At 37.9% G+C, this 72,089-nt stretch overlaps 1 protein-coding gene across 2 annotated transcripts; it reads right to left on the bottom strand.

Moving 5' to 3' along the window:
* Nucleotides 1-49,883: 49,883 nt before the first annotated feature.
* LOC110209242 (uncharacterized) lies at nucleotides 49,884-65,343 on the bottom strand. 2 transcript variants are annotated; one of them, XM_078156782.1, is made up of 5 exons: nucleotides 64,805-65,343; nucleotides 64,321-64,452; nucleotides 61,662-61,823; nucleotides 52,964-53,091; nucleotides 49,884-50,998 (listed from the first exon to the last, which is right to left on the bottom strand). In XM_078156782.1, the coding sequence occupies exons 1-3, from the start codon at nucleotides 64,952-64,954 to the stop codon at nucleotides 61,719-61,721; spliced, it is 387 nt and encodes a 128-aa protein (XP_078012908.1). In that variant the 5' UTR covers nucleotides 64,955-65,343; the 3' UTR covers nucleotides 49,884-50,998; nucleotides 52,964-53,091; nucleotides 61,662-61,718. The 2 variants fall into 2 exon arrangements, with proteins under 2 accessions (XP_078012908.1, XP_078012907.1); XM_078156781.1 differs by having other exon boundaries at nucleotides 49,885-50,998; nucleotides 52,964-53,289.
* Between the last annotated feature and the right edge of the window lie 6,746 nt (nucleotides 65,344-72,089).

Genomic DNA, 72,089 nt, shown 5'->3' with positions numbered 1-72,089 from the left:
ATCTAGTGGCACAGTGGATAGAGTGCTGGACCTGGAATCAGGAAGACCTGAGTTCAAATTTGGCCTCAGAAATTTACTAGCTGTATGATCCATTGCCTCAGTTTCCTCATCTGTAAAATGGGGACAATAGTAGCATCTACCTGAAAGGTATGTTGTGAGGATCAAATGGGATATTTATAAGTGCTTAGCATAGTGCCTGGTACATAGCAGGTGCTATATAAATACTTATTCTCTTCCTTTTTCCCTTTTCTTGGTTCTCCTCCTACCTCTATGGCCATTCCTCAGTTTCCTGTGCTGGCTTATTATCCATATCACATCACATAACTGTGGGTGTTCCACAAAGCACTGTATATATATATATATATATATATATATATATAAAATTTCTGTTGATGACTTCATCAGTTTCCACATGTTCAATTGCCATCTCTATGCAGATATCTCTCAGACCTATATAGCCAACCCCTGAGTTTTAGTCCTACTAATTATAAGCTGTCTGTTGCATATTTCAAAATAGATATCCTGGAGATATCTCAATACCAACATATCCCAAAACCAGCTCTCTTTCAAAGTTTCCTATTTCTGTTGAAGGCACCACCATTATTTCCACCTCCCAGGTTTTCAAACTCAAATGTTATTCTCATCTCCTCACTCTCCACCCCACATGTCCAAGTAGTTGCAAATCTTGCAGTTTCTACCATTACATCTCTTGTACCTGAAACCTTCTTTCTTTTATTTATTTATTTTTAGTTTTCAGCATTCACTTCCATTAGATTTTGAGTTCTAAATTTTCTTCCCCTTCTCCCTCCCTAACACGACATGCAATCTGATATAGACTCTACATATACATTCATATTATACATATTTTCACATCAGTCATGTTGTAAAGAAGAATTAGAACCAATAGAAGAAATCATAAGAAAGAAGAAACAAACCAAAAAAAGAGAGAAAGAGAGGGCAAATAGTATGCTTCAACCTGCATTCAGTTCTTTTTATGGATGTGGATAATGTTTTTCCATCATGAGTATTTTGGAGTTGTCTTGGATCTCTGCATTGCTGAGAAGAGCTAAGTCTATCAAAGTTAGTCATTGTACAATGTTGCTGTTACTGTGTACAATGTTCTGGTGCTGCTCACTCCTGAAACCTTCTTTCCACTACAACCATAACTTAATTCAGGCTCTCATTACCTGCCATCTGTACTATTTCAATGACTTCCTCATTAATCTATCTCTCTCAGGTCTTTACTCTCTACTCCATTTTCCACACTGCTGCTAAAGTGATTTTCCTTAACTAAGCACAATGACTACATTACTAACCTACCTATTAATCCCATTACTTCTATAATAAAATATAAATTCCTTTGTTTTGCTTTACTAATCTTTTAGAACCTAGTCCCTACCCTGCACCCTCTTTATACATTACTCTCCTTGACTCTACTATCCAGCCAAAATACTCTTATCTGTTTCTCACACATGGCTGTCCATTTTCCATCTCAGTGTAGCTGTACTATTCATTCCTTCACCCCTGGCAGAATCTATTCACCCTTGGTAGAATCTATTACTTCTTTCAATGCATCATTTCCCCACAGGAAATATGTAAGAAGCCTTGTGAGCTGAAAAAGATAGAGTATAGGCAGAGCACAGGCCTCTGGAAACAAAGCCGCTTGGGTAGATTAGGCATAAGGAATGGCCAAGGCAGACACTGTGTTGCTGAATATCCCTCTTCCCATTATAGACCCCAAGGCAGTAATTTTCTATTTCTTTTTTCTCCTTGGGCTCTCTTTTGGGAGCATGAAAACTTTCTATCCGGAGATAGGGAAAGTCAGTTTACCTTTCTTTGTTTTAGACATTTATTATGTTTTTGTAAACAGTGTTAGCCATAGGCCTTTGATAGCCTGGGTATAGTTATTGGAAACACAGTTGTGAAGAGGCAACTGAAGGGGAATCACTCCCAGAGAAGAGACAAATGGATCTTTCACTGAAGTTTTACTCTCCCTCCCCTCCCCTGCCTCTTACCCCTCACCCCCACCCCACCCCCAGCCATGGAGTGTTGCCTGTGGATAAGGGATCTATCTGGGCTAACAGAAAGAATAAAGAAAATCCTTTATTTTAATCCTTTGATACTACTTCCCAGAGTTGATCATTTTTAAAGGGAAATCTTCCTGGTCATAGACCAAGAGGTAGGATAAGAGGTAAATAAATAGAAGTGGCTGAACGTTGATAATCACCCTTACCCCATCACTACTACATATGTATGTCTTGTCTACTCTGATAGAACATTAAACTCCTTGAAAGCAACAACTATTTTATTTTTGCCTCTGCGTGGCTCCAAGGTAATTTCCATTGCTTAATAAATGCTGTTTGATCAATTGCATGCATGTGATTGGCTGGACTTCTCTTATTTGGGCAGCCTAGTCATCATCCTTACTCCCCACCCCTAACTCATAGTTTGGTTCAAGCCACCTCAACTTGTATGTCATAGTCTGCACCCTACCTTAGCCCCGCTCCCCTTACCCAGAAAGCCTGGTTCCTAACACCAGCCCTTCTCCCCTTACTCAGGCAGCCAAATCCTACTAACTTTATTCAGACAGCCTTGTCCCAGGCCCAAGCCCCACTACCCTTACTCAGACTACTTAATCTCAAGCCTCAATCCCATTCACATTACACAGGAAGGCACATTAAGCAATTATTAAAATACTAATCTTTACTGAGAGCTAAAAAGGATTTCATGTCAATTAAATAAATTAATTGGTTTAAAAGTATTATGTTTAGTGTTTATTTCATTCTTTTTATTTTCTTTTTTTGTGTAGGAAACTTTCTTATTTCTAGTCATTTGCAACTATGGCACTTTTTTTAAACTTTTTTTGTAGATCTTTTTTTGTAGAGTGAAGGAGAGTAATGTATAAAGAGGGTGGAAAGGTAGAAGCTAGGTTCTAAAAGATCAGGCCACATACTTTTCTGATTCTATTTGCCCAAGTAGGTCTCTGGCTTTCTACCTTCAAATTCTAATTCTGGCAAATATTTAAGAACCTAGAACACATTGTGCTGGCCACTAGCATAGATACAAAAATGAATTATTAAGACATGTTCCCTACCCTTATAGAGCTCAAACCTTATCTGATTTACGCATATTATGTGACATTAAAGCAGTGAGACCTACATGCTTGTGTACTATCACTTCTATCTTGTAAGTTGACATTACCACAAACTTTTTAATTTGTGTCTTTTTTTACATCTTTGTATTCCCAGAGCCTAGTACAGAACCTTGCACATGATTGGCGCTTAATATTTGTTGAATTGAAGTAGAACACTCTGATGCTGGGGTAAAATCGTGAAACTACTCCGAGACAGTAGTGGGGAACCTGCAGCCTAGAGGCCACATGTGTCCATCTAGGTCCTCAAGTGAAGCTCTTTGACTGAATCCAAACTTCACAGAACAAATCCCCTTAATAAAAGGATTTGGTCTATAAAAACTTGGACTCAGTCAAAAAGCTACACCCAAGGACCTAGAGGGCCACATGTTGCCTCTAGCCCACAGGTTCCCCACCCCTGCTCTGAGATATCCCTAATGCTAATTCTAATATCAACTCAATGTGGGACATTGGGTAAGTCATTTCCCCTCAGTTTCCTCATCCATAAAATGAGAAAACTAGGCATGGCTGTCTCTAAATCTGACATTCTATTGTAGCACAAACTGAACTTATTCTCTCAACTTCCATTCTCACTGACTCAGATGGGCTTCTAGGAGACTCTAAGAGTGCATTTCTAATGCTGTGGCTCATGAGTCCCCACTAATGTTCCGTCCCTCCATTTATTGTCAGTTGATACCAATTAGTCAGACTTAATTAGCTTTTAGAAATGAAATGTACAAAGACTATACAGTAATCTATGATATGCCAATTATGCAAAGACTAGCATACTATACTATATTATACCAAAAAAGTTCACTTTTGGATGCTAATTTATAGATTCTGGGACCTCCCTCTTAGTTACTGAAAATTGAAAGTAAAATTCTGGGTTGTTTTTTTTTCCCAGAAAATACACTGATTTATTTAAAAATTTCTGCTCCATCACCTGAAGGTTGTAACTTTTGTGCATTCTGTCTTATCATCTTATCACTTGGTGGGGAGAGGTAGTTTTTTTACACATAATACCTCATACTCTTGCTCTAAAGATCAAGAAAGAATTTTTTTTTTAATTTGGTACCTGTTAAACTTACGTAAATAATTATATAGCATAGAAGAGTTGGTATAACATCTTCCTAAGAGTCTACGACACACTCTCCCAAAAGTACATACAAAATCAAGATGGAAGTGGGCTTAAATTTAGAACACATGGAAAAGGAGGTAACCACAGTTCTGAGAAGCTCTATTACTAAAGTCCTTAAGATATTCTTTATTTAGGTATGGCATGGTTTTGTGCTGGGTTCCTTGTATAATTCTGACCTCTCTTCAGTCTGTTTAATTTACTCTTTCCTTCCTATTGAAACATCAATCACAGTGTTGTGCAAGGAATTCAAGGAGAAGTTCAAATCCTCTAACCTTCTCAAATTCCTAAGGTCATCCTTAGGTCAAGGGGAGAAGGAGGATATAGGGACTATTCTATTCCACTAATTGATTCCCTCACAGGTAATTGATTAGAATTGCTCTCTCCTGGTTTGACAGTAGAATAATTCTGAATTCCAAATTTGTTTGATATTTTACATAAAACCCACAGGATGTGCCTAAAGTTCTTCAACCAATTGCAACACATTTCCTGTTGTATCTAGTTGAACCACCTTTGACTGATTGTTTTAATAGAGTTGTCTGGATCTTGTTCATACCTAGTCCATTTCTTTAGATCATTGGTTCAACATAGACATTCAAATAACCAAGAGTCCTTGTGCTGATTGCTAAGGATTGTAAATCTGTCTTTTTTCTCCACTCTTTTTTTCAGTAGTGTTAAAAGGAAAATTCTTTGTTTGGGCTTGCACCCTGATTAATGAAGCAAAACTCAGGAAAAAAAGAGAATTTAAAAGTTTATTTTTAAAATACATCAAGGTATGGAATAGTTTACTTGTCAGATCTATGGATAAGGGAAGAATTTAGGACAGAACAAGAGACAGACAGAATTACAATGTGTAAAATGGGTAATTTTGATTAGGTTAAATTGAAAAGGTTGAAAAGCACAAACAAAACCAATACAGAAAACAGAAAGCAGAAAACTGGAGGGAAATTTTTTGCAGCAAGTACATCTGATAAAGGCCTCATGTCTCAAATACATAGTATTTATATAGTATATAGTATACACAAATTTATAAAAAATATATATTGTTCCCCATTTTATATATGGTCAAAGGATATGAACAGGCAGTTTTCAGGCAAAGAAATCAAAGCTATCTATAGTCATATGAAAAAATGCTCTAAATCACTACTGATTAGAGAAATGCAAATTGAAACAACTCTGAGGTACTACCCTACACCTATTAGATTGGATAACATGACAAAAAAAGGAAAACAATAAATATTGAAAGGGACACCAATGCACTATTGGTGGAGTTGTGAATTTACCCAAACATTCTAGAGAGCAATTTGGAACTATGCTCAAAGGGCTAGAAAACTGTGCGTGCCCTTTGATCCAGCAATGCAACTTGCTATTTACCAAAGAGATTTTTTTAAAAAGAGAAAAGGATCTACTTGTACAAAAATATTTATAAAGCTCTTTTTGTGGTGGCCAAGAATTGGAAACTGAGGGGATACCCATCAATTGGGAAATGGCCACACGACCAAGCTGTGGTATATGATTGTGATAGAATATTATTGTGCTATAAGAAATGACAAGCAGGATATATTCAGAAAAACCTAATCTTTTGGACTTAGTTTCCTCCTCCCCAGTAAAAAGCCGGAGTTGTACTAAGCATTAACTTCCATTTCTAACAATCAATGATACTTACTAGCTATTTTGGGCAAGTTATTTAACCTCTGTGTGCCTCAATTTTCTCAACTGTAAAAATTGGGAAGAATATTATCACTTACCCTGTGTGGTTGTTGTTGAGGCTCAAATTAGATAATTATTTGTAAAGTACTCTGCACAGTGTCTGGCACATAAGTGGGCACTATATAAATGCTAACTCACTATTATTACTACTGAATTTTATCAAGCCTGGAGATCTGAATTCAAGTCACACTCTCTTTGCCACTGACTAACTTGATACATGACCTTGAGGAAGTCATCCCTAATCTTTTGGCCTTAGTTTCCTCCCCAGTAAAAAGCCAGAGTTGTACTAAGCATTAACTTCCATTTCTAACAATCAAGGATTCACTTCATGCTTGCCAGAAGATTAAAAAAAAGCCAACCCATTGGTTAGCATCCTTTCTAGTCCACTTGTCTACATTTTGGGGGGGGGCTTTCATTTTTGTTCATTTTCTGGTCAACATTTCCATTCTCACTTGACCCTGAAAACATCATGACTTACCTGTTATTTGTCTCTCATAGAGTAGTCTGTCAATTTTAGAAAGCCCAACAAAGCTATGTCTAAGACTCTGAGAGGCACATTTATTCCAAGTGGGATCTCAGGCTCTGAAAGTTACAATTATATTAATATTCTTTACTAAGCTTTAATTTACTTCTGACACTAGGAGTCTTAATTAAGCCTTTGCTCTGAGTTGTATTGTAAGACATTGACCACCACAGTAGACCTAAACAGAGTTCTCTGAACTAATGATTTTTTTTATCAAAAGATGACATCATGAAACATGGTTGCTATAGAGATAGACTATTGTCACTTGGTTACCACTGCAGTGAGCAGAGTTATTTACTGCTTTGGGAAAGCAAAGAATACACTCCAACCATGCCATTTGCTTTGTATCTAAATCATATCACAAATTAAACAGTGAGTATCACATGGACTTTCTGAAATGAACTGGGAAACCTTAAAGGTTGAGTCATTCTCAGGGCACTGATAGCCAAGGACTGATAAGAGCTTCAGTTATTTTGGTCTCTCTTTTCCTCAGCTAAAGACCAACTATTCTGGAGAACAATTTGGAACTATGTTCAAAGGGCTGTAAAACTGTGTGTAGCCTTTGACCCAGAAATACCACTATGAGGTCTACACCCCAAAGAAAAAGAAAAAAAGTAAGAAGACCCATATATGCAAAAATATTTATAACATCTCTTTTTGTGGTGGCAAAGAATTGGAAACTGAAGGGTTTCCATCACCTGGAGAATGGTTGAACAAGCTGTGGTATATGATTGTGATGGAATACTACTGTACTATAAGAAATAATGAAGAGAATGGTTTCAGAAAAACTTAGCGAGACCTAAGTAAGCTGATACAAAGTGAACAGAAGTAGAAGAACAGTGTACATAGTAACAGAAAAATTGTAAAGATAATTAAAACTTAGGTAACTCTGGTCAATACAATGAACCATGACAATTCAAAGGGATTCATGATGAAAAATGCTATCCACCTCCAGAGAGAAAACTGATGAACTCTCAGTGAAGATTGAAGTACATTTTCTTTCATTTTCTTTATTTTTCTTGGGGGTTTTTTTTTCATGACATGGTTCCCAGAAATATATATATTTCATATGTATAATGGATACCATATTTCTTGCTTCTCAATGGGTACGGTGAAGGAATTGAGGGAGTAGAGAATTTGGAACTGAAAAAAAAATTGGTCAAGTCCCTTCCTGTGGTCTCAGTTCCTTCGTGTGTAAAATGAAGGAGCTGAACTAGATGATTTCTAGGGTTCCTTCTGTACAGTTCAAGATTCTAACTATAACAAGGTTACAGGGTCTGGAGTCTGACCACATTCACTTGCAGGTCATCCAACCTCAACATGATAGTTGACTTTTTGCTAAGCATTTAGTTCTGTCATATCAAGCCCCATAGCAATCCAGGTAGAATGTTTGAATAATGTATTTAAGAGACAGGGGACAGAGTGCTAGACCCTAGGTCCTGCATTTGATACTTAGCTTTGAGACTAGACAAGTCACAACCTCCCTCAGTCTCATTTCCTTTATCTGTAAAAACCCTGCCCCAGGTTGTTGAGAGGTTAAAATGAGAAAATATATGTGAAGCACTTTGCATTATATACATACTAATTATTATTTCTCATTAATAAACTTGTCATCAACTATTAACAACAACATGAAATAATGCTCCAAATTATTAATAAGAGAAATGCAGATCAAAAACAATCCTGAGATGTCACCACACACCCAGATAATTGACAAAAATTACCAAAGATGACAGTCAGTGTTGGAGGAGTTGTAGAGAAACAGACATACTACCTATGACTGATAGCCTATTACTCTATCAACAGAATGCTATAACTGTTTTGGAAAGCAATCTGGAATTATGCAAGGAAAGTGATTAAAATGTCAATACCCTTTGACCAAGAGAGTCCTAGCTGACATTCCACCATCCTTTTTTTACAGATGAAGAATATAAGTCCTGGATGACTTTGTCCAAGGTTACACGGCTAGTCAGAAACATAATCTCTTAAGCCCTAGGTCCAATGCTTTTCTCATTAGACCATGTTTTGCCCTTCACTTACTTTTCCTTTGTTAGCATTCTCTCTACCCATGATAAACAGGTCTTTATTAAAGAATCTAAAGTGACTAAATCTTCTCTTCATCAGGACTACTAGGCATATATCCCAAGGAGGTCATCGACAAAAAGAAAAGCTATCCTAAAATATTTATAATAGGACTTTTTTAGTAGCAAAGAATTAGAAAAAATTCATCAATTTTGGAATGGCTAAACAAATTGTGAGACATGAAGGGAATAGAATATTGCTGTGCTGTGAATAATGGCAAATGGGGGGGTAGGTTAAGTAATAGAAGAGCAAGGCAGTGCATATAAGTAAAGATAAGAAGATATGCATGAACATAAAAAAAGATTGGGAGTAAAATCTGTTAGGGAAAGTATATGTTTATATATTTATGTATGTATGTATACATGTAAGTATATATCTATATTTATATATAAATATAGCCATGCTTAATTGTAGAATGGGGGGAGAATGAAGGGGTGGGGGAAAATAAAGTAAGAAGTGTATAGCAGAGAACAAAAGAAAACCTACAAGGAAGCAAAGAAAAGATGAACAGACCTCAACAAAAGGCATAGTCTTTAATATATAGGCTTTCTTGAAATAGAAATTTATTGCTATATAGTTTGAATCTTCTCTTAAGTTCTGTGCATATGCTATGTTTTTTCTTTTCTTATTCTATATTTAAGTTTATAATGTTTCTTTTTCTTTTCTTGTTATGTATTTATGTTTTAGTGTTTAAGTCTAAAATAAAAAGAAGATAAAATTAAAAAGTGACAAATCAGTTCTCTTACTACCCATGTGACCCTGAGCAAATATTTGCCTCAGCTTCTTCACCTGTAAAATGAGCTGGAGAAGGAAATGGCAAACTACTCCAGTATCTTTGCCAAAAAAAAATCCCTAAATGGGGTCATGAAGAATCAGACGTTACTGAAATGATTGAACAATAAGTAAGAAATGACAAACATGGAGAATATAAAGGATCATGGAAAGACTTGCATGAAGTATTACAAAGTGAAGCAAACCGAGCCAAGAAAACATATGACAACAACAATGTAAATGGAAAAAATACCTACCATGAAACAATTTAAACTAAATATTGCAAATTCATAAAGAATAATCTTGGCTCTCAAAGAAAAAATATGAGGAGACATTTCTCCTTGCTCCTTTGCATATTTGTGAAGAAGGAGAATTCAAGAATGTGGAACATTGCATATGATATCACATGTTTTTATGTTGATTAGTTTTGATGATTGTTTTCTCTTCCTATTTTTTATTTTTTTCTAAATACTGGTTATAAGAAATGTTTTGCTCTGGGAAGGGAAGAGAGAAATAGAGAGACATACTGAGGAAATCAATTAAAATCAACTAAATCAATTTAAATCAATTTAAAAACTCTAGGTTTGGTGGTGGTTTGTTTTTTTTTTAAGAAAAATGATTGCCAAGTGATGTTGGTAGAGAAAGAGTCTGAAAGTGAGGAGCAAGTAATATGCTAATACCTTCCCCTGAAACTTTGCAGTGATAGGGATCTGCAGACGTGGAGATCACGTATGTTATATGATGGACCTGACTGGGGCCAATCCCCTGGTAGTTTAGGTTTGACATTATAATGAAATTCCAGTTATCAGTTCAATTCTAGTTAACAGCTCATTCAACAGTTTTGCAAAGGAGATTTATTTAGCCACAGCAAGAAAAAGATATTCAATAAGGATATGCACTGAAGACAATCCAAATTGATTCAGGTAAGCATAGCACTGTTTCTGAATTGCCCATCATGGTCTACCAGCCAGGTATCAGAAAGCACCTGGAATTCTTTTTTGGCTCTATTGAACTCAGGCAACTGGGAAGTAAAGTCAATAGCCTGAGCCACTAGTGTACGGAGCCAATCAAACCTTGAGAGTAGTTTCAATATGTTGTAAGGAAAAAATAGCCTAAATTGCATGAGGGTGGGGGTTAAGCTCCCACCACAGGTTATGATGTCAGATTTTTTTTCAACATAATGATTTGTTTCACTGTTTTTAAAAATATTCTTCAACTTTAAAAAAATATGTAAGGGATGACTAGGGAAGGAATCAGAGGCAGTGGGGAAGGAATATAGGAGGCCATGTAAAAAATAAAGGCAATAAAAATTTTATCAAAGACTTGAATAAAGACTTAGATGGAATGTTTATCAGATTTTCAGATTGCACAAAATCTTAAAGAATAACTAACAAACTGAATGATTGATCCAAGATTTAAAGAGATCTTGACAGTCTAGATTTGGGGACTAATAAGTATGGTACAGTGGAAAGCATGCTAGATTTGAAGACAGGGGACCTGGGTTCAAATCCCAGTTTTGCTATTCCCAACCTGTATGCTCTTAAATAAGTTACTTAAACTTTTAAGGTCACACTTTTCCATAAAATAAAGGGCTTAGGCTATATGGCCTTGATTGAGGTCAATATACATGCCTGGAGAAAGTTGAGGATGACCAGAGAGAAGGAGACTCATTCTCTTCATTGTTTTTAGATTCAGGTGTAAACTCTTCAAATTTTTTGCCAGGTTAAGGGAAATCTGTTGTGAAAGAACTAGTATATACTAGAATTCCCCCCTAAGGGGAATCACTTTACCCTAAAAGGCAACAAAGCTATGCCCAAGACTTGATTGGCTCCTGCCTCCTTTGACATAGCTTCCGGGTTATCTAAGGGCAATAAAAGTTCCATTAAAAGAAGTCAGGTCCCTTTGATTTGATGGATGTCTGAAGACCTCACTTTGTCCTATTAGTTATATATCTATATGGAAATGATACAGGCTGGATCTATAGAAGTTAAGTGTCCCTGTATCCTTGTTGCATATCTTTGCTATGTTAGGGCAAAGTAAACCTCTTTTTGTTAATTCTTCAGTAACTTATGAATACATTATTTCATCACAAAGTCAAACACAAACTTACCAGTGTAAACCTTGATAGGTCCATGGGGCTAGTGTTAAACTTGGTATTGAGGACAAAATGACATCATGGTTCACATCATGGTTGAGTTAGGAAAAGTGCACTGCAGAAATAGAGGTGGGATGATTGGATAGTTGAACACCTATAGTAGTGACAGCCCTTCTGGAAATCCTATCAACAGGGCAGGGAGCAGGCTCATATTCATGTGAAAGGTAAAAAAAAAAAAGTGTCAACTTCAGCATTGTTTGTTGACTGTCCTATGGAAATAGGAATGTTAGCAAATAGTCTGAAAATGAGTGAAAATGAACTGGCTCAGCACATTCAGCAGTTAGATACAGGATCTCAGCTTTTAGGGTCTGACAGGCTTTAGACAGGAATCCAATATCTAGTCTCTGACTTGGAGGTTCCAGTTCCTGAGGCTCTGATTCTGCTGCATCATACTGAGAGATTGAAGCTGCAAGACAAGGAAATGAGAGTGGAAGTGAGGGAGAGATTTGGAGCCTTTTTTTTTAGAGGAAAAAAACAAACTTATCATTACTGCTTATTGGAAAAAGGTGAATTCCTTCCTTGAGTGAGCAAGGTGTGACCTCATTGCTAAGAAAATGAGTGAGTTGTATGGAGCCAATGCTAGGATACTCTCCAAAACTGAGTTCCATAGACTTGGGGAGCTACCTAAGGACTTCTTATTACAGTGTCAGCTCAATCAGTTAGAGCCTCCAGACGAATTCTTCCTATTATACTTTTTTAATTGGCTTATATGGGGAAGGTATTCTCACCTGACCATATAAAGATGAATTCCCATTGCAGCTTGCTTGCCTGGTGAGGATCCCAAGGTAAGGGATAAAGTTCTTAAAGGAAATGGGTTCAATATATTGGATCTATCTCCCCCCCGCCAAATCCTCACCATATCTTATTAGCAGCCTACCTCAGGTGCAGTTAGAACCCTTTGGAGTAAAATTTTACCAGAATGGCTTCAAACTTTAGCTACGGGTCTCACCAACCACACAACTCTGTAGATGTAGACTGATCAACTGGTGACATTTGAGTAGGAGGTTGGGACAGTTGTGGTCAAATGCCAGAACTTTATATTATAGATGAGTGCCATGGAAATGGAAGATTCATAGAAAAGACCTCCCGGTATATGGGCAAAGGGCAATGACATCCTCTGACAAGGGAGTTTTGTGTGCTGCACCTAAAACACTTGGATGATAAGAAAGGTATTGATGGGCCACCCATGGGGATGCTAGGAAAATAGTACAAGAAAATTCAGCACTGAGCACTAGGGTTTCTTCTGCCCCACCCTAGAGTATGGTGTCCTCTAAAGTTTATGCCCAATTTGCATCACTCAGGGGAAACTACAGAAGGCAGACCTTGGAGGGAAGGGGTATGTATCATGGGCTTTTGGAAATACATGCCTATGAAGGCTCTTTCAGCAGCCTACATGGGGGCAGGGCCAAATGGAAATCTTTAAAATTAAACAAAACATTTCATAGTCAACCCTAAATGAGATAGTATTAGTAAAGCACTCAGTGGGATGACTGATATTTTCTCTCTAGTGAGGTACATGAAGAAAGCTTGAGAAATTTGTTGCACTAGCTATTACAACAACCCTATGTGGCCAGTGAGGAAGGCAAACGGTGCCTTGTAGAATATAGTAGATTACAGGAACCTGAACAAAAATCAATCACACCATTCATCAGAGATGTTTTTGACCTCATCAATGTTGGAAACCAGGTATCCCAGGCTGAGGGTGAGTGGTATGGGCTTATTGGCTTCAAAAATGCATTTTTTCACTATCCTTCCCCAGCACTACTTGAACTCTCCTTCCTGCTATTATGGAGCAGGCAGGGTGAGCGTGGCAAGTAAATAAGCATTTATTAGTTTATTAATGTGTTTGTTATTAGTTTATTATAGTTCCTGCTATGAGTCAGGCACTGTGTAAAGTGCTTTTCAAATATTTTGTTTGATCCTTACAACAAACCTGTGAGGCAGATGCTATTATTATCCCCATTTTATAGTTGAGGAAACTGAGGCAAACAGAAGTCAAGTGACTTGACCAGTGTTTATAGTTAGCAAATGTCTGAGGCCAGATTTAAGCACAGATCTTCCTATCTCCAAGGCCAGCACTCTAGCTGCTTTGAAGAGTTAAAAGAGGCCTCCTTTCCTAAGGGCATCAATGTACACCACTACATTGATGACACAATGTTGTCTGTGTCAGGAAAGGCCATGGTGGCAGAGTCCAGGCCTACATGGTTGCCAATATGAGGAACAAGGGGCATAAAATTAACCCTAAGAAAATCCAGAGTCCAGCCAATCCACTCACTCAAATTTTGGGGAATACAGGGAAAACCCAGAGATTCTAGACGTGGTCTGGAATAAAACTATTTCCTCAAAATATAAGAAGGAAACTTAAAAAGTGAAGTTTTCCAAAGAATAAAGAGTAGGTTACCTTGGTGTCTACTTAGATCTAAGATTGCATGCAAGTGGCTTATGAATAGCTTTTAGCTATTAGAATTCTATGTGTGATGAAGAATCTGTGATTAGGATATAGGCATCACCCTTGATATGTCTGATGTTGTTGATCAGTTCATCACATTGTATTAAGGGGGTCCATTGTGAATGGCAAAGAAGTGACAACACTCACATGGATCAGATCATTGAGATCTGAGACTAAGTCCTTCATAACAGAGGAGGAAAAGCCTATTATAGCTGACCTTTGCCCTCAATATTTTTTCTTTTTTCTTTCTTTCCCTAGATGTTGATTTTGGGGGAGAGGGAATGGAACTACAGTGTTTTTTTTTTCTCCTTACTACTGCTTACGTATGAAAGAGTGAGTCCCACATGTAGCAATGGCCCATCAGTGGCAATGAAAACATTGTCCCTGTGTATGGTTCAAAGAGAGGCAGAATAGATATCTCTAGCTTCTTCTCTCCCCTACCCTTTCCCAAAAGTGATTTTTATTCCTGCCGAGAGGGAAAGCAGGAGGTTGGGGCCACTATTCTACTCTCCTTAGACAGAGGGGTATTGGCTAGAATTATAACTATCTGCTCCCTTAAATAATTTTCCTAGGGAATATCATCAGGTTCCACCTAACTTTTGATTGCCATGTCATTTCAGGGAGGGGGAAGTATACCCCTGTAGAGGGCCAGCTTTGGGGAGTTGGAGGGCTTAGGCCAGCCCAGGTCTTACCTGCAGATTGTACTAAGCCTGACAGCTGTGAAATTCAGGATATCAGCTCACCACCCCACTGTTCCATCTCTTGAGAACAGGATGCAGGAAGGGAGGAAACGGATGGGGTACAGGACAGGACGCAGGAAAGAATGCAACAGACAAGGTACAAGGAAGTAAGGAAATCACTTAATTAGATTTGTACTTTTCATGAATAATAATGCTACTATTGCTTGATCCAGTACTATGTAAGCCTGAGCCCTCAGATCAATAAACAGAGTTTGTTCTTCACTGCTCTCACCTGGCCTGTGATTCTTTCTCTCTTCACACTCTGCTGGCATCAGACCACAGCCAGGGACGCAGACGCTCCAGGCATACCCCAAGCTCTATATCCAAGGCTTGACCCCTTTCCCACCTAATATCAGTTCCACAATGATCACACACAACAATAGCAAAGAAAGCCTTCTATCCAAATCATTGGAAAACAGAAATCAGAAAAGAATATAGACTAGGCAATATAAAGGGAAGGAGCTTTCTCCCATTAAGCAGCAATCATCACAACTACTTATACTGGCTAAGAAAAAGAGTGGTGTATTAGTGGAATAGGTTACAGACATAAAGACAAGACATAGTAGTCAATGACTATAGTAATCCACTGTATGATAAACCCAAAGACTCCAGCTTCTGGGATAAGAACTCACAATTTGACAAAAGCTGTTGGGAAAACCAGAAATTAGTATGGCAGGAACTAGGCATAGACCAACATCTTAAACCATATACCAAGATAGGGTCAAAATGGGCACATGATTTAGACATAAAGGGTGAGACCATAAGCAAATTATGAGAGCAAGAATAGTTTGGAAAAATTTATGACCAAATAAGAGATAGAAAACATTAAGAAATGCAAAATGGATCATTTTTATTACATTAAATTAAAAAGCTTTTGCACAAACAAAGCCAATGTAACCAAGATTAGAAGGAAAGCAGAAAGCTGGTAACAATTTTTAAAGCCAGTGTCTCTGATAAAGGCCTCACTTCTAAAACAGCTAGAGAACCGAGCTAAATTTACAAAAATACAAGTCATTCCCTAATTGATAAATGGTCAAAGGATATGAAGAAGCAGTTTTTAGATGAAGAAATCAAAGTCATATGAAAAAATATATAGTCATATGGAAAAATGCTCTAAATCATTTTTAATTAGAGAAATGCAAATTAAATCAACTCTGAGGTAACACATCTCACCTATCAGATTGGCTAACATGACAAAACAGGAAAATGATAAATGTGGGAGAAAATATGGGAAAATTGGAACATTAATGCATTGTTGGTGAAGTTGTGAACTGATCCAACCATTCTGCAGAGTAATTTGGAACTATGCCCAAAGGGCTATAAAACTGCTTAGCCTTTGATGCAGCAATACTACTTCTACATTTGTATTCCAAAGAGATCATTAAAATGGAAAAAGGACCTACATGTACAAAAATACTTATAGCAGCTCTTTTTGGGGTGGCCAAGAATTGGAAGTTGAATGGATGCCCATCAATTGGGGAATGGCTGAACAAGTTGTGGTATGTGAATATAATGGAATACTATTGTTCCATAAGAAATGGTGAGCAGGTGAACTTTAGAAAAACCTGGAAAGACTTACATGAATTGATGTTGAGTGAAGTGAGCCAGGAGAACATCGTACACAGTAACAGCAACATTGTGCAATGACCAACTTTGATAGACTTAACTCTTCTCAGCAATGTAATGACCTAAGACAATCCCAAAAGACTCATGATGGAAAATGCTATCCACATCCAGAGAAAGAACTATGGAATCTGCATGCAGATTGAAGCATACTATTTGCTCTTTTTTTTGTTTAATTTTTTGTTTTTTCTTTCTTGTGATTTTCCCCTTTTTTCTGATTCTTTCACAACATGACTAATGTGGAAACATGTTTAATATGATTGTACATGTATAGCCTATATCAGATTGCATGCTGTCTTGAGGAGAGGTGAGTGGAGCAAGGGGTAGAAAATTTAGAACTCAAAATCTTATAGAATTGAATGTTGAAAACTAAAAATTAATAAATAAATAAAATTGTAAATGTTTAAAAAAAAAGAAGTGAGATTACTCAGCTCAACCAATGAAAAATGTCCTTGATCTCACCGAAAGGGAAACCTTCCAGAGTATCTGGAGTAGCAAGCTAGAGATAGAGATATGATGGAGACTGCAATCTCATCTCATATCTTCCTGTAGTCTTTTTCTTCAGTGATCTAAAAAGGGATTGACCTCCTCTTCTAATATCTCTTTTGAAACTGGAAGCTGACTTGATGCTACACTCAAGGATCTCTTGGAGAATCTCAAAGAGGGGTTCCCACTTGAAGAATCCCCAATGGGGGAATGGCTGAGAACTGAAGCTCTTGCTTCTCACAAATTCTGCCCTGTCCATTACACAGATCAGGGCCTTCACCTCCATCAATAAGGAGAGAGTTCTGCACCAATGGGCTTTGGGACAGGGGCTATAATCATAATGGGATTGTCCAATAAGAGCTCTGAAAATATTTAAATTATGGAAGATCCCCTAGAATATTTTTGGGACCTTGCCACCATGGAAGTGGCACATGGTAGGACCATTATCAGGGTTCCTTCCTGCCCCCCTCCCCTACTTCAAGGAATAATTGTCCTTAAATGGCAACAAAGCTGTTCCCTGGGACCTAATTGGCCCCTGCCTCCCTTGACACAAAAGGGCATAAAAAGTTCTATATAAGGAATCCTCCAAATTGGTGAGTATCGTAAGACCTCAAGTCACTATATCCTGACCTGCCAACAAGATATTTCCATATGAAAACAAATCTATAGAACATAAGTGACCCTATATCCTTATTGTACCTTCTTGCTATGTTAGGGCAAAATAAACCTCCTTTTGTTAACTTCAGTGATTTATGAGTGCTTTATTTCATCCAAAAATTAAACAAGGTGCTGGCATCAAGCCCTTCCTTAAAACCTAGCCTGCCTATATGTGTTGAAGCTTAAGAGCCTTTTTTCCCCTTTGTTATAGAGACCTAGACACACATCAAATTCTAATGTTTCCAAAGCAAATCCTCAGTTTGACAAACACAAACCAAAAATGAGGAGCCCCCAAGATTGAACACAGACAATGAAACTCCAGAGCTGTTTTGTCCTACTGGGACTAAGGTACTGATTTTGGACCTGGATTGCCTCTCACTACTGACATTTACTATCCATGCAACCACAGCTAAGTAACAACTTCATTAAGCTTCAGCTTTTTTCATCAGTAAAAATGAGCATAAAAATAAATTTACCTGTATTTCCTACCTCTTAGATTTATTGAGAGCTATAGTCATCATCATTCCTAAAAATGAGATCTCTTTGAAAGGAAAACAGTTGCGCAAAATTGTCATATTAATAATATATATTTACTATGAAAATTAGAGAGCCAAGGAGGGAGACAGAGAAATGTATATGTTGCCTAGATTGGTCAGGATCAGTTCTGGGGTAGCAAGAGCAACAAGCAAGTCTCTGTAGGCAAAATCACAACACTCCAGGCAACAAAAAAGAACAAAAATAATCCAATAGGGACTGAGGACAAATTCAGTACTCACTCCCTGACAACTGCTCAAGGCTGGGCTGACAGAAGCCAATCCAAGGACAATTCTAGATCATAATCAGGTTTCATGCAAGCCAGATTTCAGAAAAACATAGTCTATGTTTTTATTAACATAGAAGTTGCTAAACAAAAACAAAAACAGGAAGGATCAGGGGTGAGCTTTGAAGTTCAGTTCCTTTAGTACAAACTCTTTTTTCTTTTAATTTTCAAACTTCACTTCTACTTACTACTGCAGCTGATGCTGGAAAGATGATGTTGGCTCAGACTGTAATAACCAAAGGCAAGATTACAAAAAGAGTAGAATTAATGTTAATATCATACTAAAAGGATCTGGGAATATTTGGTCTTCTCCATTATCGGAGTTATCAAATTTCTTAGGGAAAAAATAATGAAAAATTCCTAGAGATAATTCTGCGGGAGAAAGTGAATTGGTTAGTTTTTTTCCCTTCTGTAATGAATTATAATACAAAGAAGACAATTTTTATAAATCCTGAGATTCGTAATAAAATGAAATATTATTTCTAAGTCTATTTAACTGCATCCTACTAAAGTAAACATATTAGGCATGGGTCCATTTTTCTAAAGAAATTGAAACGTGGTTATACTCTCATGCATAATAATATGCCCAGCATACTATGAATTTTTTAATAAGCATTGCTCAATTGAATACTATATGCTCATTATGCAAAGTCTTTCTGTTGTTGTTATTCCGTCATTTCAGCTGTTTCTGACTCCATTTGGTGTTTTCTTGGCAAAGACTGCATAGTAGTTTGCCATTTCCTTTTCCATTTCATTTTACAGATGAGGAAACTGAAAATGCTGTTTTGTACAGCATCAAGTTACTTGCCCAGGGTCACACAGTTAGTAAGTGTCTGAGGCCAGTTTTGAACTCAGGAAGATGAATCTTCCTGATGCCATACCTCACATTTATCCCCTGCACCACCTAGCTTTCTAGCTCTCACCTATACTCCCTAATAAAATAGAGATCATGTTATTACAATGTTCAGACAAGCCTCTTCTGTGGAGGCAAGAAAGAACAAATTCTTCTCAGTTACTAGTAATACTTTGTTCTTTGTGGTTCCAAGGAAACAAAGAGTATGATGGACCCCCAGGTAAGCTCCATATCCCTGATAACTAAAACAGTAAAACATTGATTGACTACTACAGGTAGAACACTCAAGTGTTCTAGCTAGGCATACAGGACAATAAAACATTTATGTAAGACAAAATCTTTATCCCCCTAGGAGAGAGATAAGACACAAATATATTTAAGCACTGCAAGGTGGTTGTATGCAAGATCAAGAGTTCTTTTGCTCCAGGAGCTGACAGACTTGCTAAAGCTGACACACGAGTAATTGAGTTCTCCAACTCAAACCAATAATTTATGAATGAGGTCACCCTATTCTCCCAGCTGGGCTAGGCTTTCATCTTTCCACTTAAGTTTTGGCAGCATGTGAAAAGGAACCAGTCACTCAAAGTCTCTCAGACTAGAAGCAGCTGTTCTCTCCAGCTTGAAGGCTTTCTGACTTGGAATTTTTAGGGGGTGTTTCTCTAGTACCTTTCCAGAGCTTATATGTACTCCACAAGGATTATGGGAAAGAATGTTGGCACTTTTTCTTTCTCTTTGGCCTTGACCCAGCTCAACTTGTCACCAAGCAAATATATTTCTCTTCTGTCTTTGAAGGGGATAGTCTCTTTCTTTTAAATTGTAAATCCAAGAACCAGCCCAAAATCAGTATTAATGATCATCAAGATTTTATAAGCATTTTAGATATTACAGATAATGAATACAAAAACTGTTACAGAAATCAAAACTGTTTCCTCATCTCTTATCTAGAGCAAATGAAAGAAACAAGAAGTTAAAGGACTCTTTACTGGCAGCAGGACAATCTTCTCCTCCCTAGGAAGAGAGAGAAGGGATAGAAAGAAGCTGTCACTGGCTCTGATCGCCAGACCAACAAAGGCTTTGGTTTCAATGACCTTGTGGACAAAGCCACACCCCTGCTATATTCCTTCCTAAGGCCAGAAAATTTACAATCTTTGTCAAATCAGCTGAAGCATACCTAAAATCTAAATCACAAGCTGTATCACAAGCATCAAAAGCAGTTTCAACATCTGAAATAATAAAGATGAATAACCCAGAATCTCAGGTAACTATGGTGCTATTGCCAGCAAATATACATCAGCAGTGCATGCAATAGATATAGCATCATCTGAGAGAAACTTCAATGATTAAATGTCTAAATTACGTGCAGGATATGTCATACATACATAACACAATAGTACATGCAAATCCATTATGCAAATAAGCATAAATCATGAAAAACAGTGCCATTAGCCATAACAATATCAACAGGCCTATAAAAGAATAAAACCTATAAAGCATTAATATATGTACAAATAAATAGCAATACTACGCATGTATTAATTAAGTATATCAATATAACATTAGCACACAAGTAAACAAACAGAAAATAGCTGTGTAACATAGAAATTACCATGTACATCAACAAATGTATGCAATTATATTCCAGGAATATGTTATAGGTATAGATTTGTATTATTTCCTTCAGTTTCCCCTGTAATATCATAAGTTAGTCTGGTTATCAGTTAAATAGACCTAACCTTTCTGTAAACTAATAACCTATCTATTCCTATACCTGAACTAGTTGATGGTATGGGCCAGCACTGCCCTTAGACTTCCTTTTTTGTTTGTTTATTTTTGGTGAGGCAATTGGGGTTAAGTGACTTGTCCAGGGTCACGCAGCTAGAAAGTATCAAGTGTCTGAGGCCAGATTTGAACTCCTCCTGACTCTAAGGCTGGAGCTCTATCCACTGTGCCACCTAGCTGCCCCTGCCCCTAGACTTCTGTGTTGGCCCTATGCCTCAATGCCTCTATGCTTTCAAGGACCCTTATTCATCATAGGCCCCCAAAAATTAACTAGATAAAAATGAAATATACAGAATAAAACTAATTTACAGATATAGTATATATGTATAGTATATGTGTGTATATGTGTAAACAAATAGAGAGAGAGAGAGAGAGAGAGAGAGAGAGAGAGAGAGAGAAATATGGGATATGAGAACATCTGAACGCACCTAAATTAAACCAGCTAATTGGGCTGGATTATATGGTAAGAAAGTGGTATAAATTGGAACTGTGCAATGGAAGGTCTCCATTCCAAATTTCATCAGAATAAATGTTAGAACTTCTGTGGGGCAGCGAGGTGGCACAGTGGATAGAGCTCTGGACTTGGAGAACCTGAGTTCAAATCCTATCTAAGACACTTAATATTTACTAGCTGTGTGACCCTGGGCAAGCTACTTAACCCCTATAGCCTCACTAAAGAGGAAAAAAAAAAAGAACTTTTCTGAGCAAGTTTAATTCACTCCTTCTCCCTACAACCACTGTGGCCAGAGCATGAGATGGGGATTAGAGAGGGAGTGAGGAAACCCTTAAGTTGTCCCAATATCCTCAGGCTGGACTGGACTAGACTTAGGCCCCATGAGTGTACCCCAGCCTGCTGCTTGTGTGACACTAGAAGAGGGAAAGTGCCCAGGAAAGGAACCATACACATGGGACAGAGATTTAGCCTGAAGCCTTGGTCTGATTTTTTCAGCTGTCTCCAAAGCCCTCTATGCCATCTATTGGCTGTATAGCCACCTAGGATACTACAAAAGTGGCCTCTCAAAGAATTTGCAAAGTTCTCTTTGTGGCAGAGAAAAACAACTCAGCCAAAGGCAATTTGGTTCTTTTCTTCAATAGCAGAATGACATGAGTACACAGAAGTGGTCCATCAACATCATGTCGTGCTCCTCTTTGGAGTACTTCTTCTTTCCCTCCTATCTTCAAATGTAATGGGATGGGACCAAGTAGATAGTGGAGACCTAATAACAGCAACAACAACAGCTAGCATTTACATAGCACTTTAAGATTTTTCAATGTTGTATTATCTCATTTAATCTTTAGAATAAACCTTGGAAGCGAGTGCTATCTCTATTTTACAGGAGAGAAAACTGAGACTTAGAAAGGATTTGAACTTAGGTCTTCCTGACTCTTCCTCTTCCATTGCACCAACTAAACTAATGTCTAATTTATTATCTTTGCAACCTTGGAAATAGTACATCTGAATTTGGAAACATAGCTCTGTTGCTTTGGTATAGGTGAGGCTAGGAGTAGTGCATATAATCTGCAAAGTGGCAGATTTGGCTCAAGGTAAGGAGCAGTTGAGAGTCAGCTTGGCTTAGAGCAAGCCAGACCCTTGACATATGCTATCTGTGAAGCCATGGACAAGTCACTTAAACTCTTCCCTGTATGATTGTATAGGCAGTTCTGCTATAATGGGTGTATTGAAAATATAAATCTGTCCTAATGCGGTTGATATATCAGGGAATGGTGTAAACATAACACAAATTTTGCATTTGCATTTGCATCATTGAGGAAAACTGCACAATGGTAACAGAATGTATATCAAGGGAGTGACTTCTATGAACAGATTGAGTGGGGCACTGCCAGCATGCAGCAGGGCCTGTGGGAAGAGGAGATGTATGGTTACTGGAGGGGCACAATTAGGGAAGCAAGAGGTAGAAGAGGTAGTCACAGAAGGTAAGGGAAGACAGGGAGACCCCCCCAATATACTTCATCCCCACCACAGAACAAATAAAACAATAACTAATCTCTTTGAATTCTACTATCTCCAAACCACCTGCCCAGAGAAAAGTCCAGCCGGAGATGGTGATAGCACACTGACTCTGTGGAAATGGGTCCAGCATTGTAAGCAGTGGGGTGTCTTTTGGGGCACCTCATGGAAGAGGCCAAGCCAAAGGTCTCCTGTTTCTGTCACAGGGTAATCTTGCATATACCCCTCACAGGGCAACAGCTGGCATTCATTGTTGGTGACCTGAATCCCACAGTGGGTATTCCTTGTTTTGAAGCTACAGTGTCTTCCCCTGTAAATGAATTTGAGTGCTGTGCCTCAACCTCATTCTCTCCATAAACCTTGTGGGTGTTTTATTGTATTATTTTGCATAGTGTGATTTGTAGGAACACATATATTACAATATAACAGAACTGCCTATATTCAGTTTTGTTGGGTAAGTTGTTCATGGATGTAAGCTTTTGTCTACTGGAATATCATATTCCAAGTTCTCTACTCCTTTATGGTGGTGGCTGTTAAATCATGTGTGATCCTAACTGTGGTTACTATGTGTTTAAATTCTTTCTTTTTGACTACTTGTGGTATTTTTTTTCTTTGACCCAGAAACTCTGGATTTTGGTTATCATGTTCCTAGGAGGCTTGATTATAGATTTTCTTTCAGGAAGTATCTGGAGGATTCTTTGAATTCCCACTTTGCCCTCTGGTTCTGAATAGATGTGAGCAGTTTTCTTTAAACATTTCTAGAACCATGATGTTTAGGTTCTTTTATTGTTCATGCTATTCAAGCAATTCAATAATTTTTTTTAATCTTTAGATATTTTTCAATCTTTTATTTTCCAATTACATGGAAAAACAAATTTTAACATTCATTTTTCAAAATGCTTGAGTTCCAAATTCTCTTCCCCCTTTCCTCTCCTCTTCCTTCCTTGAGAAGGCAAGCAATTTAATATAGGTTATACCTGTATAGTCATGCAAAATACATTACCATATTAGTCATATTGGAAAAGAAAATGCAGATCAAAATAAATAAATAAACAAAACACCAGCAAGACAAGAAAAAGTAAAGGAATTTAAAAAAAAAACATCCTATGATCTGCATTCAGACTCCATCAGTTTTTTCTCTGGAGGTTGACAGCATTTTTCAGAGTCCTTCAGAGTTTTCTTAGATCATTGTACTGCTGAGAATAACTAAGTCATTCACAGTTGATCATCATATTGCTCTTAATGTGTACACTATTGTCCTGGTTCTGCTCACTTCACTTTGCAGCAGTTCATGTTTTTCTGAAAGCATGCTGCTCATTATTTCTTATAACATAATAGTATTCTATCATAATCATATATCGTAACTTGTTCAGCCATTCCCCAATTGTTGGCCATCCCTTCAAATTCTTAATTCTTTGCCGACACAAAAACAGCTGCTATAAATGTTTTTGTGCTTATAGGTCCTCCCCCCCCCTTTTTTTAAAATCCTTTGGGATATAGACCTAATAGTGGTATTGCTTGGTCAAAGGGTATGCAGTGTTTTAGTCCTTTGAGCATAGTTCCCAATTGCTCTCCAGAATGGTTAAAGCAGTTCACAATTCCACCAACAGTGCATTAGTGTCCAAATTTTCCCACATCCCCTCCAACATTTGTCATTTTCCTTTTCTTTCAAGTTATCCCATCTGATAGTTTTGAGGTGGTACCTGAGAGTTGTTTTAATGTGCATTCTCTGATCAATAGTGATTTAGAGCTTTTTTTTTCATGACTACAGATGGGTATGATTTCTTCATCTGAAAACTGCCTATTCATATCCTTTTCCCAATTATTAATTGAGGAATAAGTTGACTTCTCATAAATTTGAGTCAGTTCTCTATATATTTGAGAAATGAGGCCTTTATCACAGAAATGAGGCCTGTAAATCCTTCCCCCCCACCTCCATTTTCTGCTTTTCTTCTAATCTTGGCTGCATTGGTTTTAATTTAATGTAATACAAATTACCTATTTCATATCCTATAATGTTCTCTATCTGTTGTTTGGTTTTAAATCCTTCCCTTATTTGTAGATCTGACAGGTAAACTTCTAGTTTTCTTATTATCATAAATTACCCTTTATGTCTAAATCATTTATCCATTTTGACCTTATCTTGGTATAAAGTTTGAGATGTTGGTCTGTACCCTAGTTTCTGCCAAAGTACTTTCTAGTTTTCCCAACAATTTTTGTCAAATAGTGAATTCTTGTCCAAAAAGCTAGGGTATTTGTGTTTGTTAAACACTAAATTACTATGCTCATTATGTACCTGATCTATTCCACTGATCCACCGCTCTATTTCTTAGCCAGTAGCAGATTATTTTGATGATTACCACTTTGCAATATGTACTGCTAGGGCATCTTCCTTCACACTTTTTTCCCCATTAATTCTCTTGATATTATTGACGTTTTGTTCCTCTAGGTAACTTTTGTTATTATTTGTCCTAGCTCTATAAAATAATTTTTGACAGTTTGATCGGTATGACACTGAATAAGTAAAGTAATTTAGGTAGAATTTTTACCTTTATTATATTGATTCAGCATACCCATGAGTAATTGATATTTTTTCCATCTGACTTTATTTGTTTGAAAACTGTTTGTAATTGTGTCCATATAGTTCCTAGATTTTTCTGGCAAGCAGACTCCTAACTATTTTATACTGTCTACAGTTATTTGAGATGGAATTTCTCTTTCTATCTCTTCCTGCTGGACTTCGTTGGTAATATATATTGGTATATATACATATACATACATATAATATGTATGTATATAATACATACATATATGATATTATACATAATGTATGTAATATATAGAAACACTGATGATTTATGTGGGTTTATTTTATATCCTGCAACTTTTCTGGAGTTGTTAATTATTTCATCTAGTTTCTTAGTTGATTCTCTAGGAAAAATGTACAAAAACATATATATATATATATATATATATAATATATATATATATATATAATACATGCATACATGGTATTGGAAATAATTATTCTTTAAATGGTTGGTAGAATTCACTTGTGAATCTATATGGTTCTGGGGATTTTTCTTAGGGATCTTATTGGGGGTTTGTTAAATTTCTTCTTCTAAGATAGGGTTATGTAAGTATTCTATTTTCTCTTCTATTAATCTGGGTAATTTATATTTTTGTAAACAGTCATCCATTTCAGTTAGATTTATTGGCACATTATTCGGCAAAATACTTCCTAATAATTGCTTTAATTTCCTCTTTCTTTTTTTAAAACAAATTAATCAATGGTTTATCTCTTTTTTTCATAAAACTAGGTTATAGTTTTCTTTGTTAGTTCAATAGTTTTCTTACTTTCAATTACATTAATATCTTCTTTGATTTTCAGGATTTCCACTTTGATTTTTGAGGATTTTTAATTTGTTCTTTTTCTAGTTTTTTTTTTTAGTTTCACACTCAATTCATTTATCTCTTCTTTCTCTCTTTTAGTGATGTATGCATTCAGAGATATAAAATTCCCACTAAGTACTGCTTTGGCTGCATCCCATAAATTTTGACATGCTGTCTCCTTGCTGCCGTTCTCTTTAATGAAATTATTGATTGTTTCTATGATTTGTTCCTAGACCCACTTATTCTTTAGGATTAGATTACTTAGTTTCCAAGTAATTTTTAATCTATGATTCCATGGTCCTTTATTGAATATAATTTTTATTGCACTGTTATCTGAAAAGGATGCATTTAATATTTCTGCTTTTTTGCATTTGGTTGTGAGGTTTTTATGCCCTAATATATGGTCATTTTTTTGTGTAGGTGCTCTGTACTACTGAGAAAAAGTATATTCCTTTCTATTCCCATTCAACTTTCTCCAGTTTGACTTTTCTAAATTGTATTCATCTCCTTAACTTTCTTGGGGTTTTTTTGGTTAGATTTATCCAGTTTTGAGAGTGAAAGGTTGAGGTTCCCGTTAGCATAGTTTTGCTATTTATTTCATCCTACAACTTATTTAACTTTTCCTTTTAAGAATTTGAATGTTATGCCATTTGGTGCATATATGTTTAGGACTAATATTACTTCATTAGTAGTTTCCTTGCTCATCTCTTTTAATTAGATCTATTTTTGCTTTTACTTTGTCTGAGATCAGGATTGCTACCTCTGCCTTTTTATTTTTACTTAGCTGAAGCATAATAGATTCTGCTCCAGCCCCTTACCTTTACTCTATACACCTTTCTGCTTCAAGTGTGTTTCTTGTAAACAACATATGGTAGGATTCTGGTTTTTAATACACTTTGTTATCCAATTCCACTTTATGGGGAGTTCATCCCATTCACATTCATAGTTATGATTACTAACTGTGTATTTTCTTCAGTCTATTTTCCCCTGTTCATACTCTCTCTCTCTCTCTTCTCTCTCTCTCTCTCTCTCTCTCTCTCTCTCTCTCTCTCTCTCTCTCTCTCTCTTTCTCCTTTCATCCTGTCCTCCTCACCAGGGTTTTTCTTCTGACCACTCCCTCCCCCAATCTGCTCTCCCTGCTATCAGCCTTTCTGTTATCTCCCTCCCCTCCTACTTCCCTGTAGAGTAAGATAGATTTCTATACCCAACTGAATTTGTATTTTATTCTCTCTTTGAGCCAATTCTAATGAAAGTAATGTTCAAGTATTGCCCTCCACCACCTCCATCTTCCCCTCCACTCTAAAAGCTCTTTTGTGACTCTTTTGTGTGAAATGATCTACTCCATTCTACCTCTTTTGTTGTTGTCAGTCATTTCAGTCATGTCTGACTCTTCATGATCCTATTTGGGTTTTTTTTGGCAGAGATACTGGAATGGTTTGCCATTTCCTTCTCCAGATCATTTTACAGATGAGGAAACTGAGGCAAACAGGATTAAGTGACTCTTTGTGACTCCAAGCCTGGCACTCTTCCAACTCCACCACTTAGCTCTCCCATTCTACTTTTTCCTTCTTCCTTCTCCCAATGCACCCTCTTTCTAACCCTTTAATTTAATTTTTTTTGTATCAACCCATCATGGTCAACTCATACCTGTACCCTCTGGCTATGTATACTCCTAACTACCCTAATAATGATCAAGGTCTTAGGAATTACGCATATCATCTTCTCATGTAGAAATGTAAACAATTTAACCTTATTTAATCCCTTATGATTTTTGTTTCATGTTTACTTTTTTTTCCTTCTCTTGAGTCTTGCATTTGGAAATCAAATTTTCTATTCAGCTCTGGTCCTTTCATTAGGAATGCTTGAAATTCCTCTATTTTGTTAATGTTTATTTGCCGCCTTGAACAATTATGCTCAGTTACACTGGGTAGATGATTCTTGTTTGTAATCCTAACTCTTTTGCCCTCTGAAACACCTTATTCTAAGCCTTCTGGTCCTTTAATGCAGAAACTACTAAATCTTGTGTTACCCTGACTGTGGCTTCATAGTATTTGAATTATTTCTTTCTGACTGCTCGTAGTATTTTCTCTTCGACCTAGGAGTCCTAGAATTTGTCTATAATATTCCTGGGAATTTTCATTTTGGGATCTCTTTCAAAATGTGATTGGTGGATTCTTTCAATTTCTACTTCATTCTTTGGTTCTAGGATATTAAGGCAGTTTTCCTTTTATACTTTTTTGAATTTGATGTATACACTTTGTTTTTAAGCATGGCTTTCAGGTAGTTGAATAATTCTTAAATTATCTCTCCTTAATCTATTTTCCAGGGAAGTTGTTTTTCAAATGAGATATTTCACTTTTTTCTTCTATTTATTCATTCTTTTCATTTTATTTCATGGTTTTCTGGTGTCTCGTGAAATTATTAGCTTCCACTTGCTCAATTCTAATTTTAATTCCAATTTTTTCTAATTTTCTAATTTCTGATTTAATTCTAAATTTTCAATCACTGCCTCCTTTTCCATTTGGCCAATTTTACTTTTTAAGGAGTTGTTTTCTGCAGTGAATTTTTGTACATTTTTTCTCATTTTTTGTTCTTCATTTACCAAGCTGTTGATTCTTTTTTCATGACTCTTTTGCATCATTCTCTCTTTTCTTTTCCCAGTTTTTTTCTCTACCTCTCTTATTTGATTTTTTTTAAGCAACTGGGGTTAAGTGACTTGCCCAGAGTCACACAGCTAGTGTCAAGTGTTCGGTCTGAGGCCGGATTTGAACTCAGGTCCTCCTGACTTCGGGGCTGGTGCTCTATCCACTGTGCCACCTAGCTGCCCCTCTTATTTGATTTTTAAAGTCCTTTTTGACCTCTTCTAGAAAGGTTTTGAGCCTGACACCAATTCACATTTTTCTTTGAGACTTTGCAGGTAGCTGTTTTGACATTGTTGTCCTCTTCTGAGTTTGTGTTTTGATCTTCCCTGTCACTATAGTAATTTTCTTTGGTTAGGGTTTGTTCTTGTTGTTTCTTGATTAACCAGCCTATTTCTTGAGTTTTAACTTTATTTTAAAGTTGGGCTCTTCTGGGATAGAGGGGGTACAATCTCATGCTTCAGGTTTTTTGTGCTGCTGTTTTCAGGGCTAATTCTAGAGATCTGTACATTTTCACTTCTTCCAAGGTGGTACACTCTAAGTTGTGGTTGCTGTTCTCCTAACCTGTGCTCTGGTGTGTGAGTTACCACAAGTATTCTTTACTCCCCTGGAAGGGTCCCTGCTCCCCTGTGGCTGCAAGCTATAGTGTGTTATTATTTCTCCTTGGCCTGGGCCTGCAAAGTGGATCTTCATATGGACAATGCAACAGAGTCCTGTATCATATGCAAAGTGTCCTGTGTAATCTCCTGACCAGTTGTCCAGCCCCCTTACCATTTGTGGGCTAATAGCTCTGGAAGTCACTGTTGCTAATTCAGATACCCCAAAGACCTGATGCTTGCTTGCTGTGGTGCTGCCTGCAATGGATTGCATTCCACAGTTACCCCAATGAGACAGGCCTTTCCTGTCAACCTTCTATGTTGCCTTGGGCTACAAAATTGTTTCATCCTGTCTACAAGGAAAGTTCTGCTACACCAGAATTCATTTTGAGGTGTTATTTTAAAGTTTTTTGGAGGAGAATTTGTAAGAGCTCAAGGTGAGTCCCTGCCTTTACTCCACCATCTTGACTCTACCCTCTACTAGTCTCTCTAGCTGTTTTCCAAGTCAGTTGTTTTTGCTCTGAAATATCTTCCATTTTCTTCTATTTTTTTCAGTCTTTTGACTTTGTTTTAATATTTATTATTCTCTTATAAGCCATTAGCTTCTTTTTGGTCCATTCTTATTTTCAGAAAGTTTGTTACTTGGACCAGCTTGTGCCAAGCTGTTAATTCCCTTTCCAATTTTTTCTTCCATAGTTCTTATTTCTTTACCAAATTTTCCTCTAGCATTTTCATTTCACTTCTAAAAATATTTTTAAAGTTTTTTAACTCTTCCTTCATCTAGTCCGAGAATTTGTTTTTGAATTTGTGCTCAAGCTGTGTTTAACTTTGAGCTTTGCTTGTAGATATTTCGGAATCATTCTCTTTTAGGTTGTGTCTTCAGTGTCCCCATCACCATAAGAGCTTTTTATGGTGGGATTCTTTTTTAAGTTTATTCATTCTTCCATCCTACTTTCTGACTTCAGAAAATAGCTCTTTATATTAGGGAAAAGCTCTGTGCACTTCTGTAGGGTCCTGTTACTGATTTTTTGAAGTATTAAATATTTGCTTATTCCAAGATCTTAGGGACAGCTTAGATTTGGGCCCTGCAAGCTATCAGTGTTCCTATCTGGGGTTGTCTGATGATCACTGCCCTCTTGGTCTGAGCTCTGCAAGTTTCTGATTTGGATTTGGGTCTGAGCAACAGTAGACTACTACTGAATTCAGCTACACTCATCCAGCTAGGATGCTCTCTCTGTTGGCTCAGAGTTGACAGACTTTCCTTCTCTGGTTATTTCTCTACAGGTTTCAGACTGGATTATATTCTGTTCTTGGGGTCCAAGACTACTGCTGCTACCATCTGAACTTGTTCCTTACTTGGTTCAGAGGCTAAGGCCCATGGCCACTCCTTATCCCAGACTACTACCTTCTGCATAAATATTTCTATTTGTGACTTGGGATTTGGTAATAGGTGACAAAACTACCAGTTGGCATCTGTTCCCCTTGTGTTACCCTGATACAGGCCTGGGACCTCCTCTTATCCTGGTTTGTAGCTTCTTCCTGGATTCTAAAATGTTCTGGGGAGTCTCTCCTGGCCAGATCTCTTCCCCATTGTCCATAGACTTCTGTCTCCCTATGCTGACCTGGGCTGGAAAACTGACTCACTGTGACTTCTTGGATTTTTTTCCCCACCAAGATTTAGTCTGATGCGTTTTCTGGATCTTTTTGGAGGAGTTTGGAAGCTGGAGGTGGGGGGGGGGGAAATTTGCCATGCTTTTTTCTACTACTCCTTCATCTTGGTTACATCTCACTTAAACTAGACCACTGCATTTTGACAGTGCACTCCATCAGTAAAAAAAAAAAGTCTATTTAGAAATTTTGTGCTATGCCACTGGTACTGACATCAGATTATGAAACGTGAGCAAAATCATCATTAAAGGAGATAAAGTTAAAATAAACAATTTTAAATTTGTATTTTATTAAAGGTATGAAAATACTATTGCTCTCTCTAAAGTTTTTTCAGTGACACCAGTGTGATTAAATATGGTCTATTATTTTTTTTAAAAGCCCTGTATATGTCCTGGCAGGGCAGATTTACAAATAATAAATGTTTTAATAATTAATAATTCAGTTAATTCTATTTATGTATTTAGCCAAGCATATGAATTTTTTAGCTGCTTTGTTGAAAGATATATGACAATAATCAATAATATGTCATAGACTAATATTTTTATCAGAGTAATCACTTTTAGGATAGGAACTGAACCAGTGAGTTCATTGGTATAGGGAGCTCCAAAGTTTTACCAATGCAGCCTGCATCCTCTTTGCAGTTTATAGACTTAGAGTTACCTAGAGAACTAAGAAGTTTTGCTTTGCCCAGGGTCACACAGCTTGTATGGCAGTTCTTGAAACCCAAATCTTCCTGGTTCCAAGGCCAGCTTACATTTACAATGTCACATTTCCTCTCATAATTTTTACTGCTTTTTTAATATGTTTTCTTTGGTGGAATGATTTCAGTTCACCTGTTATTTGAAACTATATATGTCTACTATTACATTTTTTTTTGCATAACCAGTTTTAAACAATGATGTTCCAATAAAACAGAAGCTAGAGCTAGTCTCCAAACTCTGTATGCTATCTACTTATGTGCATTTGTTTGTGCCTGAAATGCCCTCCTTCTGCATCACAAGCCTGTCAAAAGCCTTCTTTTCCTTAAACTTTTAATCTTTTCCCTGATCTTCTAAACTGTAAATTCTTCCACCTAAAGTTTTTTTCAAGTTTTTTCTATCTCAGCCTTGCATTTGTCATAACCTTCCCTGAATTATCATTATTTCTGTACATATCATAACTTGTAAGCTCCATGAGGGCAGAGATTGTATCTTTATCATTATAATGTCAGTGCCTTATAAATAAGTATCTTATAAATATGTTAAGATCCTACTGTATGTCAAGTTCTCTGCATTATGCTGTGGATATTAATACAAAAGTGAAATTGTCCCTGACCTCAAGGAAATTATATTTTACTAGGGGGTAGGTAACATGCTCACAGATCAATCAATATAGGTTATATACCCAAAAAAAATCCACGATGATTTGGAACATTGACTGGGGCTAACAACTGGTGGAATCAGGAAAGACCTCTTGAAGGAGGGAGAACTTGAGCTGAGGCTTGGAGGGAACTGAGAGTTTAAGAGATGGAGGTAAGAAGGGAGAGAATTCCAGGGATGGGAAACAGCCTATTCAAAGATATAGAGGGAGGAGATGGGATGTTATGTATGGAGAAGAGCAAGGGAAAAGTAATATGTAATCCGCCTGGAAAGAAAGGCTGGAACTGAATTGTAAAGGACTTCAAATGCCAAACAGAGGACTTTGTATTGTATCCTAAAGATAATGAAGAGCCACCGAAGCTTCTTGAGAAAAAGAATGACATTGAGGAGGGAAGTGAGCTGTCAAGGAGTAAACCATTTTTCCTGGAATATTTGATGAATACTGTCATTAATAGCTGGAATTCATTCTGTCATCGGTCTTTATGGATGCCCAGATCATCTAAGATGGAGGTACCCACGTGAAAGATGGCAGGTATATGTTTTTAGGAGAATAAATCTAGTAGCCTCTTTCCCCCCCCCTTCTCTCTCTCTCTCTCCCCAAGAAGCTTCCAGAAGTGAAGGTATTGTCACCTGAAGCTTAGGTAACATATACTGACTTGGCTGTAAGGTAAATGTTGCCTTACCTACCCTTACCTTTAGACCCTGTGACCCCAAGAAATAGGCTTGGAGTTTTGGTCTGTTTCATTTGTTCTTTTTAGTTCTAGGCACAAGGCAGTGGAATCCCCAGCAACTTAAATCTGGCAACTTAAGTTACAGTGACCTTTGGGGCAATATTTTAGATTGGATATAGCTACCAGGTCAGCAAGGAAGTCCTGTGAAAGCAAGGTGCCAAGGTGCAAACCTAGGCTGGCTTTGGGCTTAGAACCTGATGGGACTGATGCCCTATACAGGAACTAAGCTAAACTTTGTGAGAAAGGAATTTAAAATGCTCATATTAATTAATATGATATGTGTAATGAATATGCTAATAATTTAGTTTTCTCAAGAGCTGCCTTTTCCAGCTTGTGACTCAGACTCACAATGCAACTTGAACTAATCAATCAAATCTTGACAAGGCTCACAATCACTTGACCTCCTTCTGCCTGAGTACCTGAAGTGAAATGAATCAGACTGTTCCCATCACAGAACTCTGGTTCTGTACTTTAGGAGAGGTGGTCACAACACCCAAAGTCTTGAAGCCAGAATTGTTGTATGGTAGGACTTGTGGATTTCTCATGGGAAGCCACTAAAAGATTATAATCTACCTTCAGCCTTCCTTCCCCCATTGTGATTTAAGTACATAAGCTGTGCTTTTATTTTTTAGATAAGAGAGCATTCCTCACTCTGAAACTGATTAGTTAAACTACTTGATTACTGGCACTCCTGTGTCTAGGCTTCGTGGGGCTCTGAGCATTCTCAGGTTAGAGATTGGCTCAGTAAAAATCCTGTTAACATTAATTGGTGTCATAAGTTTTTAAGGGGCAGACATACGGTGAAGACTTGAGCTCTTCAGTACAGGGGCAAGTGTAGAGGGCTGGCTCTAAAGAGTCCTATCCAGGTTGGAGATCCAGAACAGAACTTAACTCTGCCCCAGTCTTAACCCACAGGGCTCAATCATTTAGAATGCAGGGCTCTCCAAATCTCCTCCTGCAAGGGAGGTTTCTGAGACATTCCTTCTCACTCTTTGAACCTTAGATTTACATACCGCTCCTCTATGCAGGTGATGCCAAGGCACCTAGGAAAGCCTTGGAAAATACAACCCAATCTAGGGACCCTTATAACAAGGAAATGTATGTTGTCACATCCTCAGCAGATGTTTTGGGAAGCATCTCACGGGGAGGACTCTTTGAAGTTAGGCTAGATTTTTTCTATATATCCTGTACCCTCAGATGAATAAACTGAGTCAGTCTTTACTGATCCGCCTGGCCCATGCCTTTCTTTATTTCACGCCCTTCCGTTGGGTGCACTACTTTATTGCTGGCAACACTTGGTGCCCAAACAGGGACAATTGGAAGTCCGAGGAGCGTGGCTCCCTTGTGACTCCAGAGAATAGAAAACCCTTGGCAGCTTTTATGCTGTGGAACAAGGTCCTTGGCAGCTGGACGCTGTGGATTCAAGGTAAAGGGAGTGACGGTCATTACAAATTATCCCTTAGCAGTTTTAGGGCTACAACCACCAGGCTTAGTGGGAGATTAGAAGAAAAGATCAGAAAAAAAGATAAGAATAAAGGCTCGGTAATAGAGCATAATATAAGAAAGGAAAAAGGGCTCAAGCATAAAAAAATAGTTTTGCTTTGGAACGGCCATGCGCACTTACTTTTAGTTTTGAGAGGCACACCTGGGATGGAAAGTATAGGTCAAACACAAAGCAGAATCACAGACAAAGAATGTTATCTAAAATTTTTCAAGGAAATAGTGACAGAAAGTGGTTTATTTATTACAAATAGTCAGCTGCAGGAATTTTGGAACATGCTAAAAATATGTCCCACTCCTCCAGAGAATGTGCCAATAGCAACAAAAGTGCTCAGGGTCAATGCGGGGGTGGGAACAGAGAAAGAAGAAGAGATGAATAGAGTATTTGATGAGAAGCATAGAATTTCAAAAGAGGATGAAGTGAAAGATGTGTATTCCCCTTCTCTTAAACAACAGAACTAGAGAAGACTCATTCTCCAAACAAAAATTGTCTGATTTGTGTAGGGGATTGATGACTACTCTCTCTGAACCTTTGGAGCCTCCCTGTCATTAAACATAATCTGTTCTATGTGAGCATCTGTGTGTATGTGTGTAATCTGAAACCATTTGTAGCTAGCTAGCTTTCTCCCCTTTCCCCCCTCCCTAATAACAGCTGCCTCCTGGGAGTGGGTGGATGGGGGGGGGAGAAGGAGAGAAAAAATATTTTATTATTTACATTATATGATTGATAAAAGACAAGAAAGTTTAAGCATGAAATAATGAGAGAAGTAGGGGTAGAAAGAATAGCATAATCTGTCTGCATTAATAGCATGAACAGAGGATTTGAGAAAAGATTTGAAAACTTTTAAAAAGTTATTAGGAAGAAATTCTCTTTCTTTTTTGCATTCTAAAGCTCTGGCCAAAGCTTTGGGTATAAAATTGAAAGATTATCAATGATAAGTTGTTGGGAAATATTCTCTTCCTTTCTCTCGCGTTCCAACCTTGGCCAAGTTGGGATGTGGGAGACAGAATGAGAATAGTGAAATGGAGGGAGCATTTTGCCCCCTCAGATCATAAAGATAAGTTTTTTATGTATTGGAATGCAACCAAAAGATAATTTAGCTCATTCAAATTAGTAATGTGTTTGTTTCAAGTTTTAAAATACAGTATTGTTTCCAATTGGTAAACTTTTGTATTGTTTTGTCAAGGGGTTTTTCATAATTTGGATGTTATTAATATGTGAACTAGGAGAAATTGAAGGACAGTGGGAAAATTGTGTAAAACCAGTTAAATTATTTTATCAAGCCTTGGTAATTTTGTTTCATAATGTTTTATAACTGTCGATTAGAAAATCCGGTATTTCCATCTTTACCTGTAATTAAAGAACAGCTTATAGCTAAAACAATTTGACTATCACTTATGAAAATTACCAGATTGTTATTTAAGTTATTTGAAGTTACTGCTTTAATGTTAAACCCTAGAATTGTTAATTACTTATGAGTGAAAAGGAGGGGCACAAGGCAATTCTCTCTACTTTGTAAATTTGCCAGGGTTCCTGGAAACTCTCTGTTGTGGGCAAGGTCATCTGCCCTGAGAATAAAGAACTTGTTAGGATTATGCAGTTCCTAAACAATGAACTTAACTTGCTGAGAAGCTGCAACTTTATGTATAATAAATAGAAATGATCTCTAATAATTGGCTTTTGAACAGGATAAGTTTAAATTTGAGAAAGAAAAGATGTTAAGTGAAATCTCTTATATATGTGAATATATATGTGAATACTACTAAATCTTTATTACTTATTACAACTCCATGGGAATAAAATTAACTGTATCTGTCTTTAAGCCATGATTAGTGAAACTTGCTGCTCAGGTAAAAGACTCTTAAGACTATAACTAATTTTGTTTTGAGTTTGAATTTCACTATAGTTGTCTCCATTAAATCAGTATCTGAAAGTTTTCCTATTATGTTCCTTTAAGAAGGAATGTTTTCTACCATGTGCAAAGATTTTGTTCATAACACTATTAAACTTGTTAGGTAGAGGTATTCCCAGACAAAAATAATGTATTATATGGATGATAAAATTTTGCAGCTGTTCTATCACTAGAGAGAACTCTCCTTATTAATGTGTGAGCTTTAACAAGCTCTTCAGTCTCAAAGATTTATAATTACTCCTGATAAGGCACAAAAGAAATCACCTTTTGCTTACTTTAGACATGTTGTTTCACAGTCTACAATTAGACTCCCCAAATATTACAAAATAGGTAAGATTCTTTAAAAACTCTTAAAGATATTAATTAGCTTTAGCCTGCCTAGTAGATCACCACTAATCAATTATTTTTAGATGAATTTAAACTAAGCGGAATAATAGATAGCTGGAACTCAATTAATTTGTGGGGGCACAATATTTTACATCTAAGGGGAGCTGTTATTTTGATCAGATGGAACAGTGGTTTTTGACAAAAAGGAAGCTTTTTACAGTAAAATAATTAGTTAAACAAGACTTTTAAAAGGACATATAGAACTCTTTACAATTCTTGGAATTCACTTGTTTTTGTTATTAAAAAGAAGTCATTGAAATGGAAGATGCTTCATAACCTCTGACCTATTAATGAAGCCTCCCCTCACCCACTATGATTCCTGTTTCCTAGCCTTTGATAGTTATTGATTTAAAAGATTGCTTTTTTATTATTCCACTGCAAGAAGCTGACAACTGTTGCTTTACTTTTACAATACCCAGTGTTAATGTAGAACACCCTGCAACCCAGATTCAATAAAAAGTCCTTCCTCAAGGCATGAAAAATAGCACCCCCCATGTGTCAGCAATATGTAGCAGATGCTATAGATCCCATCAGGAAAAAATACCCCAAACATACATAATTCATTATATGGATGACATCCTTTGTGCTCATCCACAAAAAGAACAATTAGCCAGTATTAGGGGGGACATGTTTAAAGCTCTTAGAGAACACAGTTGAGAGATAGCACCTGAAAAGATTAAAAAGGCACTTCCTTATTCATATCTAGGACAAATAGTAAGAATGAAAGAAATTCAGCCTCAGAAGATATGTATTAGACAAGATAAACTTAAAACATTAAATGATTTTCAGAAACTCCTAGGACACATTAATTGGGTCGGATCTTATTTTAAAAATAGGAACTCATGAATTAAAGGATCTATATGATATTCTTAGAGGTGATCCTGACTCTACATTTCCGAGAACACTTACCATGACAGCAAAACAGCAATTAGGAAAAATACAGAAATCAATTGAAACTGCAGAGGCTTATCCCATAGAATCTGGAATGCCTTTAGAAGTTAAAATATTTGATATCCCAGATATACCTTTTGGATGTATACAGCAAAAAGACAAGTTACTAGAGTGGGTTTTTCAGCCTTCACAGCCAAGACATACCCTTCAAACATATCCTTCTATGGTAGCAGACTTGGCTAAGAAAGCCTGCAAAAGAGTATTACAATTAATTGGAAATGCCCTTAGTATTATACATTAATCTTATATTAAAAAAACAAACATACCCTCTTGTTTCCTCTTTAGAGGATTGGCAAATTGCTATTACTATTTTTCTGGTTGTATTGATATTGATAATTACTTACCATTTCTTAAGATATTAACCTTTTTTTTTACTAATTATTCATAGGTATTCAAAAAGATAGTTAGATTTAACCCCATTCCTTCAGCACCCATGACATTCACTGATGGATTAAGTACAGGTATAGCAGGATATTATGAGCCTATTAATGTTGTTTCTGATAACAAGTAATCTGTTTATGTCTCTCAAAATATAGAGTTTGCAAAGTTAAAATATATTACTAATACACAATTATATACTGAAAGTAATGCCATTATTGATTCTTAACTACAATGCTGCCACTTAACTTTTTATTAAGCTTTATTGAGCCTTTTATTAACTATATTCTGCCAATACAACAATCTTAACAGTAGAAAGGATAACATTTTCTGATTATTTTTGAATAAATAAACTCCTACAGTATTAGAAACATAGTACAAAAAATAATGATTTTTCTTAACAACCTGTTTCAAATATATCAAGAGGCTTTTCTCCCAAACATATGTAAGAAATGGATGTAACTTATATGCCTTCTTTTGAAAAGCTTTCTTATATTTATATTAGAGTTGATGTTTTTTCTTCTTTCATTTTTGCCACTTTACAAACAAGTGGAACAATTAAACATGTGATCAATCATATTTTACAAGCTTTCACAGTTATGAATGTACTTAAACAAATTAAAACAGATAATGCTCCTGAGGAGCTTACATTAGCAAAACATTTTTTCCTTTTATGCTTTTTATAACATTTCTCTGATCACAGGCATTCTGTATAATTAAAAACAAAGATATTAAAATTATTCTTTTTAAACAAAAGAGGGGGAATCTAGGCTATTGGTTATTAATTTTTGACAATTGGCTATTAATTTTCTAAATGTTAACCAAATGAGTACACTCCAGCCTAAAAACATCCAGAGGCCTGGATCCATTACTAACAAGGGGATGAGGGTATGGTTATATTTTTTTCAGAAAACTTTGATAAACCTGTCTGGATACCAGAGAAAGATGTCAGAGTGTGTATAACAACTCACAGCTTGAATGCAGAATACAAGAATTTGGGGAAAGCACAGAAGGAGCCAATCTACAATGATGAGTCAACCTCCCACATGGGGTCAAGTGAAAGCTCCCTCTCCTCGAGTGACAAAAGACTCCTGAACTTGTATTTTTAATAATAGTAGCTTTACTTTCTGCTCAAGGGTGTAATGTACAGAGTGCTCAGCACTGGACTTATTTTCCTCTTCCACCCTGGATGCAACCCCTCACATATATGGACAAATTGGGACTATACATATACTAATAACACCCATATATTCAGAAGACAAGAAGATCCCTATCTCCAGGACAAAGTCAATGTTACAATTACCCTCAGATCTCTAGCATCCAGGACACCTATACGTTTTTCAAAATTTAGCAACAATATTGAATCCTGTCTTTTTCCTGTTACATCAGTTTTTAATACCAGTTTGTCTAATGGATATGTAAATTTTACTCAATCTAATACTACTTTTGAGTAGAATGTTACTTGTGTCAATTATACTCTCAAATGATGTATTGATAATAATGACTATATTGTACTTTTGGTAGAACAATCATCATTTGCTGTTTTCCCTACCAACACTTCACATGGATAGTTCCAGAATTCTGGTGAACATGTTCTTCAAATTATTACTTCCTCCTTAAGTTGATCAAAACAAATTATTGGTCTCCTTATTACTGGTTTAATCATTGTTGCTTCTTTTATTGTATCTACTACTGTTTCATCTATTGTGCTATAATCTGAAATTTAAACTGCATAATTTGTATGTGATTTAGCAAAAAATATGTTTAGTACTTAAAGAACAAGAAGCTATTGATATATTGTATAAAGTCAATTTATTAGAACAATCAGTATTATATTTAGGAGATGAGTTAGAAATCTTGAGAACAAAGTTGCTATTGCAATACAATTATAGATATTCATATATTTACATTACCCTGTGTTGCGGGCACCTGTGTCCCTGACAGTGTTTATTTTCCAGTAGGTATGAGACAGAAAGATATACACAGACCAGGTGGTAGCAAGTATAGAACAAGCTGCATTTATTGATCTGAGGGTTAGGGTTATTATACCCCATTTGTGGGAACAGAACCCAGAGTGGAAAAAGCCAAGTATCAACAATAATCTTTCTCAAGGTAACAGCAACTGGGGGGAGTCCCCCTGGAGTCATCTCCTCGCTTCCAGATATCTTTCAAGGTTTGTTGAAAGTCCTTCTGTTCTCAAGGGAAAAACAGCACCTGGGAGGGGTCAGAGAGCCTATGTTCTGACCTAAGTGGCTCTTGGATAAAGGACAAGCAACAAGAAAAACCCAGCCTGGCCTTAATCCTCAAATCCATCAGTGAAAGTCCTCAGCAATCTCCTCCCTCTGACTGTTTAATTTGAGAAGATGAAGGGATGAAAATATCTCACCTAAAGTATGGTGAGTGTATTTTAACAAGCAGGGAAGGAGGAAACACAAAATTAATACAAAACGTAGCCAAGGTAAAAAATGCAATAGCAAACTTAATACATTCTTAAAAGGATTAAGTCGATCAGTCCAATTTGACAATTTGTTTGCAATATCTTTAGGATTAATACCATCAATACGAGAATCAGCAATTTCATGTTCTATTTTGGATAGTTGGCTAATATCCCAGGTAATATTTTCAGAGTGCCATGCACCTTGGAGCTTATTTAATATTTGTTCAGTGGTTATATTACCATTGCTGAAATGTGAATACACATATGAGGTTACACAAATAGATGAATAATGATAATTATATTTCAAATTGAAGTACATTGTTAATTGTTCTATTTGTTTTCCTAAAGCCATCACTGACTGCTCTGAAACATCCAATTTTTGTTGCATCATAGTATCTATTTAAATTTGATGTTGTAAAATTGCAGACCAATTGTTAGCATGCTGAGCAGTTCAAAATTGGCAGTAATATCATGAAGGGTATTAATATTGAGGGTAATATTAGAATTGTGCCATGCCCTCAATAGGCAGGCACATCTCTTGTCTCATGTGGTATTAGGATCTGAAGCATCATAGGGGAGTATGGTAATGTAAATGATCTATAATTACATTGCAATAGCAACCTTGTTTTCAAGGGTTTTAATTTATCTCCTAAACACAATGCTGATTGCTTTTGACTTTATACAATATATCAATACCTTCCTATGCTTTAAGTATTAAACATTGCTAAGTAACATACAAATTATGCAGTTTAAATTTCAGATTGTAGCACAATAGATAAAACAGTAGTAGATACAATAAAAGAAGCAACAATGATTAAATCTGTAATAAGAAGACCAATAAACTGCTTTGATTGACTTGAAGAGGAAATAATAATTTTAGGAGCACATTTTCCAGAGTTCTGGAACTATTCATGTGAAATATTAGTAAGTAAAATAACAAATGATTATTGTTTTACCAAAACAACAATATAGTCATTATGATCAATACATTGTTTGAGAGCACAATTGATACAAGTATCATTTCAATTCAAAAATAGTATTAGATTGAATAAAATTTACATATCCAATAGATAACCTGGTATCTACAAATGATGTAATAAGGAACAGACATGATTCAATATTGTTGCTAAATTTTTGAAAAACATATAGGTGTCCTGGATGCCAGAGATCTGAGAGTAATCATAACATTGACTTTGTCCTGGAGATAAGGATCTTCCTGTCTTCCAAATGTACAGGTGTTATTAGTATATATATAGTCCCAATTTGTCCATATTTGTGATAGGTTGCAACCAGGGTGGAAAAGAAAAAAATAAGTCCAATGCTGAGCATTCTGTACATTACACACTTGAGCAGAAAGTAAAGCTACTATTGCTAAAAATACAAGTTCAGGAGCCTTCCATCACTCGATGAAAGGGAGCTTTCACTTGACCTCTATGTGGGAAGGCAATTCATCACCGTAGATTGGTTCCTTCTGCACTTCCCCCTAATTCTCATACTCTGCAATCGAGCTGTGAGTTGTTATACATGCTCTGACATTTTTTCTCTGGTATCCAGACAGGTTTATCAAAGTTTTCTGAAAAAAATATAAGCACACCCTCGTCCCCTACACAAATCAAATAATATCCATTTTTATTTTATCTTTTCTTTTCATGGTATTCTAAAACCAGGCAAAATCTTTCTTAAGGTTTTGATGTTTATTAGAGGCAAAGCAATTGGTAGTTTTAGAGGGACCTCTCATCCTGCCACTTGAGCCTTTTTTACAGCTCAGCGCATGGAGAGTGTGGAGGGGGTGTTGAAACTTCAGCTACTGTATTACTTACTTCATTTTTAATTTCTGTTTTGGTTAATGTTTCTGCAACTTTTTCCTCCTTTGTGGTGGAACAAGAGGCTTCTTCCTTAATTACTTCTGTGGCTAAAGACACATTTTGGTTTTTGGAGACACATTTTAAGTATATTCCAAATTGCTAAAGTGGACACTGGAAAAGCATCAGGTCCATAGTCTTGAAGATAGTAATCACTTAATTGTTTACCTATTGTTTCTCATTTTTCTATATCTATCGTCCCTTCCTTGAGAAGCCAAGGACAGCGTTGTTACACTGTGTCTAAAAATTCAACCAGCTGCCCAAAAGTGATTAATAATCCCCTGTCTATTACTAATGATTTTAATACTTGTAAATAATATTCTTTGCCTCTTTGCTCTGCTGAGAAAGTTTGCCCCATCTTGACTGCTTATGCTTTCTGATATTTTCAACTGCTTAAATTTTCTTATAGTCTTAACTTATCCCGTGTAACTTCACCTTCACTGTAAACCAAGTCTAGCAAAGTACATTGATTCAAAGTGAAAACAAAACACACACACTGGTCTATTTTTCTAATTCTGCTTACCTGATGAACTAAAACCACATAAGAAAAATGTGCCACCCTTACCTTGTGTGCCATCTTTTTTCAAACGGTGGGATTTGCCTGTTTTCCCTTTTCCCTGTGATCCGTTTGCTGTCTTTTTTCAAATTGTGGGAGTCGTCTGCTTTCCGGCGACCCATTTCCCATCTTGTTTCAGACGGGTGGAGCACTCTTCATCAGGGCTGATGGCCAGTCAGCCCACCATGCTCAAGGGCTATCCATCAGGGAAAGCCACCTCTTTCAGGCTCCCTGTTCGAGCCCCATGTTGGGTGCCACTTTGTTGTGGGCACCTGTGTCCCTGACAGTGTTTATTTTCTGGTAGGTATGAGAGAGAAAGATTTATGCGGACCAGGGGGTAGCAAGTATAAAACAAGCTCCATTTATTGATCTGAGGGTTAGGGTTATTATACCCCATTTGTGGGAACAGAACCCAGAGTGGAAAAAGCCAAGTACCAACAATAATTTTTCTCATGGTAACAATAACTGGGGGGAGTCCCCCTGGAGTTGTCTCCTCACTTCCCAGTTATCTTTCAAGGTTTGTTGAAAGTCCTTCTATTCTCAAGGGAAAGACAGCGCCTGGGAGGGGTCAGAGAGCCTATGTTCTGACCTAGGTGGGTCTTGGATAAAGGACAGGCAACAAGAAAAACCCAGCCCAGCCTAAATCCTAAAACCCATCAGTGCAAGCCCTCAACAATCCTGCTACCCTACGATGCTTCAGATCCTAATATCTCATAAGAGTAAGACAAGTGCCCACCTATTGGGGGCCTGGCACAATTCCAATATTACCCTCAATATTAATACCCTTCATGATATTACTGCCAATTTTAAACTGCTCAGTATGCTAATAATTGGTCTGCGGTTTTACAACATCAAATTAAAATAAATGCTATAATGCAACAAGAATTGGATGTTTTAGAGCAGTCAGTGATAGCTTTAGGAAGACAAATAGAACAATTAGCAATGCACTTCAATTTGAAATGTGATTATCACTATTCTTTTAGCTGTGTAACTCCATATGTGTATTCAAATTTCACTAATTAATGTAACCATTGAACAAATATTTAATAAGCTCCAGGGTGCATGACACTCTGAAAATATTACATAGGAAATTGGCCAATTATCCAAAATATCCCATGAAGTAGCTGATGGTACTGATGGTATTGATGGTATTGATCCTCAAGATATTGCAAACAAATTGTTAATTTGGATAGATCAACTTAATCATTTTAAAAATGTATTTCACTTGCTATTGTATTTTCTACCTTGGCTATGTTTTGTGTTAATTCTGTGTTTCCTCCTTCCCTGCCTCTTAAGATACACTCACCACAGCTTAGGCGAGATTCATGCATTTTCTTAGACAGTGTTATTTATCATATTATGTTTCATTACTCCTTGCATTGTCACCTAAGCTGCTTGCAAATTTGAAAGGGGGAATTTATAGAGGGCCGGCTCTAAAGAGTCTGATTCAGTTTGGAGATCCAGGACAGAACTTAACTCTGCCCCAGTCTTAACCCACAGGGCTCAATCATTTAGAAAGCAGGGCTCTCCAAATCTGCCCCTGCAAGGGAGGTTTCTGAGACATTCCTTCTCACTCTTTGAACTTTAGATTTACATACTACTCCTCTATGCAGGTGGTGCCAAGGCACCTGGGAAAACCTTGGAAAATACAATCCAATCTAGGGACCCTTATAACAAGGAAATGTATGTTGTCACATCCTCAGCAGATGTTTTGGGGAGTGTCTCACGAGGAGGACTCTTTGAAGTTAGGCTAGATTTTTCTATATATCCTGTACCCTCACATGAATAAACTAAGTCAGTCTTTACTGATCTGCCTGGCCCATGTCTTTCTTTATTCACACCCTCCCATTCAGTGCACTACTTGATTGCTGGCAACAGAGAAGGGATAGGCACCACTGGATTTTTTTTCCAGAAGTCCCAGCTCATTTGACTGACAAGTTCAATGCTTCTGACTCTCTGCTCCATTATGGCCCCAGCCTCTGATCAAGCTTGGGTTTTCACTGCGAGGGATGCTCCAGGGCACTTGATCTTGATCCAGATCCCTTTGGTAAGGCCTGTATTTTTGTTTGTTTGTTGGCACATGGATTTTGTTTTTGAGTGCATCTTTTCTCTTATAATGCAGGATCAGCTATGGCCTGCGGTTTTTCTCTTCTCTCTTTTATAAATTCGGTCTGAGCAGGGTTTTATTTCTGCATGTGGTAAATTTTTTTTGCATATGAGTTGCTTGAGCAATTGGTTTTGTGTGCAGTTAAACCAGTTGAAAGTTGAAATTAATTTTTTAATTGTGCACTTGGATTGTGGAGTGTTTACTTCTATAACTCAAGAAAATTGCTAGCACAGTGTGGAATATTTGTAATTGTGTACTTGTACTTTGTGTATTTGTGTTATTATATTCCCTTATAGTATATTTGTGTGTTGTGTATAGTTGTTAGTTAAGTGGTGTTGTTATCTTTGAGCGTACACCTTTAAAATGGGACAGGTGTATTGTAAAAGCATGGGGGAAGATACAGCAGTCCCTATCAGCAAACCCCCAGAACAAACATGTGCGTTGCAAATGTATAAGAAATATGGTCTTGACTGTCCCTCATATTGCCAGGATTGGGTTGCTTTGACTAGTAATGAACCTTAAACTTTGCTGGCCCTCTTGGGGCAATTTTGATAAGAGCAGATTAGAATATCTAAGGCAGAAACTGATGAATAAGCAAACTCAGCCTCTTGAGTGGGACAGCTATAATAAATGATACTCAGAGGCAAAGGAAAGAGAGCATAGGTCTGAATTAGAATCAATGAAACAAAGCAATAAATCAGTTGAAAACCTCCTAAACAACCCTAAACTACCTAACTACCTAAAATATACCCACCTTTACCAAAAGACTCCATCAATTCCCCAGTTTCTGTGTTCCATTCCAAGGTACAAGCCAAAGTTCCCCCAGGAAAAAATCCTGAGGAGAACAGCTTGATAAGGACCTGTGGTTTCAAGCCCTGGCAACTTGGAGAACTCCAGGCTATTGCCAAGGAGTGTCCCAGCCCCAGGGGGAATCCCATAGGCTTTGTTGAGAAGTTCTGATTCATCCTGTATTCATACAGACCCAGGTATCTGGATCTGTATCAACTCGTGGTTGTCTCAGTCAGGAAAGGGAAGACTAGGAGTTGGTGCCAGAAAGCACCCCAGAAAGCATTGAGAGACACTCACTGCAATCCCAATCACTCAGAATGACTAGGCTCCCAGGAGGGCTGGCAGGAGGGAAGGCAAAAGGAGGGGGGATGTACAGGTGATGCCCGTAATCACCAGGACTCCTGTTGAAGACACTGGTGCCACACTCTGAGTTTTAAATCCCTCTGCCTTCCCACTCCCCTCCCCCAGAGTTGACTGTGTCTCAGTTATGGGGATTGCTAATAAGACCACTGTAGTCAATATCTCAGAACCACTCTCCCTTTTTATTGGAGGGATCAGTGCTTCTCATCCTTTTGTCCTGGTCCTTGAGGCCACTAGACAAGCCACTATTGCATTTGACCCAGGAGGAATAACTTCCTTTTGTTCTTTATCCCCAACACCTTCCTTAACCCCTTCCAACCATCTGGCTCTCAACCAAGTTTCCCTCCAGTTTGTGGACTTCAGATGTTACTGATATTGGATCAGTTATCAATGCCCTACCCTACTGTTATGCAGTTAGCTCTCCCATCTCATTTATTCACCTCAGAGAAAGGAAGGAATGCAGTTGGCATAAGCATCACATTCAATCCTGCCATCTATCTACCTGTGATAGAAAATGAGGATGAGACTTTGGCATACGACTTTGGCCTACTATGGAAACATCAGGACTTCTTTACCTCCTTAGGACAGCCCATTAAAAATCAGAAACAGGTTTCCCATCCATTAGACTGTTTTGTGCTTCCCCAGACTGTAGTGGTAATTAAAGTTCCAGGGCAAAACCAAGAGAACATCATTCATGCCTATGGAAATGACTTGGCTGACCAAGCAAATATAACCACAGCTTTAACTCCTCAAATTCCTAAGGTAAGTCCCCATAAGTACCCTTAGTATATCCATCTTACACAAAAGGACTACCTAAGACTCTTAGCCTAACAAAAGAAGAGATAGCCACAGCTCAGAAAAGAATGCTTATCACAAAACAAGATAAGATTCAAAAGCGAGGATGTAACTTTGATAAAAGTATGGGACTATGGGTTGGCTCAAACAGTACTCCCTAAGAACTTATCCCTCCCTATAATGGAACACCTTCATTCATTCAGCCATTAGGGACCTGACAAGCTAGTGGAACTAGCTCAAAAATATTGGTAGGGGAGATTTCACAGAGCTGCTGTGACCACCTGTGAAATGTGTCCCATCTGCCCCAAGCACAATGCATCCAAGCGTCTGAAGCCTGTTCGTGGCCAGTTTCCTCTCCCAGATGCACCCTTTGAAACCTGGCAGATTGACTTCAATCAATTGCCACCTGTCCTTAGTCACAAATATGTTTTGGTTATGGTCTGTATGTTTCCCTGATGGGTGGAAGTGTTCCCCTGTCATACTACCACAGCCTTTGGGGTAGCAAAAATCCTTTTAGAAAAAATCATTCCATTATGAGGCATTGTTAAAGAGATACATAGTGATAGAGGTACCCACTTCATAGGAGTTTCATTAACTACACTGCTTTCATCCTGGCCAATTATTCAGCACCTCTGTTGTGCCTATCACCCCCAGTTGAAAGTGTTAATGGGATACTTAAAACCTGGATTAAATGGGGTCTAAAGGAGCCAACATCTGAGGTGGACAGCTGCTCCCAAGACCCCCAGGATGAGAAGACAATAGCTGATGTAGACCAACCAACCCAAGAACCTGGATATGGGCTTGATGAGGATGGGATCTAGACCCAAAAAAGGAAAAATCCTGGACTTTCCCACACGGCCAAATCTCTGGCATTCACCTGAGGCTATAATCCCATCAACTGGCCTTTAGTCAGTCCTTCCTATGGCCCCAGGCCACTTCCCACCCTTGGTAATTCTATTACCTCATGGACTGCTTGGCCACTCCTAGATCACTCCCACAGTTTTTCTGTATATAAGGTCCATCTTGCGTCCATTAAGATGCTTAGATTCTTATAATCTAGTCACTGCTTAGATTCTTAAAATCTAGCCAATAGCTTACTAATGTTCAGACTCCTTAAGAGTTTGCCCAATATGATGGATGTTCTAATAAACCTTGTCTTTGGCTGAAAGAAGGCTTGGGCCAAATTCTTTCGGGCAGGACCTGCATGTTGTGATTTTGGGGCCCCAGCACCCCTGAACCTCTACACTGAATCAGGCTGAGGTTTGCAGTGTTTTTTTCCTCTTTGCTATTGTCCCCTCAATTTCTTAATGTTCATGGAAGGGGCAGATTTTTTCTTTCATTTTTATGTTTTGTACTTATTTCCTTAAGTTGTGATTAATGAAAATTTTGCTATTTAAAGTAAAAATTCCTGGGACTGTAATTTGTTTTGAGCTTTGATTTCAGAATAGTTGTTTGAAGAGTCACAAAGCCAATAATAGAAAATGGCATGTGTGGCAGTCTGAGGACTGCTAAGGTGGATGTCTATGCCTGAGAAAGGTTATAAGAACAACTTAGGACAAGGCCTGGGTAGGATCCTCCTGACTTTATTTGTCCATTGTGTTATTTCCTTTCTGAAAAAGGAAATTTCCCACCCCATTAATCTGGTGCCCTAATTTAACACTCTGTAACTACATAACTGTCTGTCAGATGTGACTCATGCCTGGAATCAAACAGAGTTAAGGGAGTTTTTCCCCTGTTATATGATAACTGTGTCCCCCCTCTTTTTTTCTTTTAAAGCAAATTTCCATAACCAAGAAAATTTTTCAAAATCATGTTTCAAATGAATATTCCTCATTGGCCTTCAAGGGTCATTCCGATCTTTTTGGCCAAAAGGAGAGAATGAGAAAGGAATTTAAAATTTTCATATTAATTGATATGATATATGTAATGAATATACTAATAATTTAGTTTTCTCAAGAGCTGCCTTTTCTAACTTGTGAGTCAGACTCACAATGCAGCTTGAACTAATCAATCAAACCTTGAACAGGCTCACAATCACTGGCCTCCTTCTGCCTGAGTACCTGAAGTGAAGTGAATCAAAGACTGTAGAACCTGTTCCCCATCATAGAACTCTGTTTCTGTACTATAGGAGAGGTGGTCACAACCCCTAAAGTCTTGACTCCAGAATTGTTGTATGGTGGGACTTGTGGGTTTCTCATGGGAAACCACTAAATGATTGTTTGTAATCCACCTTTACCCCTCTTTCCCTAGTTGTGATTGAAGTATATAAGCTATGCTTTTACATCAGCTAAAAGAGCATTCCTCACTCTGAAACTGATTAGTTAAACTATTTGATTACTGGCACTCCTGTCTCTAGGCCTATTTTGTGGGTCTCTGAGCATTCTCAGGTTAGAGATTGGCTCAGTAAAAATTCTGTTAACATGTGAAACTAATCCCCTTCCCATCCCCAGAGGTTGAGGGGGTATAAGGAGGAGATTATGCTCCACCTAGTTGTTAGGTGTGTGTGTGTTTTAATATTTGTACATTTGTTCTTGCTATACCTTTGAAGTAATATTCCTTTGTAAAAACTAATCTGACTGTTAAGTGGTTAAATTCAGTATATCCTTAAAATTCTGGCCACAAAGAATTCACAGTCTAATGAGAAAGACAACAAGCAAACAAATATGTGCAAACAAGCTATTTACATAATAAATGGGAAATAATTAAAAGAAGGAAGGCACTAGAATTGAGAAAGGCTTCCTGTGGAAGGTAGGATTTTAGTTGAGACTTGAAGGAAGCTAGGAAAGCCAGCAGGCAGAAAACAAAGGAAAGAGAGAGTACTTCATGCATGGCAGACAGCCAGAGAAAATGCAGGGAGTCAAGTGATGGAGTGTCTTGTTAATGGAACTGTAAGGAGTACATATAAGGTGTAAAAAGACTTGGGGAGGGGGAAGGATGTTGTAAAGGGCTTTGAATGCCAAATTGAGGATTTTGTATTTGATCCTGGAGGCAATACAGAGCCACTAGAGTTTACTGGGGTAGCTAGGTGGCACAGTGGATAGAGTATCAATTTTGGAGTCAGAAAGACTCATGTTCCTGAGTTCAGATCTGACCTCAGACACTTACTAGCTGTAGCTGTGTAATCTTGGGCAAGTCACTTAACCCAGTTTGCCTCAGTTTCCTCATCTGTAAAATGAGTTTGAAAAGGAAATGGCAAACCACTCCAGTATCTTTGCCAAGAATAAGAAGTTTCTCTCACCCTCCTTTATTGACCTCTGAAAGCCCAGTAAATATCACCCCAGGAAAAACCCTGGAATAGCTGAGCCAGCAGAAAGACAGGATGCAGCAGTTCTTGTAGCCCAGGAAGCTCAGAGAATTAAAGAGAAAGTCCTTCCCTTGCTCTGGGGGAGGAGGAGTAGTACAAGATGGGAGGCATCACAGCAAGCTAGCAGCAAGCCCCACCTCAGCATACCAGGGGGAGATCCAGGAGCCCCAGGGTAGTAGGCCAGGCAAGTTCCAACACCAGGACCCCCTGAGTACCTGAGTACAGGCACAGGAACCAGTAGACACTGGTTCTGGAAAACCACCACATGCAACGTCCTTCTCCAGTAGCCAAATCTCCCAGTGCCTCAGACCAATTCCAGGAAGCACAACTCCAGGAGGCAAAGCTCTAGGTTGACAGACATCCTCCAGCAGTGAAATATCCCTGTGCAAGGCCTGGGAGAGCAGGAGCCAAAGAAAAGAATGCAAGGCTTGGGTGAGCCCAGAATCCCCCAGGCACCAGACTCCCCACCCCCACACCGAGAGCTCCAGTTGTTGCTGACCCCAACCCAGCACCAGGTAAGCTGCCAAAACCCTATAGCCTCCAACTGCCAGCATCTGAGGCCCCAGCACATAAAGCCAGTGACCAGGTTCCTGCACCTAGCATAAGAAGCTTGGGTCAGTGTTCCCTTCACTCCAGCAAGAGAGCTCAACTTTTTTTTAAAAGTCAGGAAATAATCAAACACCATGAGCAAAAAGCAGAAATGGACAATTATCATAGATTCTTATTATGAGAACAAGGAAGATCAAGGCACAAATTCAGAAAAGGACAACATTGTCAATATACCTACACCCAAAACCTCAAAGGGGAATATGAACTGGTCTCCAGCCCAAAAAGCCTTCTTGGAAGAGCTCAAGAAGGATTTTAAAAGTCAAATAAGAGAGGTAGAAGACAAGTTGGGAAAAGAAGTGAGAGGTATGCAAGAGACAGTCAATAGCCTGGAAGAGAAAGGACAAAAATTAACTGTAGGAAACAAGTCCCTAAAAAATACAATTGGCCAAATGGGAAAAAAAGTACACTGAAGAAAACAACTTCTTAAAAAGTAGAATTGGCCCAATGGAAAAGGAGGCACAAAAACTCTCTGAAGGGAAGAACTTCTTAAAAAGTAAAGTGGGTCAAATGGAAAAGGAGGTACAAAATCTAACAGAAGAATAATTTGTTAAAAATTAGAATTGGACAAGTGGAAGTTAATTCCTCTATAAGAGATCAAAAACCACTCAAGCAGAAACAAAAGAATGTAAAAATAGAAGAAAACATAAAATACCTCATTGGTAGAAAACTCCAAATAGGTTCATGAAGAGTCAGATATGACTGAAAAACAACTGAACAACAAGAGGGAATGATATAGCCAGATCTGTGCTTTAGGGAAATCACTTTGGCAAATGAGTGGAGGATAAATTGGAGTGGGGAAAGACTTGAGAGAGGCAGACCTACCAGCAAGCTACCTCAATAATCCTGGTGTCAGGTGGTGATAGTCTATACCAGGGTGGTGGGGATATCAGAGGAGAAAAAGGGAGTATATTTGAGAAATGTTGCAAAGGTAAAATCAATAGAACTTGACAATAAATTGAATGTGGAGGGTATTAATGAAGAAGGTAGGATGACACCTAGGTTGCAATCCTGAGGGTCTGGAAGGATGGTATTGTCCCCAGTAGTATTAGGGAAGTTGCAGAGGGAGGGTTTAGGAGAAAAGATAATAAGTTTAGTTTTGGACATATTGAGTTTAAGATGTGTACTGGATATCCATTTCAAGATGTCTGAAGGTTCAATTTTAGACATGTTGAGTTTAAGATGTCTAAAGGATGTCCATTTTTGGAAATTAAATAGGCAGTCAGAGATGTGAGACCAGAGGTCAAGAGAAAAGTTAGGGCTGAACAAATAGACTGAAAATCACGTGCAGAGATGATAAATAAATTGATGAAATAACCAACCAAAATAGTATTAGAGGGAGATAGGAAGAGAGCTCATTACAAAGTTTTGGGAGCTATTACAGTTGTGGGTAAGACTTAGCTGAAGATCCAGAAAAAAAGACTGAGAAAGAACAGTCAGAGAAGTAGAATGAGAATCAGGAAAATTATGTTACAAAAGCCTAGAAAAAAGAAAGTATCAAGAAGAGAGTAAATGACAATGTCAAAGACACTGCACTGACTCCCATCTCCCAGAGTTAGAACCCTCCTGGATTCTTCAAGGTCTTCAGGAACTTCTATGACATCTCAAGATAGAAAGCTAGGCTTCTTGGAGCCTTGGGGTTTCCTGGTCTGAGGCATGTTATATTCATACTTGTCCTTACATGGTTTCCAATATCTTGCTATGGGTTTCCATATATCCTGAAGCTTTCTCCAGGGAATCTGTTCTCTTACCTTGTCAGGATAGCCTGTAGCCTACAGGCGTTACTGATCCATCTCTGAGCATCCATCTGTAGGCCTTTTTGTCTGTTCTGGTGCTGGCTTCTTCTTCACTTCAATTGCTTGTGGGCTTCTGTACAATTCTATGATGGAAGAAGTCATTTGCTCTAGTTTCTGGTGTGATTTTTAAGTTTTTGTTGGATTATGTGTAGGGGAGTTGATCTGCTTGCCTCCATTGAAGCAGCAATCTTGGTGGCTTTGGAATAACTTTTTAATAAGTCTTGCTGGCTCACGTCTCCTCTCTCCAATCCATCCTCCACACAGTTGCCAGATTGACTTTGCTAAAGCCCTCAAGAGGAAGTGGCATGAATGTTAACAAGCATCCTGGGAAATGCAATTTAGTGTATCTATAGAACTATGACATGATTTAAACAAGGCAAAATTATACTAGCCCCAAGAGAGCTGTGCATGACAATCTGTAACAGGAGTAAGAGAAAAAAATAATAGAGGTGCAGAATCAGAGACAGTAGAGGATTGTATTAAGTGCACCCAGTTCTCACCAAAGCAGAGTCTTTGTCCCTTCATGGTAGACAGAATAAAACTATCAGAGTAGGAGACAAACCCAATTCTTAATTGACTGTTCTCTAGCCTAAAATCCATGTGGCTGGATTTCCTTTCACTTTATACTCCCATCTGATGGGACAGAGATTTAAATCTGAAATTTCCTGTTTTTGTTTTAAGCTGCTCTTTACAGTCTCATTAGTATTTTAAGCCTCGCTGATGAATGTATGTATATATTTAATTGCATGGATAGAGTTCAAAGGAGCTAGGAAGTTTTCTTTCTATCTTTGGGAACATACACTAGTCACTGGTTAATTGTTTGAGAATGGAGATAGAGCTTTTCTTTTTGTATTTCATTAGAAATTGTGCTAGTGTCCTGACCTTTCCATCTCCTGCTCAAGCATTGTGTCCCCTAAGAAAAGGTTGCTTGAGGCGAGGCTGGGCATCTTCTATCTGCCCCAAACAAACCATTTCACCTATACCAACACAAAGCATCTACCACCTCCTGCTTCCAGCCCAATCTCCCTACAGGGGTATAGAGAACTTCAGGCACAAGGAATAACAACCCTTCTTTCAATTTCAGGTCCCGCACCTCCTGATATACCTGTCCTTTGAGGGTAGAGAAGTAGCACTCTCCACTCAATGATGAACATTCTGACACCTGATTATACCCTTTACATCTCAGTGACTATGAACCAAACCCACTCCATACCTCCTATCACCCTATTCCTCATTCTTAATCCCCCTCCAACCTCCCACTCCTAAGTTTCATTATAAATCCACCCATCCCCCTCCACTGTGACTTCTGGAATGCTTGTACCACATAGACAACAAACTTCCCTTAATCTTAAAATTAATCCTCTCCTACTCCTTTTGTCTGCTAGCTCTTACTAAAAACTAGCTCTCCCCAGATGACACAGCCTCCTTGGTCACCCTTTCCAAAAGTGGCTGCACCTTCACTCATTCTCATTGGTTCACTGGTGGAAGCAGGAAGAGTTGGAATGCTCTTGGATCCCTACTGCCACTTCCAGGTTCTCTTCCTTCCTCTCTCCCTCAGTAGCTATAGGTATCTATAGCCTATCTATAGCTGTAGGTATCTATAGGCCTTCAGGCCATTCCTCTTTTTTTCTCAATGATTACAATACCTGACTTACAATTTTTCTCTCCTTTCCAACAGCTGCTGTCAAATTGGGAGATTTCAATACACAAATTGATTCTCCCTCAAATACCCTAACCACGCAGTTCTTCATTCTACTTACTTTCCATGAGCTACTCCTCCATCCCACCTTAGCCACACACAAAGATACTCTTGATCTTGCCATTACTTACAAATGTACCACAAATTTACAAATGTAAATATTCAAGAGTTTTTATATCTCCTTATCCAACTTTTCACCTCTGCATTATCTTCTATAACCCTGTTCTTTATCTGCACCATGACCTTCAGCTCTTTGAACCCTCAATTCTCTTTAAGGCCATCTCCCTTACACAAGCCACTCTCTCCTCTTCTCTCTACATTAACTCCCTGGTGAACTAATTCTACTCCTCACTGTCCTCCTCTCTTGATTCCCTACTCCCCTTATCAAGTTACCAGTTATGCCCAGACAAACCTCAGACTTGGATCACTCCTACCATTTATCTCATTCACACCCACACATGTGCTGAATGGAGATGGAGAAAATCACACAATGATTCTGACCAGATCCACTACAAATTTATATCACATAACCTAAAGCAAGCTCTCACTAGTGCTAGGTAATCCAACTATACTTGTCTTATCAATTCTCTATCCCATTGTCCACAGCAGCCCTTCCAAACTTTTTTATCATTCCTCAAACATCCCAAGGCTCCCTTCTCAGCTGAGAACCTTGCTTCATATACTATAGAAAAGATAGAGGACATTTGTGCTAAGTTCTTTTTCTCTCTCTTTTTCTCATCTTCTATCACTCCAGTTTCTTCTGCCACTTTCTCCTACTTCATCCTTGTTTCACATGATTAAGTAGCCTTACTCCTTACCAAAGCTAACCCCTCCACTAATTCAAGTGATCTCATTTCATTCCATCCCATCTCTTCCAAGAGATTTGCCCTCCTCTGTGATTCCTCACGCTTTTATTTATTTTCAATCTTTCCATCTCTACTGGTTCATTTCCTACTGCCCATGTCTCTCCTATCCTGAAAAAACCCTCACTATCCCCATTAAGTATCATCCCATATCTCTTCTGCCCTTTATAGCTAAACTCTTCAAAAAGGCCATCTACTCTAGGTGATTCCACTTTTTCTCTACTACTCTCTTCTTAACTCCTTACAGTCTGGCTTCCAACCTTATCACTCCACCAAAACAACTGTCTCCAAGTTACTTATACTCTCAGTTGCCAAATCTAATGGTCTTTTTTCAATATTGACTGCCCTTGACCTCTCTGTGATCTTCAGTACTCTCTCCTCCTTAACACTCTCCTTTCTCTAGGTTTGCAGGACACCATTCCCTCCTGGTTTTCCTCTTATCTATCTAACCACTCCTCTTGTCTCCTTTGCTGAATCTTTCTCCAAATCACACCTTTAACTGTAGGTATCCCTCAAATCTCTATCCTGGGCCCTTTTCTCTTAACCCTCTATACTACTTCACTTGGTAATTTCACCAGCTCCCATGGATTTAATAATTATCTCTATACTGATGATTCTCGATTCTATCTACTCTGCCTCAATATCTACTGAGTTTCAATCTTGCATCTCCAGTTGCCTTTCTCAAACTAGATATCCAAATAGACATTTTAAACTCAATACGTCCAAGACAGAACTTAGTATCTTTTCCCCCAAACACACCCCTCCTACCTTCCCTATTAGAAGACAACACCATCTTCCTGGGCTCTCAGGTTCACTCAAGGCCTATCAATTTCACCTTTGCAACATCTATGGAATATGTTCCTTTCTCTCCTCTGACACTGTCACCATTCTAGAACAGGCTCTCATCACTTCATGTGATAATCTGCTGGTGAGTCTGCTTGCTTCACATCTTTCCTTGCTGCAATTCATCCTCCATTCAAACACTAATGTGAAGCCATTCTTGGGCTCAAAGATCACTGCAGATGGTGACTGCAGCCATGACATTAAAAGATACTTGCTTTGTGGAAGGAAAACTATGGTAAATCTAGACAGCATACTAAAAAGCAGAGACATCACCTTGTCAACAAAGGTCTGTATGGTCAAAGCTAAGGTTTTTCCAATAGCAGTGTAAGGCTGTGAAAATTGGATTGTAAGGAAAGGTGAGCACTAGTCAAATACTGAATCTAAAACGTAAATACTTTGGCCGCATAATGAGAAAGCAGAACCCATTAGAAAAGACCTTAATACTGGGAAAGATTGAAGGCAAAAGGAAAGGGGATGGCAGAGGATGAGATGGATAGATACTATCATAGAAACAATGAATATGAACTTGAACAGACTTTGAGAGATAGTAAAGGAGTCATGTCTGACTGAGCAACATATCCCTATCAAGTTGATTCCTGTCTCTGGGGCTCAGTTTTCTCATCATAAAGTTAAGAAGTTGGACTAGATGGCATCTACAGTCTCTTTCAGCTTCAAATCTATCATCCTCTGAAATTAACTGGAGAGATATTCACTGCTCATGGTTGAGCTGTGCCAATAGAACTACATAAAACAATATACAATCTTTATAAGAACAAAATGTCTAGGCAAATGAGAAAAAGTACTAATGAAAGCAGGTATCATAGTGTTGTTATTGTTATTATTCAGTCATGTTTGTGACCTCCTTTGGGGTTTTCTTTGGCAAAGATACTGGAGTGGTTTGCTATTTCCTTCTCCAACTCATTTTATAGAGGTGGAATTGAAGCAAACAAGGTTAAGTGACTTCCCTAGGGTCACACAGCTACTGAGTGTCTGAGGCCTGATTTGAATTCAAGAAGATGAATCTTCCTGACTTCAGGGCTGGTACTCTATCTACTGTAACACCTAGCTGCCCTCATAAGACCACAGACTATATTATGAAACAATAATAATCAAGACTATTTGGGTAAAAAAGAAAGGTTATTTATGTAACCCTTATCTCAAATATTGGTATGGAACTTTCTCATTATTGGTGGCCCTGCCTGTCATGCAATTGGTGACAGGGAAGAGAGTTCCAATCTTAGCCAGCCCCTTTTGAGATTCTTCAAGCATTGAGTTGCTCCAGTGATTCTGGCTTCCACCTTCAAGAGAGAAGATGGAAAAGGCAAACCCTACTTCAGGTTCCTGAAGGAAAAAGAATCTGGAAGACATGAGAGGACGTGGCAATCTCCATCAGCTTGCTACTCTAGAGACTTTGGGGGAGCTTCACCTTTCAGTGAGATTGAGCTTGCTTCCATGGAAGTCCTCCTTCACTCTGTCTCATCTAATGTGTATTCTCCCTTCTCTGATTTCTGTTTTGCTATGATTTGGATAAAAAGTTTTCTTTGGTATTCGCTATGTGTGTTCATTGTGGAACTGATATTTGCTAGCAGAGGAGCTTGAGGTTGACCTTCCCCCTAATAATAATGAGACAAAACTATTAGGAGTTAGATTGAACCTAATCATATCCCACTAGACTAATAATATTTAAGAAAGCAGGTAGATATAATCTTAGCCTGATAACCTGTCTCTCTGGCAAAGCAGCCTCCAGTCCCAATTTCCTGCTTCCCTTCCTGACTGAAATGAAATTCTTCCTTGGAGAGTGGGGGGGGGAAAGAGGGCTAGAGGTGTCTATTCTGCCTCCCTTCAAGACACACAGTGATAGGCCTGGCCACAGGTGGGCCTCTCATTACATATAGGGTTATCAACTCTACATTTACTTAGTAAATACTCCTAAGTCAAAGCTAAATCTGACTGACTATCTGGTAATCAAAGGGGAGCACACTAGATATTGGCTGATGAATAACAGTACAAGAAAACCACTCCAACTCTTAGGACTCTGAGAAATAGAAGCAGTTAACCATCCTCTGGGGGCCTTAGCTGACAATCTAAGGGGGAGTTGGGAAGTGAATCTAGCATTAATGCTACATAAAGATTAAAACAGAGGACAAAGCAGATACTTATTAACTGTGTAATAACTAAATAAACTATGGTACATGAAAATAATAGAGTTTTATTGTGCTATAAGAAACAACGATCACAAAAAATATAGAGAAGCATGAAGAGACATGAACTGATGCAATCTGAAGAAAGCAGAGCCAGGAAAACATTATACCCAATACTAAAATAACTTAAGTGGAAAGAATAACAACCACAAAACAAATAAAAATGTATGTTATGAAATTATATGATAATAACCTTGGCCCCAAAGAAGTACTATGAAAAGACTTCTTTGTATAGGTGTGAGATCCACAGGTGTGGAACCTTGAATGCAATGTCAGGGTTTTCTCAATGCATGGATTAGGTCTGCTGAATTTTTTCTCCTCTTCCTCCTTTCCTTTCCTTTCTTTTCCCATTCTTTTTATGTAGAAAAAGGAGAGAGACAGACAGAGAGACATAGAAAGACTTCCTTATTCTAGGAATCTGAAAAGTTTAATCATCAGATTATCAGGAGCTAATCTGGAACTGGAGCTGTTAGGCCAAAATGAGAGAGAAGCATTAGACTGTTCAAGCCTGTATATGAATTGGGGATTCAGCTACTCATTGAAACAAACCACAAGATGATGAAAGCACAGATTGTGAGGGAAAATGTGGATATGTATAGTTTCATATTTGAAAGGCAAATAGCCATTCTTGGAGAGGCATATTCGAAAGAAAAACCACTCCCTTGAGGGAGGAGGATGCTGAAAAGATGCCATGTTTGGCTTTTTCTAAATAGTTTCCCCTCATCCTCCCAGAGGTCCATCCCTTATTAAAAATATGTAGTTATTTTTAGAGGACCTGAATCCCATAGGTGCTATTTACTATTTTTGTGACCTTGTACACATCACTTAAACTCTTAGGAACTCTGTTTCTTCATCTGAAAAATAAGGGGGTTGGACCAGATATTCTCTAATGTCCCTTAGAGCTCTAATTTATACAATACTATGACTTATAAAAGCAAGAAGGAAAATAGAAGGAATAGCATGTGGGAAAAAACAAGAATAAGCATGAACTCCTGGAGGATGAGTGAGACAGACTGGCTGAAACAAAAGGTTCAGTACTGAGTGATAAGGTTGGAAAAGTTCATCTGGGTTAAATTTTGGAAAGCTTTGAATGCCCAGCTAAGTAACATGGATTTTATTCTATAAAATACCATTAGATCATTTCCTAAGGGGAGATTTTGTTAAGCAACTGAAGGAATGACAGTAAAGAAGTAAGAAGAGTGGGAACAGAATTCAGGAAAGGGAAGGTTGAGGACTTCAAAGACAAAAATCTATCTGCTTCATAGTGTTCCTGAGATTCAGCTCTATTCCTAGGGATTAGGCAATTGTTTTGCCCAGAATCTTCAGGTATTTACCCTCCTACTCAAAGACCAAAGCCTCATAAATAAAATTAGTTCCTATTTACCTCAGCAGGAAAGTTCACAAACTTCTTTGAAGATAATGGAAGAAATGAGGAGATACATTTACCTAGCTGGTCAGTATTTCAAAACTAAAAATAGGCCTGTTTTGTAAATTCTTTGATTGTGCAATCCCTTAAACCAATCCTTCAAGAATAGGAAGCAATGAGCAGTGCTTAGAGGTAAACATTCCATCTGTGTTGAAACTGGAATTTCCTTTATGGGGGGAAGGGAAAGAAGAAGGAGGGAGGATTTTCTCCCCTTCCCCAGTCCCAATTTAGTTTATGTAAACATAGAAAATAAAAGGCAGATAGCAGAAGTGTTAAAAAAAAAATAAAAATGGTTATAACTTTAGAAAGTGTGATGGATTTCTCCTTGAATAGATTTTAAAAGAAAGCTAGCCATTGACTCATCACACTCCTTGGGCCATCAAAAAATGTTAAGCCTATAAGCCTGAGAGAGAAAGGCTCTGAAAACCACTTATCAATCTCTTGCTGCTGTTACAATCTCTACTCCACTACCACTGCCCTCACTTTACAATTCTGAAGCAAAACAGTCTCAACTTTGTTCCCCTCTCAATTCTGTATGGAGGAGGTAAAAGTACACAAAAGCTAGAAGCTTGCTGGGGTAGCAGTATGCTTGCTGTGGCATATAGTAGTGCTCGGCCAGACAACTAGGGAAAAGAGGGAATGGGGGTACTGTGGGCATATATATGGCTCATTCAGGCCTAAAAAAAGGGACTTGCATCCAGCTGAGGCCAGTTTAATTACCTTGATAGTGACTTGGGGAAGAGACTGAGGTTTGTGGAAGATGAATTCCTCAGCATGGGAAAAGACTGAGATAGCTTTTATAGTCTAGCCCCTGGGGAAACCACCATCAAAGGGAAAGGAGTCAGAAAGTGAATGATAGGGAAACAAGAGAAAAAAACACACTGAAATTATCAAAGATCTCAGGAGGAAAAATTGAAAATTAGAACCAATAGGAGGAACCACAAGAAAAAAGAAACAAAACAGAAGAAAATGAAAGAGCAAATAGTATACTTCAATCTCTATTCAGACTCCATAGTTCTTTCTCTGGATGTGGATAACATTTTCCACCATGAGACTTGGAGGGAAAGCTGAACCAACATGTGGTTGGCAACAGTGGAGCACAAAAGGACTAAGCAGCTTTCAGAGATTTGGTGTAGAGTACTGCATTTACTCATCTGGGCCATTATACTTGCAAACATCAAGACTAATTTGATGAAAACGATGGGGAAATTCAGAAGTTGCTAAATGAAAATTTAGAACTTCACAGGGTTTAACAGCAGGATAGTTTGTCTCTAAGAAAGAAACATTTAACTTCACCAAAAGTATAGAGCAAGAAAAGCTTAGAGAGATACAGGATTCTTGGCTCAGTAAGAAGGCAGAGGAAATTCAGTTTTACATTGATAGTAACAATTCAAAACATTTTTACTATGCCCTGAAGGCTATTTATGGGCCACAGACTTATGGTACATCTCAACTACACAGCACTGATGATAAGGATATGATACTGGAGGGATGGACTGAACAATTCCATAGTGCTCTCAATACACCATCATCAACTAATGCTGAAGCCATTGACGATATGCCTCAGGTTGAAGTCAATCCTTCTCTAGTCAAACAACCAACTGAAAAGAGGTCTGATTACCATTAGGCTCTTCTCATGTGACAAAGCACCTTACGCTGATCCTATTCCAGATGGAATTTACAAAGCAGAGCGTCCACTGCTTATACAAAAGCTGACCAAATCTTCCAGGTTATATGACAAGAGGAGGTTCAAGTTGCTCAAGGATGCCTGCATTGTCCATCTCTACAATGGTAAAGAAAACAGATTATCCTGTAACAATCACAGAGGGGTCTTTCTCTTAGTCATTGCTAGCAAGATTCTTTTTTGTAATCCTTTTTTATTTTAGATTTGAATACTAAAACTGAAATATATAATAAGCAAAAAAAACCCATAAACTTAAATATTAAAATTTAAATATAAAATAAGAAAAGGAAAAAATGTTATGTACACAACAGAATGTGAGAGAGAATTCAAAATATATAACAATTAATTTCCATTTCAAGAAAGCCTATATATTAAGCACTATGCATTGTTAAAAATTCTACATCTTTTCTTTGCTTCCTTATAGGGCTTTTTTTTTGTTCTCTGCTGTACACTTTTTACTTTGTTCTTTTTTTCCCCTTCCTCCCCTCCTCCCACCCTCTGGAGGATACAATTAAGTGTGGATGTATTTATATAGAGAGATTTATATATACATACATATATAACATACATATACATACATACATACATATGTATTTGAACACATACTTTCCCTAAGAGATTCTACTACTAATCTTCGTTTTTATGTTTGCGCATATCTCTTATTTCCTATCCATCCTAACTCCTCTACTTTACTTTTACCTGCTACCTTGTCCTCCCATTACTTAACCTACCCCCTACCGAAGATCCCTCTCTTATCTTCCCATTCCCATAAATCTAAACACCCTTCTATAAACCCCTTATTCACCCTCCCCTTTAAAAATTCCTCCCTTATCCTCCCCAGGATCCCTCCCTTATCCTCTCATTCCCATTAGTCTAAATATCCTTCCATATCCCCCTTTAACCTATTCCCTCATGCTCCCCTCTAAAGATCCCTCCTTATCCCCTTAGCCTCCATATCCCCTTAGCATTTTATTTCTTTGTATATTTAGAAGACTTTTATACTCTTCTAGATGTACATGTATTGTTCCTTCTTTAACCCATTCCTGATGAAAGAAGGTTTCCAGAACTACCAACCCTTCTCCCCTATCTAATTCCCGTGTTGGTTCTTCCTCTACTTTTCTCTCTTGTTCTAATGCTACAAGACAATTTTCTTTAATTATTTCTTGTATTATTGTGTCAAGATTCATTTTTCAATCATAGCTTTCAGGTGGTCTGATTATTTTTGTTTTGTCCTGTTCCTTTCTTTTCTCTTTCTCAAATTATTTTGATTTATCAACAATCACTTCCATAAGCTTTAGAGTTTTAAATTTTTCTCTCTCTCTCCCTCCCCACCTCCCTCCCCAAGACAGCACACAATCTGATATAGGCTATACATATACATTCCTATTAAACATACTTTCACATTAGTCATGTTGTAAAGCATTAGAACCAATAGAAGAAACCACAAGAAAGATGAAACAGAACAAAACAGGAAAAAAAAGCAAATAGTATGCTTCAATCTGCATTCAAACTCCATAGTTCTTTCTTTGGATGTGGATAGCATTATTTTGTCCTCTTGATCTGTTCTGTTGACTCTCTTTTCATAATCTTATTTTTCTTGAATTGGTTTTTTTTTTAGTTTTTCCTCATCCCTCTCATTTGATTTTTGAAGTCTTTTTTTAAGTTCATCTATGAATTCTTTTTGGATTACTCTTTGGGATAGAAGAGGGTTTCTTTGCCTCACTATCCTTCTCTGAAGATGAACCTGGTCTTCTCTATTCCCATAGTAGCTCTTTATGGTTGGATTCTTTCTCCTTTGCCTGTGCATTTTCTTTTTGTAATTACCTCTAAGTCTGGAGGTATGGGGAGGGGAGTTCTCTCTGACCTTGAATGCAAACCAAGACCTTCAGCCTCCTGTAAGTGCTTATAGCCAGTGATGTCCCTGCCCCACTGCTTCTGCACTCACCCAGTGTGTGCTGGCTCCTTCTTGCCTGACCAGCACAGCTGTGTCTGACATTCCTTGTCAGCAGAGGTCCCTCCATTTTCCCCAACTCCTCTCACTGACCCCAGAGGTAAAAGTGCCTGTGGCTGGGGCTGAGGCAGCCTCCCAACCCGCCTAACCCCAGGACTTTTGGCTTCTTGCTTAAGGAGTTACTAGCCTGGAGGTGTTTACTCTGCACAGGGACCAAACCTCAGCTGGGAATTTTTCTTCAGATCCTCTCAGATTGTCCCTTGAGGACTCCGGTTCTGCCCCTTCTCTTATTTATTTTTACCGCTCTATGTTTGCCCCAAGGAGCTGATTTATCTTTTTTGTGGAGTAAAATCTTGAGAGCTTGGAATTTTCTGACCTATTCTGCCATCTTCCCAGAATCCCCCCCACAAACAAGATTCTTGCTAGAGTCCTCCTTAATAGGCTGATCCTTCACCTGGAAGACGGTCATCTAACCAAGAGCCAGTGAGGCTTCAGAAAGGACTGAGGAACAGTCAATATTGCTACCAAACAACTCCAGAAGAAATGCCAGGAGCAGAACAGAGCCCAATGTTTGTTGATCTGACCAAGGCTTTTGATACTGTCAGTCATGAGGGCTTGTGGAAAATCACTGCAAAATTTGGTTACCTGCAGAAGTTCATCAGTATTGTATGTCAGTTCCATCATGGCATGTTTGCATGGGTTCTGGATAATGGATGGCGCTCTCTTGCTTTCCCAGTCACCAATGGAGTGATGCAGGGCTGTGTGCTTGCTCCCATGCTTTTTAATATGATGTTTTTTGTGATGTTCAATGAGACAAAAACAGCATCATGGTCAACTACTGCACTAATGATAAATTATTTAATTCAAAAAGACTACAAAACCAAGATTAACATGGATGGAGAGTTGGTATGCAACTTTTAGTTCACAGATGATTTTGCACTCAAAATAGACTTGAAGGCTGACATGCAACAGAGTATCGATCAATTCTCTGCCACTAATTTTGGCCTGACAATTAACATCAAGAAAACAGAGGTTCTTTACCAGAGAACCAGCACCACACCATCCATATATGGAACCACTGGTTATAGCAAATGGAAAAATTTTGAACATTGTGGATAAGTTCACTTACCTTGGCAGTATACTTTCCAGGGATGTACATAGATGACGAGGTTGACATACACATTGCCAGAGCTAGCATAGCGTTTGGGAGGCTCCAAAGGAAAGCATGGGAGAGAAGAGGTATTAGACTCCATACCAAACTGAAAGTCCACAAAGCCATTGTACTGACCTCGTTAGTGTATGCCTGTGAGACCTGGACAGAATACTAAAGCCATGCCAGGAAACTGAATTGCTTCCACTTGAATTGTTTTAGGAAGATTCTAAGGATCACCTGTCAAGAGAAGGTACTAGACACTGAGGTCTTTTCTTGAGTTGAACTGCCAGGCATTCAAACTCTACTGCAGAGAGCACAATTCCAATGGGCTGGCCATGTTATTCAAATGTCAAATATTTATTTGTCTTAAAGATTATTTCACAGAGAACTCACACAAGATAAATACTCACGTGGAAGTTAGAAGAAGCAATACAAGGACATGCTCAACATCTCCCTGAAGAACTTTGGAGCTGATGTGAGACATGGGAGACACTGGCACCAGACCACTCAGCATGTTTGCCTGCATCAAAGAAGGCATTGTGTTCTGTGAGCAAAGCAGAATTGCAGTAGCTCAAAAGAAACATGAAATGACAAATTTAGAGACATCTCCACTCCAAATGTTCATGTGGACTATTTGTGTCTGACCTGTGGTAGAGCCATCTGACACTTCTGACAGCAAGAGTAGGACACTTGGTAACTTGACTCCAACATAGTGATGTCATTTTGGTCCTCTTCAAGCATGAAAGCCAACAACCAACCAACTAGGAAGCTTTAAACTACCTCAAACACTCTAACCTCACAATTCCTCAAGTTATTCATTCCTTATGACTCCTCCAATCCCCCTCAGCTACACATAGAGATGGTCATACCCTTGATCATTCCATCACCCACAAATTACCACTTCCATGTTCATGAACTCTGAAATTCCAGTATCTGATCATAAGCTGTTGTTATTTGACCTCTCTCTTTGCCTTGCAACTCCAAACCCTGTTCTTTGTCCTCACTGTGACTTCCAATACCTCAAGCCCTTAGTTGTTTGTTTTTTCCCAAGCCATCATTCCTGCACTGGCTACACTCTACTCTCTTCCATATCATAATCACTCAATGAAGCAATTCCACTCTATACTGTCTTCTTCTCTTGATTACTTTACTACCTTATCCTGTTGTTGATCATGACTTGCCAAGCCTTACTCTTTGTTCTTCAACTGTTGCTGAAAGAATTCTCCAAAACAAAATCATGAAATCATGAAATCATGCTGACTGGATCCACTACAAATTTATGTTAAATAATCAAATTTGAATCCTCACTGCCTCAACAGATTCATCTTTTTCCTTCATTATCTCACATCTCCCAAATGCCTTTTGCCACTATCTCTGCCTTCACCTCTGACTCACATGAAAAGGTCTTTTGGCTTTGCCAAGAAAAACCCCTTCACATGCACATGTAACATCAAACCATCCCATCTTTCCTAGTATATTATGCTCTTTTATTATCCCCAGTATTTCACTTTCTTCAATTTCTCCTTGTCTACTGGAATCTTAACTACTACCTACACAAAAATTCTCCTGTCATGGTTAAAAAAAAAACTAACTTCATCCATCCATCCCAAATAGCTATCATCTAATATCTCCCCTCCCTTTTGTGATTAAACTCTTTAAGAAGGCTAACTACAATCAGTGCCTCTACTTTCTTTATTCTTACCCCACTCTTAACACTCTACAATCTGGCTTTCAATCTTATCATTCAACTAAAAGTGCTCTCTCTAAAGTTATCAATGATCTCTTGATTGCCAAATCTAATTACCTTTTCTTTCTCCTCATCCTTCTTGACCTCTCTCTAAAATGTCAGCATTGTTAATCACTCTTTTCTTCTTGATATTCTCTTCTCTCTAGGTTTTTGTGACACTACACTCTCATTGTTCTCCTCCAACTTGCATGGCCTCTCCTTTTCCATCTCCTTTGCTGGGGAGATTTGGCTTTATGCTTGGAAAGCCATCCACTCTGGAAAACACACCCATATCCACACATGCTTCTTGGGAAAGAATTCTTTAATAATAAAGTTTTGTTTAACAAGCTGGTAACCCAGCACAAAAGCCACATTTTATTTTCATCCCACCTCTCTACCCCCTCCCAAACCCCATATACATGTGCTTGCACAAAGACACAGTGATAACTCTCTGACATTTTGCCGTCTCCTTTCCTAATTCAATTCATAGTTAAGAAAAAAATAATCAAAGTGAAATACTTCTGCAAATCCAACATCCACCTCCCTAGAATGTCTTACTGCTATATAGACAGCCTTCTTAAATGAGGTTTCATAAATATTTTCCCACAAAGCAGTGCTGCATGAAATGGAACAATCTCCCAGTGAGTAGATTCAGGAGGATGACTGGAATAATAAATCCAGTATCAAGGCTAAAAGTTCCTCACACTCCTTGACTTCTTATGTGTCAAATGGCAATTTTCTTGCACCAATAATGCAAACTAGAGCCTGACCCCCCCAAAAAAAGTCTATAACCTATCAACAAATTATTTTGTATATAGGATATCAAAAGGATTTAGTATTCTTCATGCTGAAAATACAAGATCTGAAAAATATTGACTCCAGAGTACACATGATGCAACAGACCTTCCTGTTTTTTGGTGGACAGGGAAGATATGGGTGTCAAATATTGCATGCATAATGTCAAAAGTAATTCTTTGTCTGTTGGTTTTGATTAACAACTTTTCTTTGTGACATGAGAGGTTTCCATAGAGTGAGGGGAAGATGCCAGGAAATGTCTGTGGGGTTTTTTTTTGAAGGAATAAATAAAAACTTTAAGAAAAAAAATAGAATCTAAGCAGATTGATTTTATAGTATTTGGGGGGGGGGGGGACAGGCAGAAGCTATGGCCAGAAAGCTAGTTTTCTTTCTTTTCCTTCCAGGGAAAATTTTAAACTACTTCTCCTTTTTGCAGTATTTTTGCTATTGTATACACTATTCTCCTTATGGATTTTTTTTTCATTTCTTAAAACATCATATCTTGGCTTTTTTCTTTTTCATTTTAGTCATGACTTACAGGTAGTCCAACGATTTTTAAACTACCTATTCTTTTTTTTTTTTTGGTAACTCATTTGGGGTTAAGTGACTTGCCAAGAGTCACACAGCTAGTGAGTGTTAATGAGGTCAGATTTAAACTCAGGTCCTCCTGACTCCAGGGCCAATGCTCTATCCACCACACCACCTAACTGCCCCTTAAACTACCTATTCTTGATTTGTTTTCCAGAGTAGTTATTTTTGCTCTGAGATTTACATTTTCTTCTGGTTTTTTTTTCAGTCTTATGACTTTGTTTTAATATTTCTTCTTGTCTCGTGGAGTCATTAGCTATAATTTTCAGGCAGTTGTTTGTTTTGTTTTGTTTTGTTCTTGTCTTGAGTAAGGTTATGTACCTCTTGTTCAAAGCTATTAATTCTCACTCAAAATCTTTTTTCCATAGGTATAACTTACTTTTTTTTCCTGGTAGAATCCTGTTTCAGAATAGAGGAGGAGATTCATGCCGACAAGTGGTATTCTAAGCTAAGGAATAGTCATGGGCTGTGTACTGACTGAGGAACAAGTTCAGAAGTAAATGACAGCTGTTTGCTTCTGATCCCAGGAGCTGAGCTCTGTCCATCTGAACCTGTAGAGCTTCCCAATTGGGTGATAGTAGCTGAAAAGAGCAAATGGAGCAAACCGACAACCACACAAAACATTCAGCAACGACTGAAATAGTGTATAGCCTGTGCAACAGGGAAAGATGAGATCCTAGACACACAAAGAGAGGTTCAACCTTGTTCAGGCAGCAGGAGCAGTTGCCAACTGGAACTACTCATTCCAGGTCACAAACAGTGTGGTACTGAGGAGGGAAGCTGGACCTAGGAGTAGTGGTTCAGCATGCAGAGTTGTCATGGGTACCAGGCTACATATTGAGCAAGGTGCAAGCTCAAAAGCAAGATACATAATTCTAACCACAGGAACTGAACAGGCTCTCAGTTACAGCTTTTAGCTCAGTCCTGCAGCAAAATAACCATGGAAGGCAGTCCAGACAAAATGGGAGCCTGCAGTTCTGTCACTGTTAATCTTCAGGACTTTCCAGATGGCTGATGGTGACTGGGCCCAATTCAACTATAGGAACTCCAACCAGGGTCAACCCCACAGGCATGTTAACCCAAACCCAACTTAAGAACCTGCAGAACCTAGACCAGGAGGGCAGTGATCAGACTTTGCCCTGAATCAGATCAATTTGGGAGCACTAAAAACTTGTAGGTCTGCAGCCTGAATGAAAAACACAACACAATACTCCCAAGAAAGAAACAGCAAGACCCAAAAAGACACAAACTTAGTCCAGACATTCCTTCTAGAATTGTGCAGAGCCCAGCCTTAATGAAAGTCGGTAGGTAGGAAGTAAAATTTAAGACTAAACAAACAAATAAACAAACAAAAACCTCACTATAAAAAGTTATTATGATGAAAGAAAAGCTCAAAATACAAAACCAGAAGAAAATAACTCCAAATTATATACAAGCTGACCTCAGAGCAAAACACAGCTTAGGAACAAGTTCAACAATTCTTACAAAAGATGAAGCAAGAGGTTGGCTTGCTTGTTTAAGAGTTAAAATTATTTTAAAAAGCAGATGAGGGTACAAGAGGGAAACATTGGAAAATAAATGAGAGCTATGGAAGAATAATTGGAAAGAGAATTAACAGCTTTGCACAAAAGGTACAGAATCTTATGTAAACAACAAATACCTGGAAAATTAAATGGGTTAAATAAAAGTTAGAAGCAGCTGGGTGGCACAGTGGGTTGAGTCCTGGGCCTGAAGTCAAGAAGACACATCTCCCTGAGTTCAAAGCCAGCCTCAGACACTTACTAGCTATGAGACCCTGAGCAAGTCACTTAATAACATTAATCTCAGTTTCCTCATCTGTAAAATGTGCTGAACAAGAAAATGTCAAATCACTTCAATATCTTTGCTAAGAAAACCCCTAATGGGGTCACAAAGAGTCAGACACAACTGAAACAACTAAACAACAACAACAACAACAACAACAAATAGAAGTTAATGACTATATGATATAAGAAGAAATATTGAAGATAAGAAACTAAAAAGATAGAATAACATTCAAACTATCATGGAAAAAATGAAAAACTGATTTGGAAAACATTGAGGAGAGATAATTTAAGAATCACTGAACAACTTGAAATGAATGACCAAACAAAGAGCCTAGAAACTACATTTCAAGTAATTATAAAAGAAAGAAAATGCCCAGATCCCTTAGTATCAGAGGGGAAAGTAGAAAGAGAAAAAATCCAATGGTCTCCTCTTGAAGGAAAAAAAAAACAGAAATAAAAAATTCTGGGTGAGAGAAATTATTATTATACTATTATATTAATAACTAATTATTAATTCATGATCCAAGATTTTCTCCTTCAATTTTTCCATTTAAAGTTCTAGCTCTTGTCTATGACAGGCATGACTGGTTGATGAGATTACTCCTAGCCCTCAAGAAACATGCTAGTCAATCTTGGGTGAGACCTGAGTATAAACAAATCCAATCTGGGCAAGCCCTTACCTTGAGGGAAGGAACGCCTGTTCTTGGTCCCCTCCATTAAAGTTTAGGGTAACCCAGCTCATGAAGGAGAAAACTAACCAGAGAAGGCCAGATGGAGACATTTCCCCCTGCCCAGATTGCTGGAGGCTGCTGAGTCTCATGATCAAGCCACATTCTCAGCAGGAGAAGATGAAGACTTCTAACTTTCCTCCTCACTAAATGTTCACCAATCAAAATTGATTTTCACTTGTCACGGGGAGTTACCTGGCATTTAAGGTAGTTAAGGCATCTCAGGGCCTCCCTTGTCTTTGGTTACCAAGACAATTTATTGATTACCAGCTAGCCTAATTAATTAATTGATTATTAATTACCTCAAAACTCTGTCTCTCAGGTTTTCCATTCATTTCATAGGTATATTATAGCCAAAATCCAGAGCTTCCAGGTCAAAGAAAAAAATAGTGAAAGCAGAGAGAAAGAATTCTATACCAAGGAGCCACAGTCAGGATCACAATATTTAGCAGCCACCATTTTAAAGGCGTGGAGAACTTGAAATATGATATTTCAGAGGGCAAAAGGCTTATAACCAAGAATAACCTACCCATCAAAACTAAGTATAATCTTACAGCAGAAAAAAAAATAGACCTTTAATCAATTTCCAATTTGTTCCTGATGAAAATATAAGAGCAACATAGAAACTTTTCAATACATACACAGAACTCAAGAGAAACATGAGAGAGCACCATAAGAGAATAAAAAATGATATACTGTTTATATCCTAATAGAGGGAGATGACATATGTTTCTTCTCTGAACTCTATAATCACTAGGGGATAAAGAAGGAGTCTAATAAGATAGGAAATTTGGAAGCAATTTTGTTATGTTTTGATGATCTTAAAAAGAATAGAAAGGGAAAAGGAATATACTAGGTGGGGAAAAGGATACAGAGTGGGGAAAAGCAAGTAGAAAACTATATAAACAAGGAAGAAGGGGTGGGGAAACAGGCAATGTTTGAACTTCATACATATCTGAAATAGTACAAGAGGGAAGCAAACATACACAAAGTTGGGTACAGAAATGAATATCACTCAACAGGGAGACAGGAGGAAAGAGGGAGAAAGGAGATGTGGGGGAAAGAGAAGATATATATATTGAAATATAAATACGTACCCAAGAGTTAAAATGAGGGACTGGAAAAAAATAATTTTGCTTCTGCCTAAGTAAAAAAGGCATGGGTAGCAATCATAATCTTTGACAAGGCAATAGCAAAAATATATTTAATTAAAAGAGATAAAAACAAGGAGACTATATTTTACTGAAAGGTACCGTACTCAGAGTATACGAAATAATATGAAACAAACGGCATAGTATATAAATACTGAAAGGAAAACTTAAAATAGTTACAGAGAGAAATAGAAAGTAACACTATAATAGTGAGAGATTTTAATTTAACCCTTTGGGCCTTGATAAATCTAACCAAAAGGTAAACAAGAAACAGTTAAGGGCCTGAATAAAATTTTAGAAAAGTTAACTATGATTGGTCTTTGGACATTAGTTAATGGGAATAGACAAGAGCATAGATGCACATGACACATTACAAAAATTTATGTAAATGACCAGGTCTCTTAGAACATGAAAACATCACAAATAAATTCAGAAAAGCAGAAGTGTTAACAACTTCTTTTAAAGAGC

The sequence above is a fragment of the Phascolarctos cinereus genome, unplaced genomic scaffold (assembly GCF_003287225.1).
Source record: "Phascolarctos cinereus isolate Bilbo 61053 unplaced genomic scaffold, phaCin_HiC Scaffold_5;HRSCAF=322, whole genome shotgun sequence".
NCBI classification, from domain to species: Eukaryota; Metazoa; Chordata; class Mammalia; order Diprotodontia; family Phascolarctidae; genus Phascolarctos; species Phascolarctos cinereus.
The sequence above is the reverse complement of the archived record's forward strand: the minus strand, read 5'-3'. Positions and strand labels throughout refer to the sequence as shown.

Excerpts from the sequence above, each read along its gene's own strand:
- LOC110209242 (XM_078156782.1), bottom strand. The coding sequence starts at position 64,954 with ATGGCTTTGTGGACTTTCAGTTTGGTATGGAGTCTAATACCTCTTCTC. Across the intron at positions 64,453-64,804 it reads CTGGAAAGTATACTGCCAAG|CATGGGAGCAAGCACACAGC; the intron begins GTAAGTGAACTT and ends CATATTAAAAAG. Across the intron at positions 61,824-64,320 it reads ATACTGATGAACTTCTGCAG|AGATGGACAATGCAGGCATC; the intron begins GTAACCAAATTT and ends TTACCATTGTAG.